This window comes from Xenopus tropicalis, chromosome 8 (genome assembly GCF_000004195.4).
Source record: "Xenopus tropicalis strain Nigerian chromosome 8, UCB_Xtro_10.0, whole genome shotgun sequence".
Classification (NCBI taxonomy): domain Eukaryota; kingdom Metazoa; phylum Chordata; class Amphibia; order Anura; family Pipidae; genus Xenopus; species Xenopus tropicalis.
The window spans coordinates 120,270,144-120,342,232 of record NC_030684.2 but is presented as its reverse complement, the minus strand read 5'-3'; the positions used below and the strand labels follow the sequence as shown (position 1 = coordinate 120,342,232).

General features: G+C 37.9%; 2 protein-coding genes across 2 annotated transcripts in view; one reads left to right on the top strand and one right to left on the bottom strand.

The window, feature by feature from the left end:
* The window catches only part of LOC116406795 (olfactory receptor 490-like), a 951-nt gene extending 372 nt beyond the window's left edge, over nucleotides 1-579 (bottom strand). Inside the window, exon 1 of the mRNA XM_031891706.1 lies at nucleotides 1-579. This exon is cut by the window's left edge and continues 372 nt beyond it. Coding sequence (XP_031747566.1) covers nucleotides 1-579 — 579 coding nt within the window.
* Nucleotides 580-37,970: 37,391 nt separating this feature from the next.
* Nucleotides 37,971-69,344, top strand: LOC105948102 (vomeronasal type-2 receptor 26). Its single transcript, XM_031891705.1, has 8 exons — nucleotides 37,971-37,976; nucleotides 39,654-39,744; nucleotides 39,957-40,032; nucleotides 62,542-62,657; nucleotides 62,745-62,833; nucleotides 65,708-65,926; nucleotides 67,217-67,340; nucleotides 68,413-69,344. The coding sequence occupies exons 1-8, from the start codon at nucleotides 37,971-37,973 to the stop codon at nucleotides 69,342-69,344; spliced, it is 1,653 nt and encodes a 550-aa protein (XP_031747565.1).
* Nucleotides 69,345-72,089: the final 2,745 nt, after the last annotated feature.

Below are 72,089 nucleotides of genomic sequence, written 5' to 3'. Positions count from 1 at the left end.
AATAGATGTGTCTGAGCAAGAAAGTCGTAAGAGGGGAACAAAGTCGCAGAAGAAATGATTAATTATATTTGAACCACAGAATTCCAATTTGCTGATAAAAAGTACGGTAACAAAGGATATTGTGAAGCTTAGAAGCCAACAGGAAATAACAAGCTGATACTGTAATTTAGTTCCCATGATAGTTATATAATGAAATGGACTACAGATAGCCAGGTACCTGTCATAGGACATCACAGCAAGAAGCAGGCATTCCGAGGTTAATGCAATAGCAAAAAACTGAAACTGAGTGATGCACGCAAACATTGGTATAGTTATTCCACCATTACATATACCGTGTAGCATCATAGGCACAATATCAATGGTCAGTATGATGTCAGACAAAGAAAGGTGACTGAGGAAGAAGAACATTGGATGATGAAGACTGGGGCTCGACGAAACCAAACCAACAATTGTGACATTGCTAGATAGTGCTACACTGTATAAAATAAGCACCAAGATGAAGAAAGGAATTTTAAAGCGGGGCAATTGGAACCCCAAAAGCACTACTTGCTGAAATAATGTCTTGTTGTTATTGTCCATCATCTGTTGATTAAAAAATGTTATAGGTATTTGAAATGTACAGCATTGGGCTTAAGTAAAATAAAAACACCACTTTAAAAATGTTAATATTTTGTAAAAGCACAATCATTCTTTTTTTTCAGGGTACAAGTTGATTACCAGATTAAATATATATATTATATATAGGTTCCCCTCACCAATGTTAAAAAGTAAAGTTAGAATGTTTATCTGAAAGGAGAAGGGAAGGTAAAAACTAAGTAAGCTTTATCAGAAAGGTCTATGTAAATACAGCCATAAGCACTTACAGTAATGCTGCACTCTATCAAAAGAAACACAGGATTTCTTGTCCTTTTTTGTAAGCATGTTCTTCTGTGTCAGACTTCCTCTCAGAAAAATCCTTCATACATAAGAATGTATAATCTGAGCTAGCTAACGGCTAGAGCTACAAGCAGAAAGCTATGAAGACCAAGCTAAAATGGCAGCTGCTATCTTAAACACACAGAGAAAGCTTCTAGGGCTCTTTACTCAGGTATGGTAATGGTTTCTGCAGAATAAAATAGTAGTCTAGGTGGCACTAATGTGGCATAGTGTGATCATTTTGATGCTGCTAACACTCCAACGTTTGAGTAAGCTATTAGTAAATAGAAATACATTTTAAGGGCAACTAAGGACAGTAATGAACATAATGAAAACTTTTTGGGAGGAAGAGAACTTAACGGAATCTCAGTTTGCCTTCCTGAATAGCATTTTGACAGCAGTACTTTCTCGTTTTGATGTATGTTATTTTGTTGTATGTATGATTTAGCTGAAATATTCTATGTGCAGCTAAGCTGTAACTGATCTATGTTGCAGAAAGGCTGTATTGTCCTAAAATTCCATTACTAATGAAATATCTTTAGAGTATTAAATGCAGGCAAACAGGCTTAAGGTGATCCTGACACTAAAAAACTACTTTTCAAAATATCAATGTACATTTAAAGTTCCCTAAGGTCATGTTGATCATTTTTAGCTGCTAGGTTTCCTTTTGTAAGTAACTGTAAGTAGACTGATTTGCCAACCTGACTGTCCCTTCTCAGCCTGTAAGTTATAGCTCCTAATGCTAATGGCCTCCTGCTGCACTAATATGGCCGCCCCCTCATAGAGAAACATGGGGGATCAGATAGGTAATGTAAAAGCATGGGGGAAATACTTTCATGACAACATTATAAACAGCATGCAAAGATAATGTTATGATAGATGTAAAAAAGGTTTCATTTCTGGTGTCAGTATCTCTTTAAATCAGGTAGAATGCTCTAGTTGAAATCCATTAGAACAGGATGGGGTGTAAAAATCCGGGAAAACCTAAAATTGGGGAATGTAAAATCAGGGGTTGACTGTATTACAACCAATTTCAGCTAAAAGAAGGGCAAGTATATAACTGGCAATCCCATGCAATGGCTCAAACTGACTAGAACTGACTAGATCTAATTTTTACAGAGTAAAAAATCTGGACTTTCTTTGACCAATAACAGCTCACAGATGATGATGTATTCATCTATATATTGATTAACCATCACTGAGCATATTCTGGGCTGAAATGTTGGTTGGTTCAGATGTCAGTTCAGTATCTCTTCTAAAATGAGCAGTGCACACCAGCAACCTGGGAAAAATACTTCAATATCAGCTTTTCATTTACAGGGCACATAACACAAAACCAAGACACATACATGTTTAACGCAGACCTGAAAGCAGATGTACAATACTTACCAGAATTACTTATCCTCCAGAGGATTTCTTTCATTTCAAGGTTAGAATATTATTACCAGGTTTAAATTGTTTGTAAGTGGCCATAAAATTTGTCAGTTTACCAATCTACCGAAGCCCAGGGTGCAAGTAGGTGCTCTAGTCTGTAAGCAAAGGGCTTTTAATAGTATTTATTCAACACTTTAACTGCAATATAATTGTTTAGGGCGAGTAAACTCCCTTAAGTTTCATCTTAATTAGAACTAACAATATACCAGGGGACAATATTTTTAGAATGAAGTATTGTATGTTCAAAGCTGGCTCAGTATAACAGTTTGTTTTTAACTCAGAAATGGATTTTGTGTAAGTGACAGATATAACTAATAAACTGACCAATCTAAAAGTGTAACATCCTTATTTATGTATCCCTATTAGTGATGAAACCAATCTGTTCCATTTCACTTCGCCATGACGACTTTTTCCGTGGCAAATTTTTACAGAAGTTTTGCAAAACAATTTGCCAATGGTGAAATGTGGAAATTTGCTGCGAATCCATGCCTGGCGAAAACATTTGCTCATCACTAGTTAATAGTTTTTTTAAATTTAAAAGTATAATTGATGTAATTTCGTATGTCTAATATGTTTTTGAAGGACCATAACAGAAACAAGAACAATGTAAATAAAAAATTGTGTAGCCATGGGGGCAGCCACTCAAGCTGGAAAAAGAATAAAAGGCACAGGTTACATAGCAGATAGTTACATAGTTACATAGTTACATAGGGTTGAAAAAAGACCAGTGTCCATCAAGTTCAACCCATCCAAGTAAACCCAGCACACCTAACCCACACCTACCAATCTATACACTCACATACATAAACTATAAATACAACCACTAATACTAACTGTAGATATTAGTATCACAATAGCCTTGGATATTCTGATTGATCAAGAACTCATCCAGGCCCCTCTTATAGGCATTAACAGAATCTGCCATTACCACATCACTAGGAAGGGCATTCCCCAACCTCACTGCCCTCACCGTGAAAAACCACCTACGCTGCTTCCAATGGAAGCTCCTTTCCTCTAATCTAAAGGGGTGACCTCTGGTGCGTTGATTGTTTTTACAGATAAAATACCATTGTAGTCTGTTAACTGCTATGTGTCCTATGCCTTTTCTCCTTTTTCCAGCTTGAATGGCTGCCCCATGGCTACACAGCAGCTTATTTATATAAACTATAGTAGTCTTTCTAAAGCAAACACACCAGTTTTACCAACATAGGCAACAGTACAATTTACTGTACTTTGATAGATTTTAATTTTTAGGTGTTACTGTCTCTTTAAACAGTAAGGGGGCTATTAACTAACCTTTTTTTTCTGGTTCAGATTTTTGATAAAAGGCTTTTTTGAGATTTACTATGCGTCCAAATTGATAAAAATCCAAATCATCCAGATCATGTTGAGGTCAATGGCAGACATCCCTTCCCTTTCCTGAAAAATCCTTCTTTTTAGATGTTTCGGAATTTTGACCCTGGTTTTTGTGCGACGATTCAAAAAATTTGGGTTTTCCGGGTGACAATTGAGAAATTTTAGAGTTTTAGTAAATCTGCCCCTAAGACAAAATCTTTGATAAATCAGCTTTCCATTTTTTTCATCACTTCCGCAGTCTTCAGAAGATGACAATATCTGGCTTAAGAAGGGATCTTCACTAGTTAATGGTGTGCGTCAAGAAAATTTTTTGACACACAACATCTTCGCTGCTTTGCTAATTTTTTGCCATTTTGTGAATCTTTTGAAAGAGTCACGAAATTTTAAGCGAAGCGAAACGGGACAGATTCGCTCATCACTAGTGAAGAGCCCTTGTTATGCCAGACATTGTCATCTTCTGAAGACTGTAGAAGTGGTTGGTGATGGTGAGAACATTTGTGGTACAATTCTCCAGACTGCCACTTGTGTATATTTCATACATAGTAAAAAAGAGTAGTGATGGGTGAAATAATTTAGTCGGCATGGATTCACGGCGAATTTCCACGGTTCGCCATTTGCACCATTTTGCAAATTTTTCGCCGTTTCATGAATCTTTTTAAATGTTCATGAATTTTCCGGCGAAACAGGTACATGCCCACCACCAAACTTGATTGACTATACACTCCAACCAAGGTGTAAATTCTGCAGCATTATGTTTTTCATTGCCTTGTTTGTTCTGAAGGGATTTGAGAAAGTGCCACACATCATATTAATGCGCAATCTTTTTGTACCTTAAACACATTATTTCTGTATTGATGAGCGCCTGTCAGTGCACACAATTTTGACATCAAGGGGCACATTTACTTGGCAATTTTGCTTACTTTTTCTTACTTCTAGATCATTTTGAGATTTATGAATTGGTTTTTGCCAGAACGCGATTTTTTCGTTATTGTTCCACGAAAAATAAGTTTTTTTCAAATAACTCCCATAATTCATGATTTATTAACGTTTATTCAACTAAACAAGTATTTGCAAATGTTTTCATGAAAACATATATACAGTACATCATAATTATAGTTATAAAGGTGAAGTTAAACTTGGTGAACAAGAAAGGAAAATCTGCTGAAAAAATGTAGTTAGAATGGAAAACACCATCCATAACATCAACCTTATATACAGTAATGAGTGTGCATCTTTATACTGCCTCATTCGCTATGGCAGCCATAATTTGCCAGACATATTGTGTTATATACCTTTATGTAGCATCATGATATTACTAGTCCGGTGCAAAATTAACTTGTATACAGTATCTGCTGCTGGACATAAGCACTGCACCAAAAATGTCACATAGGTACGTTCTTAAACTAATAAGTAATGGTATACCTATGGAGTCCTTAGCACCACATCCCAAAAACTAACCCTACTAACTTATTTGAGATATTATTTGGCTGAGGATACGTTTATTTTAGCCCTTTCTCCTTGCACTCAGTAACAGTAAGAAGCTGTGATGTAGTTGATAGGCAAGTTAAAAATATGAGCACATCTTGTGATGCACAATGTAAACTCAAACACCTACAGTTTGGATATTGGTGGCCAGGACAGAAGAATGTTGAAGTTTTGAGAAGGACTGAGCGGAGCAGATGGTTAGCAGATTAATGTGAAACGTAAAGTACAAGTTCTTGTAGTGCAGAAGCAGTGGGAATTTGGAAATGCATTACTAGTGAAGATTTACTTAGTTTTATTCCCAAAACATGCACAAGAATTTTTATTTTAGCCTTTATATCCCCTTTAAATCCATTTTAAAAAGGGTTCTCTATAATTAGATCAGTGATCCCCAACCAGTGGCTCAGGGGCACCATGTTGCTCACCAACCCCTTGGATGTTGCTCCCAGTGGCCTCAAAGCAGGTCTTCATTCTTGAATTTCTATCTTGGAAGCAAGTTTTGGAGGCATAAAGGCCATGGGGACTACCTCCTGTAGTCTGCCAATCCACATAGGGGCTACAAAATAACCAATTACAGACTTCTTTGGTCACCCCCAGGAACTTTGTTCATGCTTGTGTTGCTCCACAACTTTTTTTATGTTTAAATGTTGCACACGGGTAAAAATGGTTGGGTACCCCTGAACTAGAGTAACTAGACAAAACCCTTACAAAAGAATTGGGCCATAGAAAGACTAGGAGCGCATTATTTTAATTGTGTAGAGTTACAGATGATCTTCAAGTTGCCAAAGCCGAAATCTTTTCTCTATTCAAATCCTCCAAAACCTGTATTTAATACAGGTATAGGACCCGTTATCCTGAATGCTTGGGACTACGGGTATTCCAGATAGGGGGTTTTCTGTAATTTGGATCTCCATACCTTAAGTCTGCTAAAAAATCAATAAAGCATTAATTAAACCCAATAGGATTGTTTTGCACCCAATAAGGGGTAATTATATCTTAGTTGGGATCAAGTACAGGTACTGTTTTATTATTACAGAGAAAAGGGAATCATTTAACCATTAAATAAACCCAATAGGGCTGTTCTGCCCCCAATAAGGGGTAATTATATCTTAGTTGAGATCAAGTACAGGTACTGTTTTATTATTACAGAGAAAAGGGAATCATTTAACCATGAAATAAACCCAATAGGGCTGTTCTGCCCCAATAAGGGGTAATTATATCTTAGTTGGGATCAAGTACAGGTACTGTTTTATTATTACAGAGAAAAGGGAATCATTTAACCATTAAATAAACCCAATAGGGATGTTCTGCCCCCAATAAGAGGTAATTATATCTTAGTTGGGATCAAGTACAGGTACTGTTTTATTATTACAGAGAAAAGGGAATCATTTAACCATTAAATAAACCCAATAGGGATGTTCTGCCCCCAATAAGGGGTAATTATATCTTAGTTGGGATCAAGTACAGGTACTGTTTTATTATTACAGAGAAAAGGGAATCATTTAACCATTAAATAAACCCAATAGGACTGTTCTGCCTCCAATAAGGGGTAATTATATCTTAGTTGGTATCAATTACAAGGTACTGTTTTATTACTACAGAGAAAAATGAAATCAGTTTTAAAATTCTGAATTATTTTATTAAATTAGAGTGTATAGGAGACAGACTTTCTGTAATTCGGAGCTTTCTGGATAATGGATCCCATACCTGTACCAGTGATCACTCCTTTTTAATTCAAATTCTTCATTTTTTTGGTATCCATAGTCTGGCTGTATCCTGGTTCCCTACTTACATTTTTAACCGATCTTTCTTTGTGTCTTATTTTCCCTATACATTGTGAGGCACATTTATAATTACTGGAGCCTTCCAGGTCAAATAACACATATTATGGAAATATCAGCTGAGGATGTAAAGGTTGCCATACTGTGATCAGCGTTGAAGATATGTGAATAACTGGCCCTCAGGCCAAAAAATAATAATACCATTGGGTCATAGCCATTATAGATGAATATGGCCCAATACTACTGGTCTATTTATTGAGACTGACAACCTAAATAATTGGATCTTACTGCGAGTAAAGTGCATGGTTCTTCTGACTTTCTCATGTGCTAATACATTAAAAAGGAAATGTGCCATACTAAACCACCCAAACACTATTAGCAAATGTAAACAGAAGTTTAATCTGCCATATAGGCAGGTTAAATAGCTTCTGGTAAAACTTACCCTTGTTTTTGTATGTATTGTATCAATATAATAGGGGCCTTAAACACTAAGCTCCAGCAAACCTATGAATGATGATCTGTAAAGCTTGCCATGACAATGTTGGTGCTAAATAAATACAAATGTGTCGATAAATAATATAAATATAAGGTCATATTAAAAAATAAAATGTATTATGTATGTATTAAAATGTATTAGTCTTTAATTTTAATAATAGTAATAAACATATACTTTGCACTTTTTATTTTGTAATTGTGTTAATGTGTTGTGTCCCAGATAGTAGATTTCATACATATGAAAACTGTATATTAGACAATGTTAAATCTTAAACTAAAAATTTACAGTTTCATTTTCCTTATGATTTTTTTCACAGCTGCCCTTATTTCCAAGTTTCTCAAGCTGTATATTATGGGATTAAACAGAGGAGTGACCACAGTATAAAGCAAAGATAGAACCTTATTTGCATTGAGGGTTTTTCCACTGGAAGGTAAAAGATAAAGGCCAATCAACGAACCAAGAAATGTACCTAGAACAGCCATGTGAGAGCTGCAAGTGGATAAAGCTTTCTGCCTCCCTGAGGCTGATTGAATTTTGAAGACTGTGGTTAAAATATAGACGTATGTTACAATAATAGACATGACGCTGAACACAGCAATAGTGGTGGCAACGAACGACTGTCCCAGTTTCACCACAGAAATGTCTGAACAAGAAAGTTGCAGAATTGGAAGAAAGTCACAAAAGAAATGGTCAATTATATTTGGACCACAGAATTCTAACTTGCTGATCAATACTGTCTCATTGAATGTAATGGAGAAGCCTAGTGTCCAACACAGAATAACAAGTCGAAAACAAAGTTCCTTTCTCATTATGTAAATATATCGGAGAGGGTTGCAGATAGCCAGATACCTGTCGAAGGACATTACGGCAAGAAGAAAACATTCTGAAGCAACAACAGCACAAAAGATTTGAAACTGGGCAAGACAGGCAGAAACAGATATATTTACTCCACCTCCTAATATACCATATAACATTATAGGAACAATAGTGGTGGTGAGTGTAATGTCACAGAAAGAGAGATGACCAAGGAAGAAGAACATTGGATGATTAAGGTTATGGTAAAACAAAACTAAAGCAGAAATCATTGCATTTCCTATTATAATAAAAATATATAGTGTTAAAATTAGTAGGAAGAAGGGGATCCTAAGGCTGTTAAGTAGCTGAAATCCCAAAAGACAAAAGTCATAGTTCATAGTTTGGTTTTCTCCATTAATAATCATGTCAGTAAAAAATCCTACATAGACTGGAGTAATACATTTTATATTTACTGCTCAGACTCATATGCCATCAATTATATTACATCACTCCGTTCCATTACGCTTTACATTATGGCTGGAAGCTGGAAAGATACAAATTAACTCAATTACAAATAATTAACACATTCAACAAAGGATCAAACAATGTTCACCAAGGATGGCACAGGGGAGATATTGGGCTTTACGATGGTGCCTTTACTGCATAATGTAGTCATTTTACAAACTTTTCAGTCAGCTACCCTGGCATGTTAGAAAAAGTAGGTAAAAGACCAGATATTTGATCACAGTTTGCAAATTAATATAAAAACAGAAATAACGAAAAAATAATAAAACATCAAAATTGAAATAAGGACAGGACCATTTGTATACGTTTGTGACTTGCTTTTGTCTACATGAACCCAAAATAGTGGAATACATACACTGTCAATTGACTGGAATTATTACAGATTAGTGTAACAGCTGTAAATAACACTGTTTTTCTTAGCCTTTGACTCTGAATTCTTTGCTGTTTAGCTCTGACAAATATACCTTACTCACCATAATTATTTCCCTTTGTGTACAGGATTATTTGAAATTATTTTAGTAATGAATTATTCAGGTTGTTGCAGATGAATTCTAATAAGCGTACATCTCAGGCTGATTAGATTTGCAGTGATATATACTGACACTTCGTTACAGTGGGGTAGGTTTATATATCCTTTTATATCCCAGAGGTGTTAAACAAAACTGCATAGGGAATTACAATAGGCAGATACATGCAGAGCTAAGGAAAATGACACTAGTAAAATACAGTACAGGTATCGGACCCCTTATCCGGAAACCCGTTATCCAGAATTACGGAAAGCCCGTCTCCCATAGACTCCATTATAAGCAAATAATTCAGAATTTTAAAACTGATTTCCTTTTTTTATGTAGAAATAAAACAGAACCTTGTAATTGATCCCAACTAAGATATAAATAATCCTTATTGTATGCAAAACAATCCTATTGGGTTTAATTAATGTTTTATTAATTTTTTAGTAAACTTAAGGTATGGAGATCCAAATTATGGAAAGACCCCTTATCCGGAATACCCTTGGTCCCGAGCATTCTGGATAATGGGTCCTATACCTGTATCAGTTTTAGAATTACAGGTATGGGGACTATTTTCTGGAAACCCGTTATCCAGAAAACGCTGAAATTAGACTGCTGTTTCCCAATTTTTTTTCATTTCAGTTTCTTTTGGAAACAATTGATTCTTTATTTTCTTAAATATTTCTCCCTTTTATAATTACACAATACCTCATGCTTGTTGATAACTAAAGTATTGGTGCCAAACGACCCTAATGGGTTTATTTGGCGTTTATATGATTTTTTTTGTAATTTGTAATTTTATTTGCCCTTCCACATTTTGGGTGGCTTTTTTTTGCCTTGGTGCTTTGCTAAAGTCTGCTCAATCTCTATTTGTAAGTGTGGAACCCTATGTATCTCAGTCATATTTAAAACAGCACCTATTTATGGCTTATCCCTGTAACCCTAATAAAATGAAAATGGGTGATTTTCATTCCTTTATAATGAAAGTGGTTATTTTCCACCTAAATATTTTTAATTTGATCAAATCTTGTTTCTTTACTCTAACGGGCACATTTGCTAAGCAAATTTGATTAAAATAGATCATTTCGAGATTTATGAATGGGTTTTCGCCAGAACTCGTTTTTTTTCTTTATTGTTCCCAGAAAAATTCGAGTTTTTTAAAAAAAAAACTCCCAACATTCGTGATTTATTAATGTTTAGTTAACTTTTTTTGTCAAAAACAAATTAGACAGGTTTAATCTGTCGAGTACCATTGAGTCCTATAAAGGCTTAGAATAGTAGAGGAATAGAATAGTCAGCGACAGCCTGTCCTTGACACATTTTTAAGGGCAAATTAATGCCCTCATTGTTTTCAGTTTCACCCAGCTTCAAGGAAAACATTGTTTTCAGTTTCATCAAGATTGCTCATTTTTGTAGGAATTTTGTTCTATTTGATCACATCATTCTATGAATGTTATGTATTAATAGAAAAATTCAATTAGTTCAAACCAAAATTGATATTAACAGTCGTCTAAGTCTTCCAAGAAATGAATCCCTCAGACCCCCCAAAGACCAACTTGTCTGAGGTTTCCAATCTCATGGCATGCAATGTGCAATGTTACTTTTTAATATTTTTTTTGCAATGGAGTTGATCCTTTTCAATAAATAGTAATAAAGGTCTTACACAAAAATGGTGCTGTTTATGATATTTTTTTATCTGAAGCAATGAAACTCACCTGTAACGTGACAATTGTTTTATGGTAGAAAAAAATAACAAATACAAAACTGAAATATGCTGTTAGCAAAATTGTTTAACTACAAAATCTTCATTTTTTAAGCAATAAATATATTGTTATATATAGCAGCGTTTTTCAACCACTGTTCCGTGGCACACTAGTGTGCCGCGAGATGTTGCCTGGTGTGCCGTAGGCAGGGCCGCAATTTTTACTTTCAAAGTTTCAAAGTACTTTAATAAAATCCGGGCCCTGTCATTGGTTGCGCCCCGTGTGTACGGGTGACGGCAGTACGCACGGGGCGCAACGTTATAAAAGGGCCTGTGTGCGGTCGCGTGTAGGCAGAAGTGCAGAGGCGGCGCGCGTGAGGGGAAGATGCTGCTGAAGCCGCCGAAGAGCAGAAGTAAAATGCTGCTGGGCACCAATGTATTAGGGGGGGCCACGGGGCACACTGACTTATGGGGGCACTGCTGCTGGGCACCAATGTACTAGGGGGGCTGGCTCTTGGCACCAATGTACTGGGGGGGCACTGCTGCTGGGCACCAATGTACTAGGGGGGCACTGCTGCTGGGCACCAATGTACTAGGGGGGCACTGCTCTTGGCACCAATGTACTAGGGGGGCACTGCTGCTGGGCACCAGTGTACTAGGGGGGCACTGCTCTTGGCACCAGTGTACTAGGGGGGCACTGCTGCTGGGCACAGAGTTACATTTTTTAACATTTTCTAATGGTGGTGTGCCTCGTGATTTTTTTCATGAAACAAGTGTGCCTTTGCCCAAAAAAGGTTGAAAAACACTGATATATAGTATAGATCAGCTTTACACACAGCGTGGGAGTAATTTTTGGCAGACTTTCTCTATGTTTTTCAGGTTAGCAGGGTGACACTTGTACGCCTAAATATTCAACTAGTACCAGAGATTCCCAGCTGGATTGGAACTTGAGGTTTGATTGAGCCATTGCCGGACATTCGCTTATGTGTGCTTGAACCACTCCAGTTTTACTTTGGCCTTGTATTTGGGAGAAGTTGTCTAGCTGAAATCTTCCTGCCATAATTCCGTTTCCAGCAGGTTATTTTAAAAAGGTTATTTTGCAATATTTAACTTGTATTTTGCACCGTCATTTGCTCCTTCTATTTTAACAAGATGCCGACCCTGCTAAAGGAAAGCTGTCCCGTAGCATCATGTTGTAGAATGAGAAAACTCAGTATGAACACTTCTGGAAGGCACTGTACATATTATTAATATATAACCTGTCCCTTCTTCTTACACAATATTACCATAATCCACCCCTTTTTTCCTACTGTAACAGCTAGGCTGCTCATGCATGCTCTCATCCTATCTTGCCTAGACTACTGTACCTTCTACTAACCGGCCTCCCTAACTCTTATTTTCCCCCCCTACAGTCTGTATTAAATACTGCAGAATTCTCCTCATCTCATATAGAAGAGTTCAGGCCCTTCCCCTGCTTAAGTCCTTATCGTGGCTTCCTATTAAACAAAGAATATCTTACAAACTCCTTCTCTTAACCTGCAAAGCCCTCCATTCCTCTGCTCCTCACTACATCTCTTTTCTTGTGTCTCCGTACGTTCCTGGCCAACTCCTTCGTTCCTTACAGAGCAATCGTTTGGTTGCGCCCCCCACTACTATTGCTGTTTCCCACCTTTAACCTTTCTGCCTTGCTGCTTGTGCGGCGTTTTTAGGCCGAGAAAAAACGCAGCGCGAACCCAAATTGCACAAACTTGCGAACACCCGATGTTCGCGCTAATTAGTTCGCCAGCGAACAGTTCGCTACATCTCTATTGGGGATATTCTTCACAGTAAAGCATGCTCTGGAGATTTAAACAAGTTTATACCCTTTACTGAGAATATCATTTCGTAGACCCTGGTCCAAAATCTTTGTACCCTGGGACGTTGCCACCAAATGTGGTAAACCGTTCTCGCCTCTCCACAGTTTCTAACAACATTGTGGTTTATATTGATTTTGTAAAGCCTAACCGGAACTAGATACCAGTGTAACAAAACTTTGTATGCAAAGAAGTATTAATTGAGGCATGTGCTACTTGGTCCAATATTTTGGACCCAAAAATAGGTGTCTTTTAAGAAAACTATGGCACTGTATCTATGGTTTCCTATGTAATCTATATTATAGATAAATAATTATGCAGATTCCCTTGTAGAGAACTTCTTCCCACTCAAAGAAAGCTGTAATGAGGCTCCATCAAGAATATGCAGTGCAGTTTGCTTCTTCAGTACAGAAAAATAGACATTGTGGAATTGGAGAAGCTTCAGGAAAGTGAAGTTAATAATAGAAATGGATAGAAGCAATAATGAAGAGAAGCAAGAAAAGTTGATTGTTATAGCTGGAGAATACGCACTTAATGAAGTATATATGATTATACAGGTATAGGACTCATTTTCCAGAATGCTCGGGACCAAGGGTATTCCAGAAAAGGGGTCCATAATTTCTGTAATTTGGATCTCCATACCTTAAGGGGCACATTTACTAACCCACGAACGGGCCGAATGCGTCCGATTGCGTTTTTTTTGTAATGATCGGTAATTTTGCGATTTTTTTCGGCGTCTTTACGATTTTTGCGTAAAAACGCGAGTTTTTCGGCGTCCTTACGATTTTTGCGTAAAAACGCAAGTTTTTCGGCGTCTTTACGATTTTTGCGTAAAAACGCGAGTTTTTCGTAGCCATTACGTAAGTTGCGCAAAGTCGCGATTTTTTTGTAGCGTTAAAACTTGCGCGAAACGTTGCGCCTTTTAAGTTTTCATGCTACGAAAAAGGCGCGACTTTGCGCGCAAGTGTTAACGCTACGAAAAAATCGTGACTTTGCTCAACTTTCGTAATGGCTACGAAAAACTCGCGTTTTTACACAAAAATCATAAAGACGCCGAAAAACTCGCGTTTTTACGCAAAAATCGTAAAGACGCCGAAAAATCGCAAAAAATACGAAAAAGTCGCAAAATGTTCGTTTCCAATCGGAATTTTTCCAATTCGGATTCGAAATCGTGTCTTAGTAAATCAGCCCCTAAGTCTACTAAAAAATTAATAAAACATTAATTAATTGCTTCCAGTAAGGATTAATTATATCTTAGTTGGGATCAATTACAGGTACTGTTTTATTATTACAGAGAAAAGGGAATCATTTAACCATTAAATAAACCTAATAGGGCTGTTCTGCCCCCAATAAGGGGCAATTATATCTTAGTTGGGATCAAGTACAGGTACTGTTTTATTATTACAGAGAAAAGGGAATCATTTAACCATTAAATAAACCCAATAGGATTGTTCTGCCCCCAATAAGGGGTAATTATATCTTAGTTGGGATCAAGTACAGGTACTATTTTATTATTACAGAGAAAAGGGAATCATTTAACCATGAAATAAACCCAATAGGACTGTTCTGCCCCCAATAAGGGGTAATTATATCTTAGTTGGGATCAAGTACAGGTACTGTTTTATTATTACAGAGAAAAGGGAATCATTTAACCATTAAATAAACCCAGTAGGGCTGTTCTGCCCCCAATAAGGGGTAATTATATCTTAGTTGGGATCAAGTACAGGAACTGTTTTATTATTACAGAGAAAAGGGAATCATTAACCATTAAATAAACCCAATAGGGCTGTTCTGCCCCCAATAAGGGGTAATTATATCTTAGTTGGGATCAAGTACAGGTACTGTTTTATTATTACAGAGAAAAGGGAATCATTTAACCATTAAATAAACCCAATAGGACTGTTCTGCCCCCAATAAGGGTGTCACGATCTCCCTGAGGAGACGCTGTGGAGTACCAGGAAGGTGGGAGCCTGAAGACTGGGTAACCCGGAGTGTAACCATAAGTCACAGAACTGGTGCCAGAGGCCATGTTGAAAGTGCAGAACTTTAATAAACTTAGTGATGTAACCGAACACACAAAGAATATACAAACTGAATGTAGAACGGCAGGCAGAGGCAGAATCCAAAAACAGGCAAAAGGTCAGGGCAAGCGGCAGTCAAACGAAGTAAAGGACAGGCCAAGGTCAAAACCGGGAAATTAAGGTAAAACTAGGAAGGGCTCAGGAACAAGGCAGAAGGCAGGATCAGGACACGGAACTGGAGCTTGGAACCAGCGAGAAACAAGGACACAGACACAGGAACAGGGAACACAAAGGCAGGGTCACGAGAGACAATTAATGACCAAGCAAGGGGCAATGGTCAGGGAAAGGCTTATAAAGGGAGAAGATTAGAAGATGGGAAACACATGAGGTTAATGAGGTGGGCGGAGGAAAGGGAGCAGACAGAAAGTAGGAGACAAGAGAAGAAACAGACAGACCGAAATGCCTCCAGTGGCTACAGAGGCAAATACATGCCGCCAGGAACACCCCAAGTGGGGTTCGAATCCCGCTGATCCTGACAAAGGGGTAATTATATCTTAGTTGGCATCAAGTACAGGTACTGTTTTATTATTACAGAGAAAAGGGAATCATTTAACCATGAAATAAACCCAATAGGGCTGTTCTGCCCCCAATAAGGGGTAATTATATCTTAGTTGGGATCAAGTACAGGTACTGTTTTATTATTACAGAGAAAAGGGAATCATTTAACCATGAAATAAACCCAATAGGGCTGTTCTGCCCCAATAAGGGGTAATTATATCTTAGTTGGGATCAAGTACAGGTACTGTTTTATTATTACAGAGAAAAGGGAATCATTTAACCATTAAATAAACCCAATAGGACTGTTCTGCCCCCAATAAGGGGTAATTATATCTTAGTTGGCATCAAGTACAGGTACTGTTTTATTATTACAGAGAAAAGGGAATCATTTAACCATTAAATAAACCCAATAAGGCTGTTCTGCCCCCAATAAGGGGTAATTATATCTTAGTTCGGATCAGGTACAGGTACTGTTTTATTATTGTTATAGAGAAATCATTTTTAAAAATTAGAATTATTTGCTTATAATGGAGCCTATGGGCAATGGCCTTTCCGTAATTCATAACTTTCCTAATAATGGGTTTCCGGATAAGGGATCCCATACCTGTACTGTTTCATTTTTACAGAGAAAAAATAAATACTTTTTTTTTTTTTAAATTAGAATTACTTGCTAAAAAGTGACCCTCTGAAGAATGGACTTCATGGCAGCATAAAAAACAGTTCAATCTGCATCAGAACTGGTTGATAATCAGATCAATAAACAGATGTAACCTTACTTTCAGTTAATGTTTTGATGATTTCCAACAACCCCTAAGCTTGGCTTCTCAATAGCAGTCCAGAGCATACTGAGCATGTGCAGTGCCATGGACACACCACAGAATTCCATAACAAGATTCAATATTGAGAGGTGCTATGAACAATGTTGTATAATTACTGTTATATCTATAATAAACCTCTCTGTTGATATAATAAGTTCAGTACATGACATTTTGGGTCATATTGTTTTTGAACAAGACTTCATTTTTAATATACATTTTACTGTAATGTAATTTCTGCTTATACCTTATTACAATAAGGCGAAGCACTGCACACATTATACTGTGCCACATGAATACATCTCTCAAAGCATGCATATAATAGAAATCATACTTGTGTTTTAGAGTATACAACTTCTTTTAATTGCACAGTTGTACATCCTTCAAAGTCAAAACAATTTCAGCTTTCTTCTCCATATGACTTTTTTCAAGGCTGCCCTTATTTCCCAGTTCCGCAGGCTGTATATTATGGGATTAAACAGAGGAGTCACCACAGTATAAAGCAAAGACAGGAGCTTGTTTGCAGTCAGTGTGTTCCCACTGGAAGGTAGGACATAGAGACTGAGCAATGAGCCTAAAAATGTGGCCACAACAGCCAGGTGAGAGCTGCACATGGATAAAGCTTTCTGCCTTCCTGTGGTCGATGGAATTTTGAAAACTGTGGCTAAAATATAGATGTATGTTACAATAATGGACATGACAGTAAACACACCTGTTAGAATGGCAAGAAATAACTGTGCCAGTTTCACTGCAAAAGTGTCTGAACAAGAAAGTTGCAGAATTGGAAGGAAGTCACAAAAGAAATGGTCAATTACATTAGGACCACAGAATGTTAACCTGCTGATCAATATTGTCAGATTGAATACAAAGGAGTAGCCTAGGAACCAACACAGAGTAACAAGTTCAAAAGAGAGTTCTTTTCTCATAATGGCACTATATTGGAGAGGGCTGCAAATAGCCACATACCTGTCTATGGACATAACTCCAAGAAGAAGACATTCAAAAGCTGCACTAGCAAATAAGATCTGAAACTGGGTGATACAGGCAGCAACAGATAGATTTACTGGACCTCTCAATACACCCTGTAACAAGATAGGGACAATAGTGGTTGTGAGTGTAATGTCACAAAGAGAGAGATGGCCAAGGAAGAAGAACATTGGCTGTTGGAGGCTATGGGAAGACAACACTAATGCAGCAACCGTAGCATTTCCTAATATAGTGAAAATATACAGGATTAAAATTGACAAGAAAAATGGGATCCTGAGGCTGTGAAGTATCTGAAATCCCAAAAGAAGAAATTCATTGTTCAGAGTTTTGTTTTCTCCACCAGTAATCATGTCAGCTAATGCCCAGCAGTTTGGGATCCGAGAGACTTGCTGGTATTTACTGCTCAGTCTCACTTCTCCCTAAACGTTCCACATCGCTCCATTTATGTCATGGCTGTAATAAAAGATAAAAAAAAATATTCTTAATAATGATTAGCCTAGTCAACAACTGGTCAGATATTCTTGAAACATTTCAATATTATGATGATGATTTAATAAAGAAGTACAAATACAGTTACAATTAAACATTTTTGTTAAAAATTACACATAAAGTCACATTTTATTTCTATATGACATTACTGTAATACTAACAGCAGATGGCTGTTAGTATTTAGAATATAATACTTTAATAGATTATCTAATAAATTTCACTTGGTCAAAAAAAAAACACTTAGGGGCACATTTACTAATCCACGAATGTCCGAAAAGCATCCGAATGTGTTTTTTTCATAATGATCGGTATTTTGCGACTTTTTCGCGAATTTTTCGAGTGCTCAATACAAAAAAGACGCGACAATTCACGAAAGTCGTAATGGCTATGAAAAAGTCGCGACAATTCACGAAAGTCATAATGGCTATGAAAAAGTCGCAACAATTCACGAAAGTCATAATGGCTATGAAAAAGTTGCGACAATTCGCGCAAGTCGTAACGGTTAAGAAAAAGTCGCGACAATTTACGAAAAAGTCGCAACGGCGACGAAAAAAATCACAAGAAATACGAAAAAGTCGCAAAATGTTCGTTTTCCAATCCAAATTTTTCTCATTCGGATTCGTGGATTAGTAAATCAGCCCCCTAGTCAACTGATTTTTTCACTTAATTTATAAAGACTAGTGCCCAAAAACCAAAGGATTCAAATAAAGCTAGATATTTAAAAAAAACTTTGAAAGAGCCCATGCAGGGATCACCTGTGAGATTACCAAGGTAATAGAGAAATAGAGCAATAGCAGGGCGCTCGGATACTTTTTAAACAATTGTGTTTTCATAATAATCCACTATGTTTCGACTCTCAAAAAACTATTAGGTGATCAGGGGCACAGAAAAATCCAGGCCTGCATTTTTATGTGCTCCTGATGAAGATCCCCTAATATTTTTTGGGGTTGAAATAAGTTGGGTCAATATATCACTTCTAAAGAAAGACTGGCCAAGTTGGCGTTGTTTACAATGGAGATAAAGTGATTAAGGGGAAATATGATAACTATGTATAAATATATAAGGGGATCATTTAATAAACTCCCTGATACTTTATCTACTAGTAAATCCTTCCAGCAGACACAAGGGAAGACATTCAGATTAGAAGAAAGGAGGTTCAGTTTTGAAATGGTTTTTTACATTGAGAGCTGTGAAGTTGTGGAAATCTCTCCCTGAACCAGTCGTACTGGCTGATACATTATATAACTTCAAGAAGGGTCTGGATAGCTTTTTAGCAAGTGAGGGAATACAGGGTTATTGAAATGAAATCTTTCCACAAAGTTGATCAAGGGACTGGTTTGATTGCCATATTAAAATCAGAAAGGATTTTTCCCCACCTGTGAGACAAACTGGAGAAGCTTCAAATTAATTTTTCACCTAGACTACTGTTTCTATATTTTACTAAAGACAGAACATTTTAGTTTTAACATGATTATGGATAATGGATGGTACAGTAATGTGACTGGGCTATGAGACACCTTTACTGGGTAACAAAAACTGGGTATCTACAGTATGTCTATAAAGAAGGTACAATACCACGTATATATATTTAGCAAAAACATTCTGAGACTTTGGGACATAAATACAAAAGTCTCAATTTTCTTCTTGTCTAACTTTAACACAATTTTGTGTAAGTACAAGTTTGTGAGAGAAAGGTGCCAAATTTGCTTCTGGCATAAATTCCCTGAAAATTTGTCTGTAATTTACCCCATACAATTGTAGTAGGGAAAGTTCTCTGGTGAATTGTCATAATAAAGAAAATATATACAGTATGTGGGATATTAACATGGAGGGGTGACATAGATAAAGAGATGCGAAAGTGGCTGCTCTATCTTTATAAATGCCGTTTGCAATCCTGAACCTGGAAAAATCTTCTTGGTGAAAATTGGTTGTTGTGTTTTTAGTAAATTGGCAAATTGTGTGGGTAAAACTCACTTGGCCAATAAATGTGAATTACGTCAATGTGAAGAGAATTTTCACCACTGCAAAGTAAATTCACCAGAACTTGTTGTACTTGTCTTGTAGTAAATTGCTCATGTCATAACAAATTAATATTCTTGGAGAAAATATGCAAAATGTTAGTATTCTTCCTTAAATATCCCCCCCTGTGTGTTTGAGTGGCTTGATATCAAGGAAAATAATTTAAGACCATAGGAAAAGTTACTTGGGTTCCTTCTGTGTATAACATACCAAATCAGGGGGATATTAAGGGAAAAAGAAATATCCAGTGCATGGTACATGTATCCTAGTTTCATGCAATTTCAGGAAAAATAAAAATTGGGCGAGGCTTTCACTTATTTGCTTCACTGAGGGAACGTCATGAATCAGATGGATCTAAGCAAAATTTCATTTATCTGAAATATTTTCACCCTGTTTTAGAATTTTAAAAAACTAATTTCAGAAATAAATGATCCTATATCTTGTTTGAATGAATCTGAAGAAGGTGAAACCAAAGGCTGATAGGATTTACAGTCAGACGTGCTGATAGTTTAGAGTAACAGAGAGCATTTATATATTCTTGGAGATCCCAGAGGTGTTAGATGAAATCATGTAGGGAATTGGGTATTTTGCTAATATCTAAATGAAATTATAACTCTAGACAGTATTCTAAATATCAGATTGAATAGTAATTCCGTATATTCAGGATGTTCAATGTTAGTAATTAGTGATGAGCACATTTTTTGGGCAGACATGGATTCACAGCAAATTTTCTCATTTTGGCATTGGCGAATTGTTTCGTGAAACTTGCATAAAAATTCGCAGCAGAAAAATTCATTACGCATCAAAAAAGTTGCAGTCACGACAACAAAAAGATCCACATGACAAAAAAAGACACCCCAACAAAAAAGTCTCACGGCAAACGTGTTTCGTGGATTTTTCTGTTTTTTCACCAATTTTCCTGTTTCACCAATTTTTTAAGCGAAGTGAAACGGGACAGATTCACTCATCACTATGTGTAATAGCTTGATCTGTTCTTAAGAACTTTTCAAATGGTGTTGATTTTTATTTGTTTGCAGTTTTTATTATTTTGAATCTTTCTGATCTAGAACTGAAAATGGCTTTTGGTTGCCGGGTCACTGACACCAAGGAACAAAGGACTGGCTTCAGTTTTGTAGTTACTCTTGCTTTCTATCAATAATTCTTTTGTTGGTTAATTTAGCCTTAGCACTAAATAGCAATTTCCAAAGTACAAATATACTATTATAACTAAACAAACATATTTAACTTAAAAAATATTTTATGATATCTACAGTATTTTAACAAACTTGAGAGATGTTTTATAACTATTTGGAAATGCTGCCATTGCTGATGTACCCCGGATTCTAAGAGCTTACTCAGAAGATTAAGGGGTATACTTATCATGCTGTGTAAAAAGAGGAGTAAAACATTACCGGTGATGTTGCTCATAGCAGCCAATCAGATGCTTTGCTTTGGTTTTCTAACTCGTGAAATCTGATTACTGATTGGATGCCTTGGGCAACATCACCAGTAATGCTTCACTCCACTTTTTACACAGCATGATAAAAATACCCCTAAATGTCAAATTTGACATAGATGTTTATACAGGTGCCTGGGACTTTATACCAAGCACCATACCGTACCATCATTTGGAATCTATCTTAGTCCTTTCAAGAATCTAGTGGTTATATATAAATGCACCTATATTTAGCCTACAATTTTGACTTGTACTAACCACTTTGTAATTCCATAAACAGCTCAGGACTAAAAGCCTTCACAAAAGAATACCTATAGCTGCTTAGATAATGCTCTTGTCAGGTTCTTCTCTTACCTAAATATTCCACATGATCAGTATCTGTGGTTATATCTGATCACCAGGTTAGTATTCCCAGTTATATTATCATTGCACCCATCACTGCATTAGTGCAACCCAGGACTAAATACTCGATAGATGTCCAGAGTGTATGAAGTCTTGTTCCCCAATGTCTCTATGTACTCAGTACCTACAAGTCTACTTGGAAAACCCCTTTGAATCAACAATGTAACTTTTGACATCCAATATGGGGCTTGCCTTTCTGGTATGCTCTAGAGAAAGTACTTAGAGCTCACTGGTAATGATGAGAGAAACTGTACTGAAAAATTCATGAAACCGAAGGAAAATTAGCAAAATGCCAACATTTCAACGAATGTCACCAAATGCATTAGAGTCAATTGCGGTTTTCCTTGCACCGAATGCATTGAAGTTAGTTGGCAGTTGTTTTATCCCACAAATGCATTGAAGTCGCTGGGTGTTTTTTGTCTAAAGCAGAATTTTGGTGAAATTCCAGCGGAGAGTCACAAGGATTTTGGCACTTGCAAAAAAGCAAAAATGTTGCCTGTATCAGGAGAAACAATGTGTGTATCCCTATTTATTGGGTTATGGCTCTATGGGTAATATGGTGTCATAGAAATACTAGCAGAATTAACTGACACAGAATAAGAATAAGAAAGCTGCGATATAATACTCTTCCTAAGGTGATTACATTAGATATTGCAATTATATAATTTTTAAGACCAAGATTTTTTCCATTACTTTTGAGTATATCTTATATTTTATCTTATTATTATTATTATTTATTTATTATTTCTGCTAAAGTGCACAACCTTGCATTAATCAACAGTGAACCTCATTTGTCAATTTGCTGCACATTTTATAAAATGGAGTCAAATTGCATTGCAAAGTTGCAGCATGCTCCAAGGAACTTATACACACATAGGGGCTCATTAAAGTACGAATACGAATCACAAAATCCGATAATTTCTGATGATTGCAAAAGTTATGAAAATTCAGTTCGTTTCAATACGAAGATTTCATACTTGCGATCAGAAAATTAGCAAATGGTGATCCGTTAGGACAAAATTTTCATATCCGAATGATCATAAATGGCGGGAAAACCTTTCTGACTTTGAACCTTCTGTGTATGATTTTGGAAGCCTCCCATAGGGCTCAATGGCACTCTGCAGCTCCAACCTGGCCCAAGGAAAGTCTCCCATAGGGCTCAATGGCACTCTGCAGCTCCAACCCGGCCCAAGGAAAGCCTCCCATAGGGCTCAATGGCACTCTGCAGCTCCAACCCGGCCCAAGGAAAGCCTCCCATAGGGCTCAATGGCACTCTGCAGCTCCAACCCGGCCCAAGGAAAGCCTCCCATAGGGCTCAATGGCACTCTGCAGCTCCAACCCGGCCCAAGGAAAGTCTCCCATAGGGCTCAATGGCACTCTGCAGCTCCAACCCGGCCCAAGGAAAGTCTCCCATAGGGCTCAATGGCACTCTGCAGCTCCAACCCGGCCCAAGGAAAGTCTCCCATAGGGCTCAATGGCACTCTGCAGCTCCAACCCGGCCCAAGGAAATTCTCCCATAGGGCTCAATGGCACTCTGCAGCTCCAACCTGGCCCAAGGAAAGTCTCTGTTATCAGTTGCTGACAGATTTCCCCTGCTCCCAGCACCACTCAACAGTTCACAATGTACTACAGTGAGTTTGAGTTGTTTACAGTTATACTGAGGAAGTTCACTAATTAAAGAGATCTACTGAGCATGTTCTACAGTTTGGGTGCAGGTTTATGTCAATTATGGTTTCCTTTAAACTCTTTCCTTCCACTTAATATTCTACACTATGCATTGGAACTGAAATAAGCTACACCAGTGCTGTCCAACTTTTGTAATTTCTCTAGCATAAATAGTGGAGGGCGGCTAATGGAACCCAGTTTTGACCACTCCCCTTTTTAAACCACACCCACTTCAAGACACACCCATGTTATCTCAATGGTGGTAGCGCAGCAAAAACCCAAATGCTTGGTCCTCACTGCGGGGATATCAACCATCATTAAAATGTGAAAAAATTATATAATGTCATATTAAGACACACCCTTAAATCCATATGCCTCCACCTCACCTGTGGATAGCAACCCCCAGCACATAATTACACACCTTAGGGACCATTTAATGGCTATTTCCAACTGCTAACAACTCCCAGAACAAACCCCTGCCGGGTTCACCTCTCACAGGCAGCATAGGGCAGACAGAGCATGGCACATACAGGCAGCACTCTGCCTACCCTATACTGCCTGTGTGTGCCATACTTTGCCTGCCCTATGCTGCCTGTGTGTGCCATACTCTGCCTGCCCTATGCTGCCTGTGTGTGCCATACTCTGCCTGAACTATGCTGCCTGTATATGCCATACTCTGCCTGCCCTACCCTGCCTGTGTGAGCCATACTCTGCCTGCCCTATGCTGTATTTGTGCCATACTCTTCCTGCCCTATGCTGCCTGTATGTGCCATATTCTGCCTGCCCTACCCTGCCTGTGTGTGCCATACTCTGCCTGCCCTATGCTGCCTGTATGTGCCATACTCGGCCTGCCCTACCCTGCCTGTGTGAGCCACACTCTACCTGCCCTATGCTGCCTGTATGTGCCATATTCTGCCTGCCCTACCCTGCCTATGTGTGCCATACTCTGCCTGACCTACCCTGCCTGTGTGTGCCATACCCTGCCTGCCCTATGCTGCCTGTGCGTGCCATACTCTGCCTGCCCTTTGCTACCTGTGTGTGCAATTCTCTGTCTTACCTATGCTGCCTGTGTGTGCCATATTCTGCCTGTCCTATGCTGCCTGTATGTGCCATACTCTGCCTGCCCTACCCTGCCTGTGTGAGCCACACTCTACCTGCCCTATGCTGCCTGTATGTGCCATATTCTGCCTGCCCTACCCTGCCTGTGTGTGCCATACTCTGCCTGACCTACCCTGCCTGTGTGTGCCATACCCTGCCTGCCCTTTGCTGCCTGTGTGTGCCATAGTCTGCCTGCCCTTTGCTGCCTGTGTGTGCCATAGTCTGCCTGCCCTTTGCTACCTGTGTGTGCAATTCTCTGTCTTCCCTATGCTGCCTGTGTGTGCCATACTCTGTCTGCCCTATGCTACCTGTGTGTGCCATACTCTGCCTGCCCTATGCTGCCTGCGTGTGCCATACTCTGCCTGCCCTATGCTGCCTGTGTGTGCCATACTCTGTCTGCCCTACCCTGCCTGTGTGTGCCATACTCTGCCTGCCCTATGCTGCCTGTGTGTGCCATACTCTGCCTGCCCTATGCTGCCTGTGTGTGCCATACTCTGCCTGCCTATGCTGCCTGTGTGTGCCATACTCTGTCTGCCCTATGCTGACTGGTGGAATTCTCAAGACTATTTAGTACATATTTAACCTTGGTATACATAGCAATTTGCTGTGCACAGTGATACAGATACATTATTATATTATACATTATTTCAATAAAGATAATTACAAATGCTGCACATTTATTTATTATTTATTTAAAAATAATTCCCCTTAGGGACAGCGTTGAAATTCAGTTCTTGGCTACTCACACACGCACAGAATTCCATCGATCCAAGGTACATATGCTAAATAGGCAAATATGACATCTTTTGCAGATATATAGTATATGATGTATTATCCAGAATGAATATGGTTTTCCAAATAAGAAATCTTTCTGTTATTTAGATCTTCATACATTAAAACTGCTAAAAATTAAACATTAAATTAACCCAATTGGATTGTTTTGCTGCCAATACGGATTCATGTAGTTACCATCAGGAACAAAGTACAGGTATGGGACCTGTTATCCAGAATGCTTGGGACTTGGGGTTTTCTGGATAAGGGATCTTTCCGTAATCTGGATCTCCTTAACTTAAGTTTGATAAACATCATTTAAATATTGAATAAACCAAATAGGATTGTTTTGCCTTCCATAAGGATTAATTATATCTTAGTTGGGATCAAGTACAGGTACTGTTTTATTATTACAGAGAAAAAGGAAACATTTAACCATTAAATAAACCCAATAGGGCTGTTCTGCCCTCAATAAGGGGTAATTATATCTTAGTTGGGATCAAGTACAGGTACTGTTTTATTATTACAGAGAAAAGGGAATCATTTAACCATTAAATAAACCCAATAGGGCTGTTCTGCCCCCAATAAGGGGTAATTATATCTTAGTTGGGATCAAGTACAGGTACTGTTTTATTATTACAAAGAAAAAGGAAATAATTTTTAAGAATTAGAATTATTTGCTTATAATGGAGTCTATGGGTCATGGCCTTTTCGTAATTCGAAACTTTCTGGATAATGGGTTTCCGGATAAGGGATCCCATTCCTGTATGGATAAATGATGATGATGAAAATGGATAAAAGTTATAAAAGTTAATCCAGAGCTAACACATTGTTGCCTTCTTCACCAAAGTGACAAGAATACATTTCACACCAACTAAACACTGAGAGCCACTCATGCTATAACTAGCAACTTCCAGTGTGGTCACAATAACATTTTGTTAAACAATATTCCTATAATAGATAACAACATCATGACTGACATAGTAGGGCTCTGATTTCTACTATGTGTAACCTTAAAAGTAAATGCAACATGGCATCAGTTCAGTCAACGTCAGAACTGGTAAATAATCAGATCAATAAAAGACAGATGTAACCTTACTTTCAGTTAATGTTTTGATGATTTCCAACAACCCCTAAGCTTGGCTTCTCAACAGCAGTCCAGAGCATACTGAGCATGTGCAGTGCCATGGGCACACCATAGGATCTCATAACAAGATTCAATATGGAGAGGTGCTATGAACAATGTTGATGTTGTGGATCATTACTGTTATAGCTATAATACACCTCTCAGTTGATATAATAAGTTCAGTATATGACATTTTGGGTCATACTGTTTTTGAACAAGACTTCATTTGTGTAATGTAATTTCTGTTTATATCTTATTATAAGGCGAAACACTGTACACATTATACTGTGCCACATGAATACATTTCTCAAAGCATGCATATAATAGAAATTATATTTGTGTTTTAAAGTATACAATTTAGTTGCACAGTTGTACATCAAAGTCAAAAAAAATTCAGCTTACTTCTCCATATGACTTTTTTGAAAGCTGCCCTTATTTCCCAGTTCCGCAGGCTGTATATTATAGGGTTAAACAGAGGAGTAACCACAGTATAAAGCAAAGATTGGACCTTATTTGCAGTGCGAGTCTTTCCACTGGAAGGTAAGAGATAGAGGCCAATCAATGAGCCCAAAAATGTGGCCACAACAGCCAGGTGAGAGCTGCACGTGGATAAAGCTTTCTGCCTTCCTGTGGTCGATGGAATTTTGAAAACTGTGGCTAAAATATAGATGTATGTTACAATAATGGACACAGAAGTAAACACACCTATTACAGAGGCAAGAAATAACTGTGCCAATGTCACTGCAGAAGTGTCTGAACAAGAAAGTTGCAGAATTGCAAGGAAGTCACAAAAGAAATGGTCAATTACATTAGGACCACAGAATGTTAACCTGCTGATCAATATTGTCAGATTGAATACAAAGGAGTAGCCTAGGAACCAACACAGAGTAACAAGTTCAAAAGAGAGTTCTTTTCTCATAATGGCACTATATTGGAGAGGGTTGCAAATAGCCACATACCTGTCTATGGACATAACTCCAAGAAGGAAACATTCAAAAGCTGCACTAGCAAATAAGATATGAAACTGGGTGATACAGGCAGCAACAGATAGATTTACTGGACCCCTCAATACACCCTGTAACAAGACAGGGACAATAGTGATGGTGAGTGTAATGTCACAAAGAGAGAGATGGCCAAGGAAGAAGAACATTGGCTGCTGGAGGCTATGGGAAGACAACACCAATGCAGCAACCGTAGCATTTCCTAATATAGTGAAAATATACAGGATTAAAATCATTAAGAAAACTGGGATCCTGAGGCTGTGAAGTATCTGAAATCCCAAAAGAACAAATTCAATGTTCATAGTTTTGTTTTCTCCACCAGTAATCATGTCAGCTAATGCCCAGCAGTTTGGGATCCGAGAGACTTGCTGCTATTTACTGCTCAGTCTCACTTCTCCCTAAACGTTCCACATCGCTCCATTTACATCATGGCTGTGATAAAAGATAAAAAAAAATATTCTTAATAATGATTAGCCTAGTCAACAACTGGTCAGATATTCTTGAAACATTTCAATATTGGGATGATGATTTACTAAAGAAGTACAAATACAGTTACAGTTAAACATTTTTGTTAAAAATTACACATAAAGTCACATTTTATTTCTATATTACATTACTGTAATACTAACAGCAGATGGCTGTTAGTATTTAGAATATAATACTTTCATAGATTATCTAATACATTTCACACAAAATAAACACTTAGTCAACTCATATTTTCAAGATTTTCCATTAATTTATAAAGGCTAGTGTCCAAAAACCAAAGGATTCAAATAAAGCTAGATATTTGAAAAAATAACCTGCAGGGGTCACTTGTGAGATTACCAAGGTAATAGAGAAATAGAGCAATAGCAGGGCACTTGGATACTTTGTAAACAATTGTTTTTGCATAATAACCCACTGTGTTTTGACTCTCAAATATTAGGGGATCTTCATCAGCGGAACAGAAAAATCCAGGCCTGCATTTTTATGTGCCCCTGATGAAGATCCCCTAATATTTTTTGGGGTTGAAATGAGTTGGGTCAATATATCACTTCTGAAGAAAGACTGGCCAAGTTGGCGTTGTTTACAATGGAGATAATGTGATTAAGGGGAAATATGATAACTATGTATAAATATATAAGGGGATCATTAATAAACTTCCTGATACTTTATTTACTAGTAAATCCTTCAAGCAGACACAAGGGAAGACATTCAGATTAGAAGAAAGGAGGTTCCATTTTGAAATGTTTTTTTACAGTGAGAGCTGTGAAGTTGTGGAAATCTCTCCCTGAGTCGTACTGGCTGATACATTATATAGCTTCAAGAAGGGTCCGGATAGCTTTTTAGCAAAATACAGGGTTATTAAAATTAACTCTTTCCATAAAGTTGATCCATGGACTGCTCCAATTGCCGTATTAGAATCAGGAAGGATTCCCCCACCCCCCCACCCGCCCTGTGAGACAAACTGGAGAAGCTTCAGATGTGATTTTTTTCACCTAGACTACTGTTTCTATATTTTACTAAAGACAGAACATTTTAGTTTTAACATGATAATGGGTAATGGATGGCACAGTAATGTGATTGGGCTATGAGACACCTTTACTGGGTAACAAAAACTGGGTATCTATGTCTATAAAGTAGGTACAACACCATGTATATATATTTAGCAAAAACATTTTGACATAAATACTAAAGTCTCAATTTTCTCCTTGTCTAACTTAAACACAATTCACCTCAACTGACCAGATATATTTTTATATTTACTACAAATTGTAAGTACAAGTTTGTGAGAGAAAGGTGCCGCATTTGCTTCTGGCATAAATTCCCTGAGAATTTTCATAATAAAGAAAATATATATGTGGGATATTAGCATGGAAGGGTGACATTGATAACGAGATGCAAAAGTGGCTGCTCTATCTTTATAAATGCCATTTGCAATCCTAAACCTGGAAAAATTGTCTTGACGAAAATTGGTTGTTGTGTTTTTAGTAAATTGGCAAATATTTTGTGGGTAAAACTCACTTGGCCAATAGATGTGAATTATATCAATGAGAAGAGAATTTCCACCACTGCAAAGTAAATTCACCAGAACTTGTTGTACTTGTCTTGTAGTAAATTTCTGATGTCCTAACAAATTAACAATCTTGGAGAAAATATGCAATTGTTAACATTCATCCTTAAATATCCCCCTCTGTGTGTTTGAGTGGCTTGATATCAAGGAAAATAATTTAAGACCATAGGAAAAGTTACTTGGGTTCCTTCTGTTTATAGGATGGTATTCTAGTTTCATGCAATTTCTGTACTTCCACAGAATCAAAATAATATCAGGAGAACAATGTTATTACATCTTCAGGTTGAAATCAAAGGGTTTACAGTCAGACATACTGATAGTTTAGCATAACGGGAAGCATTTATATATCCTATGAGATCCCAGAGGTGTTAGATGAAATCATGTAGGGAATTAGGTATTTTGCAAATACATAAATGACACTATTTCAGATTGCATTGTAATTCCATTTATTAAAGATTTTCAATGTTAGTAATAGCTTGATATTTTTAGAAACTGGTGTTGATTTGTATTTGTTTGCAGTTTTGATATTATTAGCCTTCCTATTATTTTGTATCTTTCTGATCTAGAATGACAAATGGCTTCTGGTTGCCGGGTCACTGACACCAAGGAACAAAGGACAGGCTTCAGTTTTGTAGTTACTCTTGCTTTCTATCAAAAATTCTTTTGTTGAGGACATCTTCCATTTTTGACTGTTGCTTGGTTAATTTAGCCTTAGCACTAGATAGCACTTTCTAGATCACAAATATACTATTATAACGAAGCAAACATATTTAACTTAAAAAATATTTTATGATATCTACAGTAACAACAACAAACTTGAGAGATGTTTTATAACATTTGGAAAGGCTGCTATTGCTGATGTACCCCGGATTCTAAGAGCTTACTCAGAAGATTAAATGTCAAATTTGACATAGATGTTTATACAGGTGCCTGGGACTTTATACCAAGCACCACACCGTATCATCATTTGGAATCTATCTTAGTCCTTTCAAGAATCTAGTGGTTATATATATATATTCACCTATATTTATCCTACAATTTTGACTTGTCCTAACCATTTTGTAAGTCCCTAAACAGCTCAGGACTAAAAGCCTTCACAAAAGAATACCTATAGATGCTTAGATAATGCTCTTGTCAGGTTCTTCTCTTACCTAAATATTCCCCATGATCAGTATCTGTGGTTATATCTGATCACCAGGTTAGTAAATTATACATTATCCACATGTTTCCATGGTGACCATGCATTCCCAGTTATATTATCATCTCACCTATCACTGCATTGTATGCAGTGTATGAAGTCTTGTTCCTCAATGTCTCTATGTACTCAGTACCTACAAGTCTACTTGGAAAACCCCTTTAAATCAACAATGTAACTTTTGACATCCAGTATGGGACTTGCCTTTCTGGTAGGGTCTATAGGAAGTACTAATGAGTTCATTGGTAGTGATGAGAGAAACTGCACTGAAAAATTCATGAAACCACAGGAAAATTAGCAAAATGCCAACATTTTACTAAATGTCACCAAATGCTTTGGAGTCAGTGGCTGTTTTTCTTGCACTAAATACATTGAAGTTAGTAGGCGCTGTTTTATCCCGCAAATGCATTATAGTCGCTGGCTGTTTTTTGTCTGAAGCAGAATTGTTTTTTTCAGCAAAACAAAACAAATGGTGAAATTCCAGCAGAGTCACAAGGATTTTGCCACTTGCAAAATAGCAAAAATGTTGCCTGTATCAGGAGAAACAATATGTGTATCCCTATTTATTGGTTTAAAAGTACGAAAAAGTTGAGCAAACTAACGAAAATGTCGCAGAAAATACGCAAAAGTTTAGAAAAAATATGATTTTTTTGTAATCAGACCTGTCGTACTTTAATGAATGTGTTCCCCAGTGTTTTTACTTTTCTTGCAGTTGTTTATATATTTAATAAGGTATTTGTGGCATTCTCAACCTAACATTTTACCCAGTTGTAACCAACGCAATCATGCTATCAGTTGCTGACAGATTTCCCCTGCTCCCAGCACCACTCAAAAGTTCACAGTGTACTACAGCGAGTTTGAGTTGTTTACAGTAGGGAAAAATAATGTTATTCTGAGGAAGTCCACTAAAGAAAGAAATCAACTGAGCATGTTCTACAGTTTGGTGTAGATGTCAATGATGGTTTCCTTTAAGCTCTTTCCTTCCACTTAATATTCTACACTATGCATTGGAACTGAAATAAGCTATACCAGTGCTGTCCAACTTCTGTGGTGCCGAGGGCCGTAATTTCTCTAGCATAAATAGTGGAGGGCTGCTAATGGAATCCTGTTTTGACCACTCCCCTTTTTTAAACCACACCCACTTCAAACCACACCCATGTTATCACAATGGTGGTAGTGCAGAAAAAACCCAAATGCTTGGTCCTTACTGCGGGGATATCACCCTTCATTCATATGTGAAAGAATTATATTGTCATATTAAGACACACCCTAAAATCCATATGCCTCCTCCACCACTGTGGATAGCACAGCAACCCCCAGCACATAATTACACACCTTAGGGACCATTTAATGGCTATTTCCAACTAACTGTTTCCTGCTAACAAACTCCCAGTACAAACCCCTGCCAGGTTCATCTCCCACAGACAGCATAGGGCAGACAGAGCATGGCACACACAGGCAGTACTCTGCCTACCCTATACTGCCTGTGTGTGCCATACTCTGCCTGTCCTATGCTGCCTGTGTGTGCCATACTCTGCCTGTCCTATGCTGCCTGTGTGTGCCATACTCTGCCTGTCCTATGCTGCCTGTGTGTGCCATACTTTGCCTGCCCTACCCTGCCTGCGTGTGCCATACTCTACCTGTCCTATACTGCATGTGTGTGCCATACTCTGCCTGCCCTATGCTGCCTTTATGTGTCATACTCTGCCTGCCCTATGGTGCCTGTGTGTGCCATACTCTGCCTGCCCTATGCTGCCTGTGTGTGCCATATTCTGCCTGCCCTATGCTGTCTATGTGTGCCATACTCTGCCTGCCCTGTGCTACCTGTGTGTGCCATGCTTTGTCTGCCCTATGCTGCTTGTGTGTGCCATACTCTGCCTGCCCTATGCTGCCTGTGTGTGACATACTCTGCCTGCCCTATTCTGCCTGTGTGTGCCATATTCTGCCTGCCCTATGCTGCCTGTGTGCCATGCTCTGTCTGCCCCATGCTGCCTGTGTGAACAGTACAGGGGATTACATGTTTAAACAATGCAGGGGAATTACAGCCTGAATCTGAGGTGTGAACCATGCAGGGGGCCAGTTAATCTCACTACAGGTATAGGACCCGTTAACCAAAATGCACTGGACCAAGGGTATTCCGGATAAGAGGTATTTCCGTAATTTGGATATCCATACCTTAAGTCTACTAAAAAATCAATAAAATGTTAATTTAACAAAATAGGATTGTTTTGGCTCCCATAAGGATTATTTATATCTTAGTTGGGATCAAGTACAGGTACTGTTTTATCACTGCAGAGAAAAAGGGAATCAGTTTTAAAATTCTGAATTATTTGAATAAAATGGAGTCTATGGGAGTCAGGCTTTCCGTAATTCGGAGCTTTCTGGATAACGGGTTTCCGGATAAGGGATCCCATACCTGTACTGATACCATTTAAAGCTTACACAAAGGTAAGCCATCAAAGCAGCCAGACAGGTGGGGGCCGCAGAGAGGGGGTCGCCAGTTGTACAGTACTGAGTTACACTATTACTGCACCATTTACAGCATCTCTGGATTCATTTCATCAACAAAATTATAGTGCAACTTTACAATCTGTAAGAAATTTTTTCCTGAGATGTAACAAATAAAATGTTGCTCCCTAAAATCTCTTTGTATGGGGATTGCTTGCTTTCTGGGTAGGGGCTGTAGATAATGCTGACGAGTGCAGTAAGTTAAGGATCTACTGGGGAAATGTAATAAAATGGACTTGTTTGCCCTCATCTAGTAACCCATATCAGCCAATCAGATAGGTGTTTTCAAACAGTTTTGACAATTTTATATAATCCCATATGGAGAAAGAAATTTTATATAATTCCATATTCCTACTATTAATTGATTTAATGAGTAAAGCAGAATACATTATCCCTTTTTGCTGTTTTTATCCAACATCTGCAATCAGTGTGGAGTTACATTACCCAATTATCACCTCTTCCACTGCAGTGTAGTACAGGTAACACGCCTATACCTGTAAAAAAATATATATATTTAATAAATATTTTAACCCAAGTGAAACAGACCCATTTTCGAAAGAGAAGATCATTTTATTTTATAAAGAAAGCCTTACAGTACATAAGGAATAAGTTTGCTTTTGATATCATATGGTGCACTGTAAGAAGGTCAAGCTACAGTATTTGCTTTCTTTAACCTCAGACTTCTCAGGTCTGATCAGTCATTCTGAGGCTGTTATACATATATAAATATACACTCTGTCCAGTTTTCACTACCTGTTTGTGGCCAACTACTGTACGTCAAAGTGATCCAGTCCTATGCTCACTTTATTCTAATACACTAAGAATACTATTATTTATTTTACCTTTTTTTCCAGGACCTTAAATGGCTTTACCATAGTTGGCCAGCTTAAATAGTATATGAGCTAACCAAAGGGATTGCTTGTTTAAAGCTTAGACCACAAAAATATTCACCCACTCTCTATTAATTTCTATGGCATTTTTAGAAAAACATCTATCAGTGGGTGAAAGTTGGAGTTCACCATTTGATAAATACAGTTCTAAAAACCCCTTAATGCAAATTGTTTTAATGTTCTTAGCACATTGATTATGGGTGAGTGCAGAGGACTTTTGTCTTTGTGAATTTTTTGATCAGAGCCCCTATGCGTTCCCAACTAATGGTTTAAAATGTAATGGTGAGCACATCGTTTTTTTGTAACTTCCATTTTCCAGAATGTAAGTTTAATCCAGAAAGCTCAAAATTACGGAAAGCCTGTCTCCCATAGACTCCATTTTCATCAAATAATTCAGATTTTTAAAATTGTTTTATTTTTTTCTGTCATAATAAAACAGTACCTGTACTTGATCCCAACTAAGATATAATTACCCCTTATTGGGGGCAGAACAGCCCTATTGGGTTTATTTCATGGTTAAATGATTCCCTTTTCTCTGTAATAATAAAACAGTACCTGTACTTGATCCCAACTAAGATATAATTACCCCTTATTGGGGGCAGAACAGCCCTATTGGGTTTATTTCATGGTTAAATGATTCCCTTTTCTCTGTAATAATAAAACAGTACCTGTACTTGATCCCAACTAAGATATAATTACCCCTTATTGGGGGCAGAACAGCCCTATTGGGTTTATTTCATGGTTAAATGATTCCCTTTTCTCTGTAATAATAAAACAGTACCTGTACTTGATCCCAACTAAGATATAATTAATCCTTATTGAAGGCAAAACAATCCTATTGGGTTTAATTAATGGTTTAATAATTCCCTATTCTCTGTAATAATAAAACAGTACCTGTACTTGATCCCAACTAAGATATAATTAATCCTTATTGGGGGCAAAACAATCCTATTGGGTTTAATTAATGGTTTAATAATTCCCTATTCTCTGTAATAATAAAACAGTACCTGTACTTGATCCCGACCAAGATATAATTAATCCTTATTGAAGGCAAAACAATCCTATTGGGTTTAATTAATGGTTAAATAATTCCCTTTTCTCTGTAATAATAAAACAGTACCTGTACTTGATCCCAACTAAGATATAATTACCCCTTATTGGGGGCAGAACAGCCCTATTGGGTTTATTTAATGGTTAAATGATTCCCTTTTCTCTGTAATAATAAAACAGTACCTGTACTTGATCCCAACTAAGATATAATTACCCCTTATTGGGGGCAGAACAGCCCTATTGGGTTTATTTAATGGTTAAATGATTCCCTTTTCTCTGTAATAATAAAACAGTACCTGTACTTGATCCCAACTAAGATATAATTAATAATTATTGGGGGCAGAACAATCCTATTGGCTTTGATTAATGTTTTATTGATTTTTTAGTAGACTTAATGTATGGAGATCCAAATTACGGAAAGACCCCTTATCCGGAATACCCTTAGTCCCCAGCATTCTAGATAAAGGGTCCTATACCTGTAATAGCATAAACAAAGAAGAAATTTCACTTACGGTTGGAAATCACATATGTCTGGACATGAAAATATATTGTAGACATCAGTATATCTGACTAACATTTAATTAGAGGGACACAGTTATGCAGAGAAATTGAAGTAATAGGTAGTGTGAGAGATGCAATGGGAAAGAGTGTTATTTGGTGTATTTCCACCAGTATTTAAGGTGGGATACAAATGGCCCAAGGTAAAATACCTGGTTTTAGGCTGATGCCACACCAGGGGGCTGATTTACTTACCCACGAACGGGTCGAAATGAGTCCGATTGCGTTTTTTTCGTAATGATCGGTATTTTGCGATTTTTTCGTATGTTTTGCGATTTTTTCGGATTCTTTACGAATTTTTCGTTACCAATACGATTTTTGCGTAAAAATGCGAGTTTTTCGTATCCATTACGAAAGTTGCGTAAAAAGTTGCGCATTTTTCGTAGCGTTAAAACTTACGCAAAAAGTTGCGCATTTTTCGTAGCGTTAAAACTTACGCGAAACTTTGCACCTTTTAAGTTTTAACGCTACGAAAAATGCGCAACTTTTCGCGTAAGTTTTAACGCTACGAAAAATGCGCAAAAATCGTATTGGTAACGAAAAATTCGTAAAGAATCCGAAAAAATCGCAAAACATACGAAAAAGTCGCAAAATGTTCGTTTTCAAGTCGGAACTTTTCCAATTCGGGTCGGATTCGTGGGTTAGTAAATCAGCCCCCAGGTGTAGGGCTGATTTTTTCGGCAAGCGGAAAAACGCTTGCCGAAAATTCAGCCCTACGCCTGCTACTTGTGCCTGCACCCGAATGAATGGGATACGCTCGGGTGCAGGCACATGTAGCCGATATACGCATGAAAACGCGAGACTTTGCATTCTCTCGCGTTTTCGTGTGTATATCGGCTACATGTGCCTGCACCCGAGAGTATCCCATTCATTCGGGTGCAGGCACAAGTAGCAGGCGTAGGGCTGAATTTTCGGCAAGCGTTTTTCTGCTTGCCGAAAAAATCAGCCCTACGCCTGGTGTGGCATCAGCCTTACAGCAGGTAATGCTGTTTTGGAGTAAATCTCCTTTAAGGTTTGATTTGGCCAGCTGTAGGGAGCTGCCTGATTAGGCTGCAGGTGAGCAGCCAATAAAGAGGGCTGTATGATTTACACAGAGAGTTGGAGTTGGAATTGAACGCTGACTGAGTGAAGGTCACTCTCAGAGCAGGGCACAGAGCAGGAGGGCTGCCTGTGTTAGGAACTCCCAGAGGAGCTGGGGGTGCCACCTGCCACTGCCAGGAAGCAGAGGGAGTGCTGACCGAACGGATGAGTGCTGAGAGGGCTCGGCAAGGCTTACTGTGAAGCCTGAGTGTTCCAGAGCGTGGAAAATAACCCTGGAAGGTGAGAACCCTGAAGAAGGGACATCTCAAAACCCTGAACTGTTTACGGAACTGTCTTTATGTTTCTGTTGTGAAGAATTGGCCCTAAATAAACCTGAGTTTTGCCTGAAGACTTGGTGTCCCTGTCTCTATGCTCCGGATCCTCTGCATGCCTGCCTACCATTGCTAATTCCGCCAAAATTGCGTGTACAGGCATTCAGCATGTCACAGTAGGTATTTAGCTATAATACCCAATAATATGGGTAGTAGTATGACCAAGAGAGCAGACAAAAAAAAAAAGAAAAGTTAATAATGTAACCAAGGAAAGAAAACAAAGAAGGAAAAAATAAGAATTAAAGTGAAACAAGAACAGTTAGACTTAAGTGAGTAATATACACTATACCGTGCAAATAAGCAACATCCACTGGAGAGTGAAACAAGTGTAATATCTGTGCAGGTTAATTGAGAGATGTATCGCTCTACATGTTTCAGACCTCATTCTGCACCAGGGAAGGACCCATGAGGTACGAAACGTGTTCATCTGAATTTGGTGCATCCAAACCACAGTTTGATTGAGCATCAAGTATATGTTATACACCGGCTGCATCAAAGAACTGCAGCGCCTTTACAGTTCTAGGATTGGCCGGTATATGGGACTATAGAAGCAAAACACATAGTGAAAAAGTCTTCAAAGAGACCCCATTTTTTTTAATACAAGTTTTACTGTACTTTTATTTTTGTTAAATGGCTTGTTACAATCACTACAAGCATTATATGTATTATTCAGTGCAACATAAACAATAAATCTGTCCAAGGATGCATATGATAGAACCTATATTATTATAACCATATAAAGTCAAAACCTTTCAGCCTAATTTTCCATACGATTTTTTTGAAAGCTGCCCGTATTTCCCAGTTCCGCAGGCTGTATATTATGGGATTAAACAGAGGAGTAACCACAGTATAAAGCAAAGATAGAATCTTATTTGCAGTGCATGTCTTTCCACTGGAAGGTAAGAGATAAAGGCCAATCAATGAGCCTAAAAATGTGGCCACAACAGCCAGGTGAGAGCTGCATGTGGATAAAGCTTTCTGCCTTCCTGTGGTCGATGGAATTTTGAGAACTGTGACTAAAATATTGAAGTATGTTACAATAATGGACATGACGGTAAACACACCTGTTAGAATGGCAAGAAATAACTGTGCCAATGTCACTGCTAAAGTGTCTGAACAAGAAAGTTGCAGAATTGGAAGGAAGTCACAAAAGAAATGGTCAATTACATTAGGACCACAGAACGTTAACCTGCTGATCAACACTGTCAGGTTAAATGCAAAAGAGTAGCCTAGGAACCAACACAGAGTAACAAGTTCAACAGAGAGTTCTTTTCTCATAATGGCACTATATTGGAGAGGGTTGCAAATAGCCACATACCTGTCTATGGACATAACTCCAAGAAGGAAACACTCAGAGGCCACACCAGCAAAAAAGATCTGAAACTGGGTGAGACAGGCAGCAACAGATAGATTTACTGGACCTCTCAATAACCCATGTAACAAGACAGGGACAATAGTGGTGGTGAGTGTAATGTCACAAAGAGAGAGATGGCCAAGGAAGAAGAACATTGGCTGCTGGAGGCTATGGGAAGACAACACCAATGCAGCCACCATAGCATTTCCTGATATAGTAAAAATATACAGGATTAAAATCGCTAAGAAAAATTGGATCCTGAGGCTCTGAAGTATCTGAAATCCCAAAAGAAGAAATTCAATGTTCATAGTTTTGTTTTCTCCACCAGTAATCATGTCAGCTAATGCCCAGCAGTTTCAGAGAGATTTTGCTGATATTTACTGCTCAGTCTCACTTCTCCCTAAACATTCCACATCGCTCCATTTACATCATGGCTGTAATAAAAGATTTAAAAAATCTTATGAAAATGATTAACCAAGTCAACAACTGATCAGATGTTTACACATTATTTATTACTGTAACACTAGCAGATGGTAGTTTTTATGTAGAATATAACACTCAAATAAATGATCTAATATATTTCACTTTATCAAGAAAACCGGGAAAATCGGGTAGCAAGTAGCTTAAAAAAAAAATAATCCGATCGTTTGGCCCTGGGGCCAAGCGATCGAATTACATTTGCAGCCATGGGGCAGTCGGTTCGGGGACCGCATCAATGAGCCGATGCGGTCCCCGATCCGACTGGATTTTCTAACCTGGCTGATCGAGATCTGGCCAATTTCAGGCCAGATATCGGTCAGCCAGGCCGCTCGGTTCTGCCCCTACACGGGCCGATTAGCTGCCGAATCGGTCCAAGGGATCGATATCGGCAGTTATAATCGGCCCGTGTATGGGGATCTTAAAGCTATATATTTGAAGAAAAAAAAATTGAAAGGATCCTGGGTTTGATTAATTTGAATATTCATATCTAGTGATGGGTGAAATAAATTGGCAATCATGGATTCATGGCGAATTTCTATGTTTCACCTTTGGTGGGTTTTTTTCAGAAAATGGGTGACAAAATTTGTCAAAAAATTTTCTCCTGTGCCCGAAAAAAATTGTCGTTCTCAGAAAACAAATAACGCGTGGCAAAAAAAAAAAGCATCTGGCAAAAAAAAAATGACGCACGCAACATTTTCGCCGTTTTCTGAATTTTTGCTCAGATCTTTTCAAAGATTCGCACATTTTTCGTCAAACCAAAATGGTAGCTTATAGATTTAATTTATACAGCTTCATTTGCAATGCTCCGGCAGTGTGAAAAATGAAAAAAGTTGGTAATTTTTTGGTAATTCTTTGTGCATTGTACAAATAGCTGTAGGCCTCTGTGCTCCGTTTTAGAGCAGAGAGACCTGCGGCTTCCCCTTGCCAATGGATAGGAAGCATATAGACATCCCTCTCCTGCCCCCTACCTTGTACATCATTCAGAAGTGTAAGGAAGGGAGCGTCAGGGCTCACAGTCTGCTTCAGGGCCCTGTCCTCACCATCTGCCCTAGGGTAAGGAACTACGGTACTTTTCAATGAGCACCACAGAGCTAGCTTCTTTCTGCTTCTTCATTCTTTATGGTGGATGAGTGAAGAGAGACAGCAGAGTGAAAAATTGAACTTTGAACAAAAATCCAGCTTTTTCATTCTACTGCACAGGCGTCAACCCGGGGCCATTGAATAAAGAAGAGGAAGAAGAGAATTATGTTGTAGTGCTCCCTGAAAAGTATCCCAGGTGGGTACAGTTTTCTGCTGATAGGAGCACCAGCCTGGGATATTAGTGAAGTAATTTTAAACAATGGAGAGCCCCTAACATTTGGCAACCCCATCACATCAATTACAGCTTTCCTTCTCCATTAAGTTAAGCTTAAAAAGACTGTTCACTTGCCTAAATGATTATGATGGTGGGATTAACACTGTAATCAGTTTATCTGTATTCACAAAACTGTGTAGGCCAATTCATTCCAAAGGGGTTTATTTAAATGCACATGGATTCATGGGATGAGCCATTCTTTCACTTACAAAGTACTGGTAAGGCCTCATCTGTAATGTGTCTTGCAGGTTTGGCCTCCAGTGCTCAAACGGGATATTATTGAATTAGAGAGTCCAGATAAGCTAAAAGGATATAGAAAATGGTTATAAAGAAAGAATGGCCAAGCTGAGGCTATTTACAATGGAGAAGATGTATTTGGTTACTTCTGTTACTACGATGGTATTTCACTTTCATGAATTTCCACACATCAACAGATTCATAATATAATCAGGAGAATAGTGGTATAACTGAAAATAATCTTCAGATATTTCCTTCTCTGCTGAACTAGGTAACCAGCATTGGCAAAGTAGTGATTATAGCTGGATGATGTTAATGAGCAGAAGAACGCTATCCACAATGGTTTCAGAATTAAAGCTGTGCCAAGGCTTTCACTTATTTCCTTCATTGAGGGAATGTCGATAATCAGACGGATCTAAGCAAAATTTCAATTACCTGAGATATTTCTGCTTTCAGAAATAAAATATCATATGTTTTGTTTTGAATGAATCTGAAGAAGATGAAATCAAAGGCTGATAGGATATACAGTCAGACGTGCTGATAGTTTAGAGTAAAAGAGAGCATTTATATATTCTTTGAGATCCCAGAGGTGTTAGATAAATCATGTAGGGAATTTGGTATTTTGCTAATATCTAAGGGAAACTATATTTCTATTTATATCTAGCATTCTAAATGTCAGATTGCATTATAATTCCATATATTCAAGATTTATGTTATTTATAGGGATCTGTCCTTTTCAAGGGATTTTTCAACATTCTGATTGTAGTGGTTTTTGAAGCCTGACAACTAATTGGCAAAGTTCTGTATTAGTATTTTTTGCGTTTTATAGATTTCATAAATTCCTATTTTTTCATGGTTTAGAGTAATTAGTATAATCCATGATTTTATCCGCTAAAAATTTGTGAAAATGAAGAAAATACTAATGTTAGTAAATGGGCCCCTTTGTGCTCACTTTCTGTTGTTGTACAGTTTTCAAATTATTAGCCATTGTATTTCGCATCTTTCTGATCTAGAACTGAAAATGCGTTCCGCTTGCCAGGATCACCGACACTAGTGAACAAAAAACAGGCTTCAGTTTAATAGTTATTCTTGTTTTTTTATTTATATATACAGTATATATTTTTTGTTCAGACTACTCAGATTACTCCTTCTGTTCCACAAGTGCTGCCCCTCTCTGCCAGTCATATACAGGATTTAATTTAAGATTCTAGTACAGGTATAGGACCCATTATCCAGAATACACGGGACCAAGGGTATTCCAGATAAGGGGTCTTTCCGTAATTTGGATCTCAATACCCTAAGTCTACTAAAAAATCAATAAAACATTAATTAACCCCAATAGGATTGTTTTGCATCCAATAAGGATTATTTATATTTTAATTGGGATCAAGTACAGGTACTGTTTTATTATTACAGAGAAAAGGGAATCATTTAACCATTAAATAAACCCAATAGGGCTGTTCTGCCCCCAATAAGGGGTAATTATATCTTAGTTGGGATCAAGTACAGGTACTGTTTTATTATTACAGAGAAAAGGGAATCATTTAACCATTAAATAAACCCAATAGGACTGTTCTGCCCCCAATAAGGGGTAATTATATCTTAGTTGGGATCAAGTACAGGTACTGTTTTATTATTACAGAGAAAAGGGAATCATTTAACCATGAAATAAACCCAATAGGGCTGTTCTGCCCCCAATAAGGGGTAATTATATCTTAGTTGGGATCAAGTACAGGTACTGTTTTATTTCTACAGAGAAAAGGGAATCATTTAACCATTAAATAAACCCAATAGGGCTGTTCTGCCCCCAATAAGGGGTAATTATATCTTAGTTGGGATCAAGTACAGGTACTGTTTTATTTCTACAGAGAAAAGGGAATCATTTAACCATTAAATAAACCCAATAGGGCTGTTCTGCCCCCAATAAGGATTAGTTATATCTTAGTTGGGATCAAGTACAGGTACTGTTTTATTATTACAGAGAAAAGGGAATCATTTAACCATTAAATAAACCCAATAGGACTGTTCTGCCCCCAATAAGGGGTAATTATATCTTAGTTGGGATCAAGTACAGGTACTGTTTTATTATTACAGAGAAAAGGGAATCATTTAACCATTAAATAAACCCAATAGGGCTGTTCTGCCCCCAATAAGGGGTAATTATATCTTAGTTGGGATCAAGCACAGGTACTGTTTTATTTCTACAGAGAAAAAGGAAATCAGTTTTAAAATTCTGAATTATTTGATTAAAATTGAGTCTATGGGAGATGGGCTTTCCCTAATTCTGAGCTTTCTGGATAACGGGTTTCCGGATAAGGGGTCCGATACCTGTACTCCCTTTTATATATATATATATATATATATAACCACTGTTGTAACTATAGAGGAAACAGACTCCCAGTCATGGGGGGTGGAGGGGCAAACCATAGGGTCTGTTTCCTCTGGGCTGAGTATGCCCAATCATTCTTCTACCTGCAGGTAGGGAGCAGGGGGCCCGGGTTACCCAGGTTACTAGGTACGTTACTGTATATAACACCCAAATTACTAAGTAAACCCCCAGCTGTAACCTTCAGTCTGCACACAATTAAAAAAAATGTTATCCATAATAAAGGAGTCAAATGTTTTTCTGCTATAAACTGTACCTAATGATAACTAAATGTGTGTTATTTGCTTGCAACTCAATGCATCCATGTTAGGTTCCTGTTATATATTGTTATATTTTTAATTTACTTGATCAGGTTCTGAAATTGAAACAGCAGCTATGAGGGTTTTTTTTACATGCAACTCCCTGTAACTTGTACTTTGACACATAAGGGTTTTTTTTTTTTGGTATTTTCTCCCGCAAAAACTCCCTGCACCCAATCCTACAGTGTCCCTGCCCATCAGTATTATGTTCTGCAATCGCTATGAGAGTTTTTTACACACAACTCCCTGTAAATTGTACTTTGACACCTAAACTGGGTTTTTCTTTGGTATTTTCTCCTGCAACAACTCCCTGCACCCAATCCTATAGTGTCCCTGCCCGTCAGTATTATGTTCTGCAATCGCTATGAGAGTTTTTTACATGCAACTCCCTGTAACTTGTACTTTGACACATAAGGGTTTTTTTTTGGTATTTTCTCCCGCAACAACTCCCTGCACCCAATCCTACAGTGTCCCTGCCCATCAGTATTATGTTCTGCAATCGCTATGAGAGTTTTTTACACACAACTCCCTGTAACTTGTAGTTTGACACCTAAACTGGGTTTCTCTTTGGTATTTTCTCCCGCAATAATTCCCTGCACCCAATCCTACAGTGTCCCTGCCCATCAGTATTATGTTATGCAATCGCTATGAGAGTTTTTTACATGCAACTCCCTGTAACTTGTACTTTGACACATAGGGGCTGATTTACTTACCCACGAACGGGTCGAATGGAGTCCGATTGCGTTTTTTTCGTAATGATCAGTACTTTGCGATTTTTTCGGATTCTTTACGAATTTTTCGGATCCAATACGATTTTTGCGTAAAAACGCGAGTTTTCCTATCCTTTACGAAAGTTGCGTAAAAAGTTGCGCATTTTGCGTAGCGTTAAAACTTACGCGAAAAATGCGCAACTTTTCGCGTAAGTTTTAACGCTACGCAAAATGCGCAACTTTTTACGCAACTTTCGTAATGGATACGAAAAACTCGCGTTTTTACGCAAAAATCGTATTGGTAACGAAAAATTCGTACAGAATCCGAAAAAATCGCAAAACATACGAAAAAGTCGCAAAATGTTCGTTTTCAAGTCGGAACTTTTCCAATTCGGGTCGGATTCGTGGGTTAGTAAATCAGCCCCATAAGGTTTTTTTTTTGGTATTTTCTCCCGCAACAACTCCCTGCACCCAATCCTACAGTATCCCTGGCCATCAGTATTATGTTCTGCAATCGCTATGAGAGTTTTTTACATGCAACTCCCTGTAACTTGTACTTTGACACATAAGGGGTTTTTTTTGGTATTTTCTCCCGCAACAACTCCCTGCACCCAATCCTACAGTGTCCCTGCCCATCAGTATTATGTTCTGCAATCGCTATGAGAGGTTTTTTTACACGCAACTCCCTGTAACTTGTACTTTTACACATAAGAATTATATGCCACAATCAACAACTCCAAAAGTAAAGCTCAGGCAGCGGCACAGGCCAGCTATGTGCAGACTGGTAACAGATACACAGGCAGGGGAGTGGGAGGGGTTTCCCTGCTACAGCAGAGTAAAACCTGTCAGTCAGTGCTGTGACCATTTCCTGTGGGAGAATGAAGAGACACTCCCACCTCTCATTTCAGAAGAGTGAAGATCTCTCTGCAGCTCTGATATAAAAATGCTTTTAGCAGGTAAAATGCATTCAAATCTTTTTTTTTTCCTGCAAGATTCTATGTATTTAAGAAAGATGAGTCATATTACTGAATATAAAGGTGATATGAAATGTCTCATTTCAATTATAAGCCCTTGTGATCAGGGCCCTCTACTTACTATTTCCTAACAATATCCAAATGTAACTGTGAACCAGTTGTGGTGCAGTGTGTGTCTGTATATCTACACCATTTGGTATTGTATTGATATTGCTTTACATCAAATCAAAGCTACTTACTCTTGGGGGCACATTTACTAATCCACGAACGCCCGAAAAGCGGCCAAATGCGTTTTTTTCGTAATGATCGGTACTTTGCGACTTTTTCGCGAATTGTCGCGACTTTTTCGAGCTCTCAATACGAAAGTTGCGACAATTCGCGAAAGTCATAATGGCTATGAAAAAGTCGCGACAATTCACGCAAGTCATAATGGCAATGAAAAAGTCGCGACAATTCACGAAAGCCATAATGGCAATGAAAAAGTCGCGACAATTCACGAAATTTGTAATGGCTATGAAAAAGTCGCGACAATTCGCGCAAGTCGTAATGGTTACGAAAAAGTCACGACAATTTACGGAAAAGTCGTAAGGGCGACGAAAAAATCACAAAAAATACGAAAAAGTCGCAAAATGTTCGTTTTACAATCCAAATTTTTCTCATTCGGATTCGTGGATTAGTAAATCAGCCCCTTGGTGTACTCATTGTTAATAATTTTTCCAGCCTGGTATACATCAATAACTATTTTTCTTTTCTCTCCTTCGTGCAAGCCGTGACAAACATCCACAAACTCTTGTTGTTAAGATCAGACGTGGACAGTGAAGACCCAGATTTCTTTTTTTTTTTTAATTCTTTATTTAGAATTTTGCAGTAGTAAGTAATAAGGGGGGGAATACAGGAGGGAAGGGGGGATACTTTGGTACAATTTATTATAAAAAGATATGTAAGAGTTATATATCTTTTTATATAGATATGTAAGAATTAACAAAACACACTGACAGCAGTTCATTCCTGTACTGAACATCATTATCCAAATAGAACAAGCTATAAATACTTTCTATTAGTCCTTAGAGCAGTCATTACATATGCCAGAAGTAATATAAGAAAAGAACTAGATAGCAATTTTCAAATCACAAATTTACAATCATAACTAAACAAACATATTTAACTAAAAAATATTTTATGATATCTACAGTATTTTAACAAACTTGAGAGATGTTTTATAACATTTGGAAAGGCTGCCATTGCTGATGTACCCCGGATTCTAAGAGCTTACTCAGAAGATTAAATATCAAATTTGACATTGATGTTTTTAAAGAGGCCTGGGACTAATGAGTTCATTGGTAGTGATGAGAGAAACTGCCCTGTTCTTTACACTGAAAAATTAATGAAACCACAGAAAAATTAGCAAAATGGCAACAGTTCACCGAATGTCACCAAATGCATTAGAGTCAATTGTCATTTTCCTTGCACCAAATGCCATGAAGTTATTAGGCGCTGTTTTATCCCGCAAGTGCATTGAACTCGCTGGGTGTTTTTTGTCTGAACCCGAATTTTTTTTTTCAGCAAAACAAAAATAAATGGTGAAATTCCAGCGGAGAGTCACAAGGATTTTGGCACTTGCAAAGAAGCAAAAATGTTGCCTGTATCAGAAGAAACAATGTGTGTATCCCTATTTATTGGGTTATGACTCTATGGGGCTGATTTACTTACCCACGAACGGGTCGAATGGAGTCCGATTGCGTTTTTTTCGTAATGATCGGTATTTTGCGATTTTTTCGTATGTTTTGCGATTTTTTCGGATTCTTTACAAATTTTTCGTTACCAATACGATTTTTGCGTAAAAACGCGAGTTTTCGTATCCTTTACGAAAGTTGCGTAAAAAGTTGCGCATTTTTCGTAGCGTTAAAACTTACGCGAAAAGTTGCGCATTTTTCGCGTAAGTTTTAACGCTACGAAAAATGCGCAACTTTTCGCGTAAGTTTTAACGCTACGAAAAATGCGCAACTTTTCGCGTAAGTTTTAACGCTACGAAAAATGCGCAACTTTTTACGCAACTTTCGTAATGGATACGAAAAACTCGCGTTTTTACGCAAAAATCGTATTGGTAACGAAAAATTCGTAAAGAATCCGAAAAAATCGCAAAACATACGAAAAAGTCGCAAAGTGTTCGTTTTCAAGTCGGAACTTTTCCAATTCGGGTCGGATTCGTGGGTTAGTAAATCAGCCCCTATGGGTAATATGGTGTCATAGAAATACTAGCAGAATTAACTGTCACAAAATAAGAATAAGAAAGCTGCGATATAATACTCTTCCTAAGGTGATTACATTAGATATTGTAATTATACATTTTTAAGACCAAAATGTTTCCATTACATCTTATACCTCATTTGTCAATTTGCTGCACATTTTATAAAATTTAGTCAAATCACATTGCTAAGTGGCAGAATCCTCCAAGGAACTTATTCACACAGACTTTTCTTGCAGTTGTTTATATATTTAATAAGGTATTTGTGGCATTCTCAACCTAACATGTTTTCCAGTTGTAACCAACACAATCATGCTATCAGTTGCTGACAGATTTCCCCTGCTCTGACTGGCTACTCCCAGCACCACTCAACAGTTCACAATGTACTACAGCGAGTTTGAGTTGTTTACAGTAGAGGGAAAAAATGTTATACTGAGGAAGTTCACTAATTAAAGAGATCTACTGAGCATGTTCTATAGTTTGGGTGCAGGAGAAGATCATTTTACTTTAACGAGAAAGCCTTACAGTACATATGGAAGAAGCTTTTGAGATCACATGGCGCACTGTAAGGAGGTCAAACTATTTGCTCTCTTCAACCTCTTTGGGATTAGTTCCCAGAATTCCTTTTGTCTGTTTGCATACGTATGAGCGGTCTTCATAACCCCAATGATTAGTTTGTGAATCCCCACTCCTGGCTCTACGCAAGATGATCAGAAATCCCTGTACTACACTACTGAGCCCCAAGAAGAGTAGTAGGGAATCTGATCAGCTACTATTCTGGCTTCTGCTTTAAAAACCCAGTGGGTGAGCTTTAGCCTATAGGGAAACCCATGTAAATAAGGTTTTCTTGGAGCTCTTTGGGGCTAGTTCCCAGAATTCCTTGTGTTTATTTGCATCTGTATGAGGCAGTCTCCTCAACCCTAATGATTTGTTTGAGAATCCTCTCTTTAATCTCAAACTTCTCTGGCCTGGTCAGTCATTCTGAGGCTATAACATTTATACAAACACTCCAGTGTCCAGTTTTCACTGCCTGTTTGTGGCCAACTACGCCAAAGTCATCCTTGGTCTCCCCAGTCCTACACTCATTTTAATCAAATTTCCTAAGAATACTATTATTTATTGTACTTTTTTTCCAAGACTAGAAATGACTTTACCATAGTTGGCCACCTTGAATATATTGCAGTATCTTGACTAACTAAAGGGATTGCTTGTTTTAAGCTTGGGGGCAGATATATCTAAGTATGTAAGAGCTCACCACAGAATAATTCACCCACTCTCTATTAATAATTATGGGATTTCTAGAAAAATGTTGTTTTAATATCTTTAACACATTGGTTATGGGTGAGTGCAGAGGACTTTTTTCTTTTGTCTTTGTGAATTTAACAGCATAAACATGTTATTTTCATGGTATATATCTGAATTTGGTGAATGGCAGATTCTGTTAATGCCTTTAAGAGGGGCCTGAATACGTTTTTGAACAATCAGAATATCCAAGGCTATTGTGATACTAATATCTACAGTTAGTACTAGTGGTTGTATATATAGTTTATGTATGTGAGTGTATAGATTGGTAAGTATAGGTTGTTGGTGCTGGGTTTTCTTGGAAGGGTTGAACTTGATGGACTCTGGACTTTTTTCAACCCTATGTAACTATGAATCTGAACCACAGTTTGATTGAGCATCAAGTATATGTTATATCCCCGACAGCATCAAAGAACTGCGGCGCCTTTACAGTTCTAGGATTGGTCGGTATATGGGACTATAGAAGCAAAACACATAGTGAAAAAGTCTTCAAAGAGACCCCATTTTTTTAATACAAGTTTTACTGTACTTTTATTTTTGTTACATGGCTTGTTACAATCAGTACAAGCATTGAATGTATTATTCAGTGCAACAGTGAAACCATATTGTTTTAGATTATACTATCTTTTTCAGTTGTACAATTTTACATACTTAAATATTTTAAGATTGAAATTAAAAGTCAAAATCTTTCAGCCTAATTCTCCATATTATTTTTTTGAAAGCTGCTCTTATTTCCCAGTTCCGCAGGCTGTATATTATGGGATTAAACAGAGGAGTAACCACAGTATAAAGCAAAGATAGGATCTTATTTGCAGTGCGAGTTTTTCCACTGGAAGGTAAGAGATAAAGGCCAATCAATGAGCCTAAAAATGTGGCCACAACAGCCAGGTGAGAGCTGCATGTGGATAAAGCTTTCTGCCTTCCTGTGGTCGATGGAATTTTGAAAACTGTGGATAAAATATAGATGTATGTTACAATAATGGACATGACAGTAAACACACCTGTTACAGTGCCAAAAAATGACTGTGCCAGTTTCACTGCAGAAGTGTCTGAACAAGAAAGTTGCAGAATTGGAAGGAAGTCACAAAAGAAATGGTCAATTACATTAGGACCACAGAATGTTAACCTGCTGATCAACACTGTCAGGTTAAATCCAATGGAGTAGCCTAGGAACCAACACAGAGTAACAAGTTCAACAGAGAGTTCTTTTCTCATAATGGCACTATATTGGAGAGGGTTGCAAATAGCCACATACCTGTCAATCGACATAACTCCAAGAAGGAAACACTCAGAGGCCACACCAGCAAAAAAGATCTGAAACTGGGTGATGCAGGCAGCAACAGATAGATTTACTGGACCTCTCAATACACCATGTAACAAGACAGGGACAATAGTGGTGGTGAGTGTAATGTCACAAAGAGAGAGATGGCCAAGGAAGAAGAACATTGGCTGCTGGAGGCTATGGGAAGACAACACCAATACAGCAACTGTAGCATTTCCTAATATAGTGAAAATATACAGGATTAAAATCATTAAGAAAAATGGCATCCTAAGGCTGTGAAGTATCTGAAATCCCAAAAGAAGAAATTCATTGTTCAGAGTTATGTTTTTTCCACCAGTAATCATGTCAGCTAATGCCCAGCAGTTTGGGATCCAAGAGACTTGCTGATATTTACTGCTCAATCTCACTTCTCCCTAAACGTTCCACATCGCTCCATTTACATCATGGCTGTAGTAAATGAAGTATAAATGCACTGAAAATTAAATGTTCCATTTTATGTTTACATGGTATTTTGTATTTTGTATGTAGAATATAATACTTTAATAAATTATCTAATATATTTCATTTCATCAATAAAAACTAAAAATAAAAAACACTTGGTCACAATTTAAAGCCTGAAAAATAAACAAGAAACAAAAAAGCTAGAGCCCAAAATCCAACAGATTCAGATAAAGCTATATATTTGAAACAAAGAAAAGATTTTGAAAGAACCCTGCCAAACTTATCCGGCTTTATTTACAATGCACTGGCAATGTGAAAAGTGAACAAAAATTGGTAATTTTTTTTTAGAGCAGAGAGACCTGCGGCTTCCTCTTGGCAATGGATAGGAAGCATATAGACATCCCTACCTTGTACATCATTCAGAAATGGAAGGAAGGGAGCGTCAAGAGTCACAGCCTGCTTCAGGGCCCTGTCCTTTCCATCTGCCCTAGGGTAACGAACTACGGTATTTTTCAATGAGCACCACAGAGCTAGCTTCTTTCTGCTTCTTCATTCTTTATAACGGATGAGTGAAGAGAGACAGCAGAGTGAAAAACTGAACATTAAACCAAAAGCCGGCTTTTTCATTCTACTGCACATGCATCAGCCCGGGGCCATTAAAGGAGGAAGAAGAGGATTATTTTGTGGTGCTCCCTGAAAAGTATCATGGTATCTCACTTTCATCACATTTCCACACATCAACGAAATCATAATATAATCAGGAGAATAGTGTTATAACTGTAAAAATAATCTTCAGATATTTCTTTCTCTGCTGAACTAATTAACCAGCATTGGCAAAGTAGTGATTATAGCTAGATGATGTTAATGAGCAGAAGAACGCTATCCACAATGGTTTCAAAATTAAAGCTGTGCCAAGGCTTTCACTTATTTTCTTCATTGAGGGAATGTCGACAATCAGATGGATCTAAGCAAAAATTCAATTACCTGAAATATTTCTGCTTTCAGAAATAAAATATTGTATGTTTTGTTTTGAATGAATCTGAAGAAGATGAAACCAAAGGCTGATAGGATTTACAGTCAGACGTGCTGATAGTTTAGAATAACAGAGAGCATTTATTTATTCTTTGAGATCCCAGAGGTGTTAGATAAATCATGTAGGGAATTGGGTATTTTGCTAATATCTAAGGGAAACAATATTTCTATTTCTATTTATATCAAGCATTCTAAATGTCAGATTGCATTGTAATTCCATATTTTCAAGATTTATGTTATTTATAGGGATCTGTCCTTTTCAGGGGATTTTTCAACATTCTGATTTTAGTGGTTTTTGAAGCCTGACAACTCTTTGGCAAAGTTCTGTATCAGTATTTTTTGTGTTTTTTTTACATTTAATAAATTACAATTTTTATAATCCATGATTTTTTACACAAAAAAATTTGATTTGTGAAAATGAAGAAAATATGAATGTTAGTGAATGGATCCCTTTGGTGCTCAGTTTCTGTTGTTTACAGATTTCAAATTATTAACCATTGTATTTTGCATCTTTCTGATCTAGAACTGAAAATGCGGTCTGGTTGTTTATTAACACTCCCAGATGTAACCTTCAGTCCACACACAACCTTCTCCTTTCCTCCTCACTCATTACTCCCTCTCACTCTCGCATCCAGGGCTTCTGCCCTGTCCCATTATACACCCTCAGAGCTTTCAGGCTTTCAAACTGTCTCTTAAAACTCACCTTTTCATTCAAGCCTACAACCTAACACCTAATAAAACCTCAAGAGATTTATTTCCCACTCTCTACACTTACCCTTAGTGATGAGGGAATCTGTCCCATTTCGCTTCGCCGAAAAATTAGGGCATCTTTCAAAAAAATTGTCGCCCGCAGCTATTCTTTTGTCGCCCGTGGCTATTCTTTTGTCGCACGTCTATTCTTTAGTCACCCGTGGCTATTCTGTTGTCACACGGCTATTCTTTTGTCGCCCGCGGCTAATCTTTTGTCGCACGTCTATTCTTTAGTCACCAGTGGCTATTCTGTTGTCACACGGCTATTCTTTTGTCGCTCCCGCGGCTATTCTTTTGTCGCACGTCTATTCTTTAGTCACCCGTGGCTATTCTGTTGTCACACGGCTATTCTTTTGTCGCCCGCGGCTAATCTTTTGTCGCACGTCTATTCTTTAGTCACCAGTGGCTATTCTGTTGTCACACGGCTATTCTTTTGTCGCCCGTGGCTATTCTTTTGTCGCACGTCTATTCTTTAGTCACCCGTGGCTATTCTGTTGTCACACGGCTATTCTTTTGTCGCCCACGGCTAATCTTTTGTCGCACGTCTATTCTTTAGTCACCAGTGGCTATTCTGTTGTCACACGGCTATTCTTTTGTCGTCCACGGCTATTCTTTTGTCGCACGTCTATTCTTTTGTCGCCCACGTCTATTCTTTTGGCGCCCGCAGCTATTCTTTTGTCGCACGTCTATTCTTTTGGCGCCCGCAGCTATTCTTTTTTCGCGCAACTATTCTTTAGATGCAGGCGACAATTTTTTGACACATTGCAAATATTTTTAATCTGTTTCGCTAAACAATCCGCCAATGGTGAAACGCAGAAATTTGCCACGAATCCATGCCTGGCAAAACATTTCGCCCTTCACTACTTACACTTCCTATCCGAAAAATTTGCAAAACGAATTTGTTGCTTGGCAAAATTTTTTTGCGTCAAATTTTCAGCACCGGTGTAACTTTAAGCGTGCGGTAACTTTTTCGTGAAAATTTAAATGCACGTCAACATTTTTTGTTGCACGCCAAACATTTTAGCGCACGTCCAAGTTTTTTGCTGCACGACTTTATCATTGCAAACGCACAATTAAGTTACATTCTAGGGGTGGTTTTGTTTGTGGGTTGCACCTTTTTCAGCTTTGGGACTACCAATACCAATTTTCATTACTTTCATGCTTTGTTGAAAGTTTTAAAGGGGTTGTTCACCTTCTAGTATGATGTATAGCAGGGATACCCAACTTTTTATACCCGTGAGCCACATTTAAATGGAAAAAGTGTTGGAGAGTAGCAACAATATAATTAAGAGCCTTTTCCAACCCCAAAGTAGATGATATTTTGCAGGAGTAGCAACAATATAATTCGTAGCCTTTCCGACCCCAAAGTAGATGATATTTTTCAGGAGTAGCAACAATATAAATAGAAGCCTTTTCCAACCCCAAAGTAGATGATATTTAAGCAGGAGTAGCAACAATATAATTAGGAGCCTTTTCCGACCCTAAATTAGAAGACATTAGATGATATATTAGAAGGAGTAGCTACATAGTAAGGAGCCTTGATAGGCCACAAATTAGAAGATATTAGATGATATTGCGGCGGCAGCAGCAACAGGTACTTTATTAGAGGAGTATAAGGCAGCAATCGAGAGAGGAGGGTACATCTGTAAGGAGGGAGGAGAGGAGGCTAGTCCCTGATGTTGGCAATGGGAACATGTATATCCACGCTTATCCATGCCTCATTCATCTTTATGAATGATAACCTATCCATGCTGCCAGTGGATAGGCATGTCCACTTTTCAGTGACCACCCCACCTGCGACACTGAGGACGCGCTCTGACAGGACACTGGCAGGGGGGCAAACCAGCAACCCCAGAGCATATTGTGCCAGTTCTGGCCACTGATTGAGCCTCGACACCGCTGCACCTGAGTCTGGAAGGTGGCATGGAGCTCAGGTGCAGTATGACTACGTCTCTAAAATGATGTTTCGGTTTGTCACGTGTCTTTATTTTGTCACGCGTCAAAAAATGGTCACACATGTCAAAAATTGGTGCGTGTCAAATTTCTGACAAGCGGCAAAATGGTACAGGGTTCCTAGGACCAATAGGGCTAAAGTATACAAACCAGGAATCTTAGGTAACAGTACCAAGACTTAGAAGATAGGGGATTTCCAAGTCATAGGGGAAGTTAACCGAATGGGTCCCTACAATACCAAAGCTTAAAACCGCAAAACAGAGACTACATGAAATCTGTCAGCAGAAAAATGTTTCCTAGCAAGCAGATGGAAGGAGAAAGAATTGCCTGTAGAACAAGATCTGCTATATCAAAGAGCTCAATGGAATGATCCAATTAACCACTGGGAACATCCTGCAAGATAAATGTAAGATAGGATAAAAAAAGGACAAGAAATCTTGATTAGTCACCTGGGATAACAAGGTGTAGGTGATTATGTAAAAAAAAACCCCACAGATTTATCACTAGGGTACATTTGGACATCAATACTTAGGAATTCTATACCAGATAAAAGTTGTGTGTTAGTTCCAATGAGCTTTATTAATCTGTTGTTTCCATAAAGGTATGACATTGACTGGGCACAGCATAGCATATATGAAGCATATACAGTGGAGGAAATAATTATTTGACCCCTCACTGATTTTGTAAGTTTGTCCAATGACAAAGAAATGAAAAGTCTCAGAACAGTATCATTTCAATGGTAGGTTTATTTTAACAGTGGCAGATAGCACATCAAAAGGAAAATCGAAAAAATAACTTTAAATAAAAGGTAGCAACTGATTTGCATTTCATTGAGTGAAATAAGTTTTTGAACCCTCTAACAAAAAAAGACTTAATACTTAGTGGAAAAACCCTTGTTTGCAAGCACAGAGGTCAAACGTTTCTTGTAATTGATGACCAAGTTTGCGCACATTTTAGGAGGAATGTTGGTCCCACTCCTCTTTGCAGATCATCTCTAAATCCCTAAGGTTTCGAGGCTGTCTCTGTGCAACTCTGAGCTTGAGCTCCCTCCATAGGTTTTCTATTGGATTAAGGTCCGGAGACTGACTAGGCCACATGACCTTAATGTGCTTCTTCTTGAGCCACTCCTTTGTTGCCTTTGCTGTATGTTTTGGGTCATTGTCGTGCTGGAACACCCATCCACGACCCATTTTCAGTTTCCTGGCAGAGGGAAGGAGGTTGTCGTTCAGGATTTCACGATACATGGCTCCGTCCATTTTCCCGTTAATGCGAATAAGTTGTCCTGTGCCCTTAGCAGAAAAACACCCCCAAAGCAAAATGTTTCCACCCCCATGCTTGACGGTGGGGACGGTGTTTTGGGGGTCATAGGCAGCATTTTTCTTCCTCCAAACACAGCGAGTTGAGTTAATGCCAAAGAGCTCTATTTTGGTCTCATCAGACCACAGCACCTTCTCCCAGTCACTCACAGAATCATTCAGGTGTTCATTGGCAAACTTCAGACGGGCCTGCACATGTGCCTTCTTGAGCAGGGGGACCTTGCGAGCCCTGCAGGATTTTAATCCATTGCGGTGTAATGTGTTTCCAATGGTTTTCTTGGTGACTGTGGTCCCTGCTAATTTGAGGTCATTAACTAACTCCTCCCGTGTAGTTCTAGGATGCTTTTTCACCTTTCTCAGAATCATTGACACCCCACGAGGTGAGATCTTGCGTGGAGCCCCAGAGCAAGGTCGATTGATGGTCATTTTGTGCTCCTTCCATTTTCGAACAATCGCACCAACAGTTGTCACCTTCTCTCCCAGCTTCTTGCTAATGGTTTTGTAGCCCATTCCAGCCTTGTGCAGGTCTACAATTTTGTCTCTGACATCCTTGGACAGCTCTTTGGTCTTTCCCATGTTGGAGAGTTTGGAGTCTGCTTGATTGATTGATTCTGTGGACAGGTGTCTTTTATACAGGTGACTAGTTAAGACAGGTGTCCTTAATGAGGTTGACTAATTGAGTAGAAGTGTCTAACCACTCTGTGGGAGCCAGAACTCTTAATGGCTGGTAGGGGTTCAAAAACTTATTTCACTTAATGAAATGCAAATCAGTTGCTATCTTTTATTTAAAGTTATTTTTTCAATTTTCCTTTTGATGTGCTATCTGCCACTGTTAAAATAAACCTACCATTGAAATGATACTGTTCTGAGACTTTTCATTTCTTTGTCATTGGACAAACTTACAAAATCAGTGAGGGGTCAAATAATTATTTCCTCCACTGTATCTATTTTGCTAAAAGATCTCTTAATTTGGAGGCAGTCTATACATTAACGTATGTTTGTCTGAAGTTGGGTACCAGCAAATGATAAGGGTAATTTTCCCCAAACATAAGTTCAAGAACACTAATGAGAGTGCTTCATTCTGGGATCTAGCTGCATTCTACATCTCGCACCATTTTTCAATCGATAGGGCATCAAATGTGGCATAACATTGTTTACCTGTAAAAGTTATCTTTAAGGTCAGTGTGCCAGTTCTGGATAAAATCACTGGCATAAATAAAGAGAAATCAGACCCCGTGATCATAGGGGGGGGGCATCTGCTTCCTCTATAGTTGTTAAATATTGGGTATTGAAAAATTAGTTATACTACAGGGCAGAATGGGTTAAAATGTTTCCAGTGTGCAACTGTCTTGCCATTCACACCATACCTTTACATACCTCGTTGTTCCTTAAGTCTGGAATGTAATTACGTTATAGGAAACATATGAACATCTTAGGGGTAATATAGGGTAGGGGAAGGTGTACCCCACAAAGGGTGTATATATCCAGTAACAAGAGTCTGGTCTCTTAGATGCTCTTAGAAGCAGTTCCTTGGCAGAGAGAATAAAAAAATCTTCAGATGCACATGTAGCCAGGCTGATGTAGGTTTTATCTGTTTAAAAATGATATTAGAATAGAAGTGGCTTACCTAGTTTTCAAAGAGAAATACAAGGACACAATACACCATTACCACTGTCTGGTAGAATTTGAGGTAAACACAGATCAGATGTCAGAGAGAGGGTGATAAAAGCCAATAATATGGTGTGATGCTTAGCTCAAGTAGTGTGATGCTCTACATACCAACATAAATACATTTCCTAATAACTCCCCCTTCCACCTACTAGTGGGTGAATAAGCTACTGAGTTCTGGCCCTGTATAGCATGGTTTTTTAGCAGCAGCAGGCAACAATCCGAGGGCTGTTCTGATTGCCACTATGGAGCCAGAAATGAAATCCCCCCATAAGAAAGCTGGAGAGGTTTCAGATGTTTTATGTCTTTTTTACTTTGCTACTATAGGTCAACTCAAAGTAATGTAATGGGCCACCCTTTGCTGGTGGACTTTCATATTCACAAGCTTGGAAATTGTACAAACAAAATAACAACTATATGGAAGCGCAAGGAGCAGTGTTGGATGCAAATACCTTTATTCAATGGCGATTCATGCAAACTCTGTCAATAAATGAGCCCTGTAGGTTTCTAAATGAATTATTTCTTCCTTGTAGTAATAAAATGTGTGTTCTTCTGTGTGTCTTATTCAGTACAAAGTATTTACTATTTTTTGTATTTATTACTTTTGTAAAGGTGTATATTGTATTGTACAATCTATTACAGTAAATGGCTAAGCAATGGGAAAGACATTTCATGCCATGCTTAACAGAAAAAAAAATGCTCATTGGTTAAAAGTGGTTACAGGCTGGCTAATTTTGTTATAGAATGGCAATTGGCAAAATGTTTATTTGTAGGTAATTACATGATTCCAGCCTTGTCCACAGTACAGTGTGCTGATTTCTTAATAGAAAAAGCATAAGGTATAATTATAAAAAAAAAAAGAGAATTTGAAGGGATAAAAGCAGGCACCGAGTGCAATATATGCTTTAGCCACTTTCTATAACATTGCACGGCACCATCTGCTTGTGTTCTTCTTATAAATCCCTGGCCTTTACCTTTACATTACTCAGCATGGATTCATGAACATATCTCTGTGCACAAAGGAACCGTGTTTGCCAAAGGAGGTTCAACTTTGTCGGAATACTTGGTCCAATGTTTATTCTACTCTTCCTTTTGTTTCCTTGTAGAACACGTCAATATAACACATCAAGACTGGGCCAACCATGTGCCTTGGGTGACTGTGTTAAACCGCTGGTGTATGCCGCCGATGGAGACATTATAATAGGAGGCATTCTACAAATCTTTTTAATGAATAATAATAAAGTGCAGGAATTCCAAGACGATCCTTGCCCTGTAATTTGTATGATGTAAGTAATATAGTGACACACTTATTGATGGTGATAAGGAACACATTTCCTACTTTCCTAAGGAATGACATTTCTGCTTAGATTATTCTTGATTCCGGCAAAGCAAACCATCTTCAGCTGTTTGTGAGAAAGTTACAAAGTAAAAATGAGGGAACATTTTAAATAAAGATAAAAGTGATTTTTTTTTTTTTGCCTCTTATATGGGATTTATTATTCAGAATGCTTTGAGATGTTTTCATATAAGTGTATATTCAGTAACATGCAGCACAATGCATTAAGGCTACCTAACACCTAAACATTAAAAAAATGTAATTTTTTTTGCAATCTCTTTGGATACATGTATCTTGTTAATTAATTTAGGGATTCTTGGACAATTGTACCCAGCTGTTATTCCTAGACCGCTTGTATTATATTGTAATTATTATTTTTATAAGGTTTTTATACAAAGCCACGAATCCGAATCACGAATGGGAAAAAAAACGTATTGGAAACGAAAATTTCGTAAAATCGCAAATATCACGAAAATGCTTACGAAAAAATCGTATTAGTCACGATAATATCGTATTGGCGATCCGAAAGTCACGAAATTTTCGTACCGAAGAATTGTAAACAGTGGTAAAACCTTTCCGATTTTTTCGTGCAAACGTCCGAAAAAGTAGTGCGCCGTTCGAAAAAGTTGTGCGGACGCCCGAAAAAATCAGCGAAAACACGCTCGTGCGTTCGCGCTTTTGTAAATGTGCCCCTTAGTCTGCCAGGAAGATCAGTTATAGAATGAGCGGTCACAGCTACATTTTACATTCCATGCTGCAATGTACAGTATATTTGTGTGCAAAGTGCAATGTCAGTTGCAAACACTATGGGGTCCATTTTCTAAACAATTTTATATATAGATATAAAATTATAATATATTAGATATATTCATATTGTTTCTAAATTATAGAGCATTTCAGAATGTGCGTGAAAAGTTTGTGAAAATTCCACGAGTTTTTCATGATTTTCACTAAATTTCCATTAAAAAATCGTAGTTTGCACAAAGAATAAGAACATTTCGGAATTCGTTAACACTTTGGTTACACTTTCATCGGGACTATCTTTCGCCCGACATCGAGTGCCATTGATCTGCCGAGTGCCATTGAGTCCTATGGAAGGCTTCCAAAGCCAGACATGGAAGGCATCAAGGTTCTCGTGGCGTTAACAAACTTTTCGGCACAAACATTTTGTGACTCTCGGAAAACAATAACGATATTTTCGTACAAACGATAAAAGCATTGTCGCTATGGGACCGATTTACTGAAGGTTGTGGTTTTTAATTTATCACAATTAGTGAATTATTAAAAGAAACGTTGACAGGAAAGAAATTGGAACAATCTTTCTTTGCTTACTGGTTTGAGAAGTTTTAGTGGTATTTTTTGTTTGTAAGCCAAATTCTTTTGAAAATGATTTTTCATGCATGTGGTATAGAAGAATTCTTTTTCATCCATGCTTTTTATAAAAGGCTGATTTAATCAATTACTTGCCAATTGTGGTTTTAAAGAAAATTTTCGTAGTTTCTAAAAGCTGTAAAATGCGAGAGAATGCTGATAAATGGGCCTCTATATAAGAGGATGTGTGTGAGTTTGTAATGCTCAGAGCAAAGTATTATCCCTATAAAGCTGTATACAGTGTGTTATAGTACAGGTATAGGACCCGTTATCCAGAATGCTCGGGACCAAGAGTATTCCGGATAAGGGGTCTTTCCGTAATACCTTAAAGGAGAATGCAAGTCAAAAATAGTCCTCCTATTGTTTAGTAAAAACGCCACACTTTTGGCTCACCTAATCAAATATTTACTCAGTCACACTTACTTCACATTTTCTAGAACAGGCAGCCATCTCTAAAAAGGTATTCTCCCTTCCTTTCCCTCCTTGCTTCATACTGCACATGTGTTTCATTCCCACCCCCCCTCCCCTCTGGCAGATCCTCTTTTGATTGGCTGGTGGGCATGTGTAGCTCAGAACAGGAGACAGGATCAAGTTACACACATGCTCAGAGAATAGGAAGGCTGCCGCTGGCACCTACAGGAAGGGGAGAGAGATTTCAGTGATGTCACTGCAGGCTTCGCACTGCTGTAGGCTGCCAGCACCATATCTCAGAGAAGCAAGCAGGGATCTGGGAATTTAGATATGCAGTAAGTACTTAAAAAGAATGCCTTCAGACTTACTTTTAATTAATATTAACCTTTCATTGTCCTTTAAGACTACTAAAAAAATCAATAAAACATAAATTAAACCCAATAGGATTATTTTGCATCCAGTAAAGATTAATTATATCTTAGTTGGGATCAAGTACAGGTACTGTTTTATTATTACAGAGAAAAGGGAATCATTTAACCATTAAATAAACCCTATAGGGCTGTTCTGTCCCCAATAAGGGGTAATTATATCTTAGTTGGGATCAAGTACAGGTACTGTTTTATTATTACAGAGAAAAGGGAATCATTTAACCATTAAATAAACCCAATAGGGCTGTTCTGCCCCCAATAAGGGGTAATTATATCTTAGTTGGGATCAAGTACAGGTACTGTTTTATTATTACAGAGAAAAGGGAATCATTTAACCATGAAATAAACCCAATAGGGCTGTTCTGCCCCCAATAAGGGGTAATTATATCTTAGTTGGGATCAAACACAAAGCACTGTTTTATTATTACAGAGAAAAAGGAAATCAATTTTAAAAATCTGAATTATTTGATTACGTAATTATTGGGCTTTACGTAATTCGGAACTTTCTGGATATCGGGTTTCCGGATAACAGATCCCATACTTGTATATCAAAAAATAGGTATTCAGCTGCACAGCCTTACTGCTCCCAAGCACAATGTGTCAATCCCCAAGGGCCCCCAAGGGCCTTTTGGTATATTGTAAAGGAAGAGGAGAGCACCTTCATGCAGATTCACTGTTTTACAACATGTTTCGGGCTGCTTAGTGCCCTTTCTCACTATGTTATAGTATATGGCTAAGCAAGGTCATGAAAGTCTGGCCTATGCATAAACACATAATTGCGCAGAAGAACACGGGCTATGGGGGAGATTTAATAAAACTCAATTTTTTATCATTTTTATTTTAAGACACCACAAATAAGCTCATTTTCACATCCGTCATTTATCAAAAGATCTGAACTGAAAAAGCACGATTGGAAAAAAGACGCAGAAAACTTTTTCGACTTGTCGCACTATAACCACAACTTTTTCGACAGCATCAAAACACTCAAAACCCATGAAGCAAAGAATGGTCTTCAAGTTGTAAAAATCTGTTATTGACTTCTACATGATTCTGATTATTAGCTGGCATTTTTTCGGATTCAAAATTGTCACAATTTTGTATAATAAATCGCTTTTTTTCAGCAACTTTTTTCAGGTTTTCAGCGACAAAAAGCCTGAGCCAAAAAAGTTGCAGTTTAGTAAATCTCACTGCCCTGCTGGAATTGGGCCCTATTCCCTTGTCCTTCCTACAGGTTGCAGGACATCTTCCCTCCCATCCAGCTAGGCCAGTGCTGTCCAACTTCTGCGGTGCCGAGGGCCGGAATTTCTCTCGCATACATGGTGGAGGGCCGCTAATGGAAGCCAGTTTTGGCCACTCCCCCATTCTAAACCACATCCGCTTCAAACCACACCCATTTAATCACAATGGTCGCTGCAGGGATATCAACCATCATTCATATGTTAAAGAATTATATTATGTCATATTTAGACATACCCTTAAATCCATATGCCTCCTCCCCTGTGGATAGCACAGCAACCCCCAGCATATAATTACACACCTTAGGGACCATTTAATGTCTATTTCCAACTGCTAACAAACTCCCAGAACAAACCCCTGCCAGGTTCACCTCCCACAGGCAGCATAGGGTAGGCAGAGTATGGCACACACAGGCAGCACTCTGCCTACCCTATGCTACCTGTGTGTGCCATACTCTGCCTGTCCTATGCTGCCTGTGGGTGCCATACCCTCCCTGCCCTATGCTGCCTATGTGCCATACTCTGCCTACTCTATGCTGCCTACACACAGGCAGCATAGGTCAGGCAGTACAAACAATGTCTGAGGTGTGAATAGGGGAACAATGTGGGTGATTACAGCCTGAGCCTGAGGTGTGAACACTGCAGGGGGTGAACAATGCAGAGATTAAAAGGTGTGAACAACACAGGGGATTACATATTTAAACAATACAGAGGAATTACAGCCTGAATCTGAGGTGAGAACCATGCAGGGGGCCAGTTAATCTCAGTACTGATACCATTTAATGCTTACACAAAGTTAAGGCATTAAAGCAGCCAGACATGTGGGGGGCCACACAGAGGGGGGTCTAGGGCCGCCAGTTGGACAGCACTGAGCTAGGCAATAAGTGGCTGCTAGAACCTTAGTATATCAGAAAGCACTGGCTAACTCAACTCCAAAAGATTTAGTTAGTTAAACAGTCTGTTCATATTAATAATAATTTAAATAATTATAGAATATAATTATAAATAATTATAATTGATTAATATAACTGTGAGCTACTACATTCATCCAACAGACCTACATTTAAGCATCTGACTCACCTCCTGGCCTTTATGTATGCTATAGAGGAGATCAACAACAGCACAGAGCTTTTACCCAACATCACTCTAGGATATCACATCTATGATGCATGTACCAGTGAAGCAATAGCATTAATGAGCACTCTCAGCTTATTATCTGAGGAAGAAACTCCAGCTCTCAACTATATTTGTCAACCAGATCAGAAATTGGTGGCATTTGTTGGACACTTGTTATCGTCTACAACTTACACCATTGCAGAAATCACTCAGCTGTATGGATACCCTCAGGTACAGACAATTGGCATGACCTTTATGATAACTTGCGCAGTACAGAGGAATACCTTGGTTGGCACCGTTATATGGCATGTCTCTACACAGTCCAGTGAATTTGTTTTCTAGTTAGGCTATTTCATGAATGTCATACTTGTTTTAACTGTCAGGTATAAGGCTACAGCTGTACCAGGCTGTTTCTTGGCCTGCATTTATCCACAGCCTGACAGCTTGCCTCTGCCCAAGTATATCTATCTTTTGTGTCATGCCTGGACAACGCACTAATTGTTTTGCATTTTACTATTTAGACTCAACAAGCAAATTGGTTTTCTTTATTTGAGTAATTATATCATTAGTCTATGGGGCCCATTTACTTACTCACGAACGGGCCGAATGCGTCCGATTGCGTTTTTTTTCGTAATGATCGGTATTTTGCGATTTTTTCGGAAAATTATCGCGACTTTTTCGTTACCAATACGATTTTTGCGGAAAAACGCAAGTTTTTCGTAGCCATTCCGAAAGTTGCGATTTTTTCGCGAAAAATCGCAAAAAATACGAAAAAGTCGCAAAATGTTCGTTTTCCAATCGGAATTTTTCCAATTCGGTCGGAATTCGTGTCTTAGTAAATCAGCCCCTATATGTACATGTTAACTGTTTGGTCTTTTGTACCCCTTTACTCTGCAGCCCCTAGACAATGAGTGGGGGGGGGGGAACAAGTGGCCCCTGGGGCGCGATCGCTGTTGCTACATGCCTGTTCCAGGCTGTCCAGACCATTAACCTTATTATTTCTTACTGAATCTGGAGTTGAGAGTGTATGGTCTGGCACTGGTTGACTAAAGGATGGGTTAGACAATATCATTACATGAGGGCCAGATGTTTCACTGCTCTTCTTGCTCTTGGCTTTCATATTTAGGATGTAGTTTCTTGGTACTTAATGTTATGTGGGAGATAAGGTGCCTGAAAGTTGCAATTTTTTTTAGAGTTTTTATTGTTTTTATAGAAACTACTAAATTCAGGAAAGCATTGCTGTTTGGAACTTCGAAATTTAAAGACATAGTTACCCATTTTGGATTCGGCACAATGTGTACTTTTCAAAAATATATGGTTTTAGGATTTTTGGCTTTGGAATCTAAAGTATGCCGTATTCTGCGGTAATGCTTTGAAAATGTGGTAATTTACTGCTTGGAGTTTTTGATCTAAAGGAGTCAGAAATCTCCATAAAACTATACTATATAGGTATTGGATGTTCGGGAGACATGAGGCTTTCCGAATCAATTGAATTGTTGTCCATAAAATAAAATATGTTTCTGGTATAAATCCCTATATCATGAAAAATATAAATTTTTCTAAATCTTGCTCCAGATGTGCAAATGCCCCTGAAATGAGAGAACACAGAATGTTTTAAATTCTAATATTTCTAATATTTTACTGTAGTTATTCAGATAGACATAACAATTGTAACTTGTTATAATTAGCATATAGCCTAAGAATGACTGTTTAAAAAAATCTGTTTCTTTCAGATAAGTTATGGCGCTCTGGACCCTGTGTTTAATGACCGTGCTCACTTTCCATCTGTTTATCGGACAGTCCCCAATGAGTATTCCCAGTTTAGAGTTATCATAAAATTACTGAATCATTTTGGCTGGACTTGGGTGGGAATCATTGCATCAGATGATGAGAGCAATCGCCAAGCCAGTGAGGAGCTGAGAAAGGAAATGGGGAGAAATGGAATCTGTGTGGATTTTTTAAAAGCTATATCGAGTTCTTCAGATATACTGGAAAAAAGTGCTATTGAAGCTATTGAGACAATTAAACGTTCCTCTGTCAGAGTCATTATTTTATACTGCAAAACACACTATTTGATGGCATTTCTATTTGCCCAGACTTCCTACCAAATGTCAGAAAGGGTTTTTATATGCTCAGTAGCCCTGAATATTGTAACGGAACTGAACTTTAACAAATTCTTGTATTCAATGAATGGATCATTTTTAATTTCCCTTCCAAAAGAAAACATCCAAGGATTAAATAACTTTTTTTCTCACAGACTTATGACAGATATGAACAAAAATATATTTGTAAATAGGTTCTTTGGATTCAGTACAAAATGTGCATATGGACAAAGTGATGATGTTATAATAAGTCCCTCATGTCTAAAGTATGATGTGATAAAGGAACATTTATTGAGAGAAGAGACCATAAACCACCGTATTAAACACACAATATACATGGCAGTGTATGCTCTAGCCCATGCCTTAGACAACATGCAGTTATCTAGGGAATTTTTGGAGATGTCTTCTAAAGAGAAAATCAGCAAAATGAGACTTGAGGTTTGTATAAATGTGTTCACAGTACAAGTCACATAACTGATTTGGATGCTGAACTTCTGTAAAGGTGAGAAAACCATCCAGTAACCATCCAGCTAATGGCAAATACATTTACATTTTAGTAATTGAAATTAGAGTAGTGTGGAAGCAACACGGTTGCCACACAGCAACAATCACACTGTGAGAACTTAAAATGATTTATTTTTAATAAGACTGTTCAATTATTTCCCAAGCTGGCCAATCCCAGTAAGGGGCACCACCCCAGGGATAGAAATACAACCTGGAAGTGACTTCACAGACGAAAAGAAAGTGGGTGGAGTCTTGGAGGCACGGTTGGCTTTGGTCCCAGGCACACAAAGGCTTATGGAAGTCTGACAAGTGCCAGTGGCTGTTATTAAGGTCAGGGCTGTGCCCTAACCCTGGGATATTGCCACATATTACTATACCCACCGTGACTGGCCTAGTCTGTGGAGTAAGTGCCATACCCTGTGGGTTTATAATACTGCATCCTGTATATGGACTGGATTATCTATTTGGGTGTAAAACTGCTGCTTTTATTTCATTACAGCTAAACTATTACCTTAAAAACATTCACCTGAAAATGGCATCTGGAGAGGATTTTTTTTTCACCAAAGATGGAAATATTCCAGGAAAGTTCGATATTCTGAACTTGATTATTCATAAAAATGGAGCAGTTAATAGGATCCATGTGGGGAGATTCTTACCAGATACTGATCAGCTGATCATTAATGACACTGCCATTGCCTGGGCCCCTAATTTTGGAAAGGTAGGAACTTAAATGTGGATCTAACAAAAATCTAATGCAGCTTTCATCATAGAACAGTACAGTTTTGGAGCATGAACTGATACTGAATTATTATTTATCCTACATATACAGTATGTTTAAAAAAATTATTATTTGTGTCTATTGTGTCATTTTGTTTCTTTATATCCATATACTTTGCTCTTAACAGATCCAACTCTCCACTATATCATAACCATACAGTGACATACTAACCCTTAAAAGCTACACCCCCACACTAAACTCTTAATCAGGTACAGTGACAGGTTGACTGATAAAGGACAGTGAAGGAACAGGCTTTCCCAGTATATTTGTATTGCTCTAAAAATGTCTTTATCTACAATATATACTATGTATTATTAGCTTACCTTTATTCCTGTAGTTCCTGCACACAATTTTACCAGTATGAAATACCTGTTGCACGTTGGCCCTTTTGGGGCTCTGATCACTACTGTATCCCTATATCCATGCTAAACCCACGTAAACTGTGATGTGTTGGCTCTGCGTCACTCTCCAAGCACAATCACCACTGGCTTTTTAAGAGCAGACAATCCCACTATACCAGCATTATTCTTAAAATGCCTGTATCCCCAATATATAACACCCGTATTCTTATCTCAATGGGTCAACATTTCCACTATATGCTAATACACTATGGGCATGGGCCTGATGATTGGCCAAGCCTTCAGGCACCTATAAATTGCTGCCTTACATGCACCCACCAGTACTTATTCATTGACAGTAAGAAACCACAATGCCATGAAAAATGTAAAAAAAAAAAAAAAGGTTAACCCCTTCAACCATTAAATGTAACCAATCAAAGTGAGATATACTGTATCAGCTTCCTATAGCTATTGTTATTATATATACATTTTATGAGGCTATAACCTGCATGAATTCTGTATAGATTATAGCACACTGAAGTGTTTCATAGTTAAATTAGTTAATTATGTGAACGCACTTTAGGAATACTGCATCACCATCTAAAAATGTAGTGTATAATGTAAGGTTAAAAGATAAATGATTAAATACAGGAATGAACAAACATATAAAATCAACCAGTACTATTTATTTTGTGTAGGATGTTACATCAAACATTTAAATTAAATGATTTGTGTGTGTGTATATATATAAAAATTGACATAATAATGGCTATTTCTCCCTCTGGGGGTCTAAAGGGAGGAAATGGCCCCACGCCTATGGGCTCTCTTGCCAAGTGCCAAGGAATTAGCAGAGTAAAAATGAACCCTAAACTGTTTGCTTTTAATGTTTAAGACCCCCACATCAGTGTGCATGGAACCGTGTTCTTCTGGTCACCGAAGAGCTCATCAGAATGGGAGGCCAAAATGCTGCTTTGACTGTATTCCCTGCTCTGAGGGGGAAATTTCAAATTATACAGGTGTGTACAAAGTAATAAAGTAGTAACAATAAACATTCTTTCTTGATAAATGTGATGATTTGCCCTCTTCAAGCATTTTCTTTTCTGCTTAATTTTATTGGGTTTTCCTTTTTAACATTATTCAGTTCACATGTATTAGATGTCTGTTAAAAGGGCGCAGAAAGGTACAGTATATATATATATATATATATAAATCCCAACTCTTGTTCCTTTGTATAGATACTTTTATACAAAGCATGCTGGCACTGACTGTAGACTGCACAAGGCCTTTTTAAAATTAGTCACTAAATATATTTGTCTGATCAGAAAATGTATGTTAAATCCCAATATATATAATGTAAAATTGCTTATATTGCATTTGTTGGCAAGTGCATCTGGCTGTTTTATATTAAAGATGGCGATGGAATACAAATTTCTCACCCAGTTTTTCCAGAGACTTTGTATATATTTAAGAAAGAGCCTTTAAGAATGACAAGAAAGAAAGGCAACTAGTAAAGTAAAAAATGAGATTTGCAGGAAATAGTATTATAGATGCAGGAGAGAGCATTAAGAAGAGGTAACATTATATGTGAAATGATAAATTATCAAATTATATACATGAAATATGCATGATAAAAACCTATAATTATAATTCAAGGATAATGTGAATGGGTGCATTGTATTTAAGCTTAATTATTAATGGGTATAATGAATTGTCTGCATGGTGTTTATTTGTCACCAAATAAACGCCTGTAAATACAATCAGTCTGCTGGATATCTTTCTTTATGAAATGTTAGAACAGTTATGGAACACAGAGGCTTAATAACATAGGGATGTACCCTGCGTCTTGCAGATAAGAATGTGATGATTTTTACTCCACCAGGTGTTCTTAAGGGTGAAGACACATGGAGCTATTAGTAGCAGCTATTTGCCTCTGCTAAAACACACAAAGAAACAATGAACAGTAAATTGTCCATTTTAGTAGCCACGACAAGTAGCTGCTACTCGTAGCTCCATGTGTCGTCACCCTAAATCTTCAATAGAAGGAATGCATTGTAAAATGGAATGACTGACTATTGCTTTCATTCTTAGATGTGGAAAACTGTGTAAAATGTGCTGAAGACCAATGGCCGAATCCAGCTAAGGATCAGTGCATTAAGAGAGTCATTGACTTCCTGTCCTATGGAGATCTCTTAGGATATATACTGTCTGGATGTGCCTCAGTCTTTACTGTTTTGACTGCTGCAGTGTTTTTGGTCTTTATAAAACACAGAAGGACTCCTATAGTTCGTGCCAATAATCAGAACATCAGCTACATCCTACTTATGGCTCTTCTGATGTCCTTCCTTTGCTCTTTCATCTTTATTGGACAACCTACTGGGGTTACCTGCTTGTTGAGACAAACTACATTTGTGTTTGTCTTCTCTGTTGCTATTTCTTCAGTTTTAGGAAAAACAATAATGGTTTTAATTGCTTTTAAAGCCACAAAAATAGAAAAGAAGTTTAGAATGTTGGGAGGAATTAACATTTCGCTGGGTTTGGTTTTTATTTGCTCATTTGGGGAATTTGTATTATGTGTAATTTGGCTAATAATAAATCCACCACATGTAGAGTCTGATAATAAAACTGTACCAGGAAAAACAATTCTACAATGTAATGAAGGTTCCATCATAAGTTTCTATCTGGCAGTTTCTTACATTGGTGTATTATCCCTTATTAGCTTTGCTGTCGCTTTCATTGCTCGCAAGTTACCAGACCGTTTCAATGAGGCGCAGCACATCACCTTCAGCATGCTGGTGTTCTGCAGTGTCTGGGCCTCCTTCATCCCAACATACCTGAGCACCAAAGGCAAACACATGGTTGCAGTGGAGATATTTGCCATCCAGGCCTCTGCAGCAGGAATGTTAATGTGTATATTTACTCCAAAATGCTACATTATTTTGCTTCAACCAGAACTCAATGTTAGAGGAAAGCCTACTGCTAAAATATTGTCACACATGGAAAATCACACGCCACATTGTTAATTGTGAGTTATTTAAATATTTGGAATAAAAAAGTCATCTCAAATGTGTATTTCTCTGGTTAGCCCTGAATTATAGGCAGGGACAGTTGCTTGCTGAGATACCCCCTGTTATACATTACTTTTGCTAGGGCTCATTGGATGCTATAGGTGGTGTAATAATGCTAAAGGCAGACTGGCATTTGCAGATCACTAACATCTTTTTGGAGAACTTTTTATAGCTGGTTGCTTCATGAGATACTGATGTCTTCTATGTGGGAGAATAAATCTATTCTCTCAAAGAAAATTTTTAAATGTAGATTCATAACCAAATAATCATCTGCATGAAATGTATTGAAATTTGAAATGTCATATAGATTGTTGTCCCCAAAGGAAATGCACTGAAAGAAAGTCATTGGACATTTCTTATTTTTTCCATTCCCAGTTATCATTTGTTGAAGATACCAGAGAAAAGAAAATATTTCCCTGTATGCACAAAATCACCATAGATTTTAATAGTAAAGCAAATAAAAGTTTGCAATTATGTTTGCACATTAAATAAACCAATCTTGCTTAGCTTTATAGAAACAGACATAGGCAGGCAATTTGTTTTACAAACGAAGATGTTCAAACAGAAACAGTGGGCAGCCTAACAAACAGGAGCACTCAGGCAATAATGAGCATAAAGAGTAGTGATGTGCGAAGTTTTTTGTCAAGAATGGATTCACAGCGAATTTCTTTGCAAAACAACTGCAAAAATTTGCAGCAGAAAAAACATTGTGGAGCAACATTATTTTTGGGACGTTCTCGTTTCACAAATTTTTTTACAGTTTTGCTAATTTTTTGACGAAGCGATTTGCTCATCACTAATAAAGAGCCGTAACACCAGACAGCACAGCACTCTTTTAATATGATGTTAATCTATACCAAGACCAATGATCCTTCAATCTTCTAACATTTTCTTCCACAGTTGTCTTCTTTCTAGCACTGTTTGTGTTAATACTTCTGGTTACACTTCACACGCTAACATTTAACCTTTGCCATGCCACAACTAATCATTTTACTTATTTTGGTAGGCGTGTTTTCAGACAAAAAAATGGCATGCTTTTACCAAGACCGCAGACAAATATTTTGCCCTTATGGGTCGTAAGTGACAAGGTATGTTTAGATTATGGTTATCCATTATTTGAACTTTCTTTCAGCTCTGGGGGAACAGCTCTTAACTGCAGTGATCCCCAACCAGTGGCTCGTGAGGAACATGTTGCTCCCCAACCCCTTGGATGTTGCTCCCAGTGGCCTCAATGCAGGTGCTTATTTTTGAATTCCTGGATTGGAGGCAAGTTTTGGTTGCATAAAACAGAGCCTCATGTAGGCTGCCAGTCCACATAGGAGCTACCTAATGCATGCTACTGCATGCTTATTACTTAGAAGAGAAGTAATTACTTTATAAATTGATTTTTTTTTTAAAAAACAAAAAAACAAGGCCATATTGCAAAATGCTTATTTGAACAATAGGAACTTATAGGAAGCATGTTCTCAAATGATGAGCTTCACTTTTAAAGAAGCTTATTGTATTGCAAAAGGGGTCATACACAAGACCCATTACAAATGTAACATCCATTATTAGGATTTATTGGTTGTGTTTCCAATGTCACCCCCTTTCCACATTTGGCAATTTTATTAGTGGCCATATAGACAAACTTTAAAAAAGGAATGTAAAGTAAATCACATTTAAGTCTTTTTTTAATTGTAGCTAAACTATTACCTGAAAAACATTTGTATGAAAATGGCATCTGGAAAGGAAATATTTTTCACCAAGGATGGAAATATTCCATGGAAGTTTGATATTCTGAACTGGGTTATTTATGGAAATGGAACGATCAAGAAGATCCACGTGGGGAGATTCTTTCCAACTACAGATGACATAGTTATCCACGAGAAGGCAATTACCTGGGGCCATTATTTTCAAAAGATGTTTAAGGTTTGAGTTTCAGTGTGGATTAGAAAGATCTGTACAGCTCAGGATCATAGTATGGGGCGTTTAAATTGTGATGTGTTCAACAGCTTTGCATTCAAGAGGAGCAGAAGGCATGTAGGCCTCCCCCCTAAGCACAATATTGCCTACTGTAGTGCATTTGCACTTTTGCCAAGGTTTTCCTTACATTATCCCTACAGACTCTCTCATATACATCACACTGCCATCAAGAATTCCATTCTCTCTCTCTCACCCTTATAAGCACACAAGTGCAATGTGTTAGGCACAAAAACACATTCAAAACCATATAAGATTCATTTACAAATGCAGCGTAGTGTGCAAAATGGAATTTTCAGAAGCAAATCCCAATTTGTGTTCCCACAGTTCAGTATTTTTCATAGAATTTTGGCATAGTTGTGTGCTGAGTTGTACCTTCCACAATTGTAGCCAGTGCATCAAAATGACTATTATTGTTCATATGCAGTTGTGTGAATCTGGTGTCAACAAGATGCCCATGAACAGGCAAATTAAAATTGCTTTAGATCAGTATTCAAACCACACATTTCTTGGCAAGCACTCACAGACTTTTTTTCTTTCCATAGTACAATAACAGTAACCCACATAATGCCTGTGTTTATGTTTCTTTTTTCAAGTTCACAGCCCTTTTTACACTACATTTCTAAGCTTTGCTACACATAAACAAATAGTAACAACACAGCTTTATAAATACTGTACATGTGATGTCATATTTGTCATGGCACTTAAGTGATAATGTAAATTTTATTTGAAGATTCC

Coding starts and splice junctions, on each gene's coding strand:
- LOC105948102 (XM_031891705.1), top strand. Junction 39,745..39,956: donor CTTGTACATCATTCAGAAGT/GTAAGGAAGGGA, acceptor TCTACTGCACAG/GCGTCAACCCGGGGCCATTG. Junction 67,341..68,412: donor GGAAATTTCAAATTATACAG/GTGTGTACAAAG, acceptor TTTCATTCTTAG/ATGTGGAAAACTGTGTAAAA.